The sequence below is a fragment of the Lissotriton vulgaris genome, chromosome 1_2, assembly GCF_964263255.1.
Source record: "Lissotriton vulgaris chromosome 1_2, aLisVul1.2, whole genome shotgun sequence".
NCBI lineage: Eukaryota > Metazoa > Chordata > Amphibia > Caudata > Salamandridae > Lissotriton > Lissotriton vulgaris.
Window position 1 is genome coordinate 204119022 of NC_141686.1, and position 72089 is coordinate 204191110.

Sequence of the window (72089 nt, forward strand, 5' to 3'; positions counted from 1 at the left end):
TGCATATTCCCTGAAAATCCATTAAATATTTTTTATCCCATGATCTGACTCCTGTCTGACTATTCGCAAAAAGTACGTTTTCGGTCTGCTCATTGTGATGCCCAATGTACATTTACACATAATTTCAGAATGTGTGACTAGCAAGCAGTGGCGGACCGCATGGCTTCTGGGTGGTGGCAGTAGTAGCTGGGGTTTTGTGCGGGAAGGGTGTGGGGGTTGCAATTGCGGGAGGGAGACCCTGGAAAAAAAGACTACAAATAAATAAGTTACCTTTCCACCAGGTTTCAGGTTCCGGGTCCCGTTTATCTGTTCCTGCTCTCCTGCTTTTGACTGCAGAAAAAGGAAGCAGGTAGCCGGCTCTCTCCCTTAAGCCAATCACAATGCTTCAATGAAGCGTTGTGATTGGTCTAATCACCGTGACATGGCTTCCTGAATGCTTTATTTTTTTATACTAGGAAGCAGACAGCCTGCATGGAGAAGGGGAAAGTGTGCATGACTGGTTTGAAGAGCCTGAGAGGGCCAACAAAACAGTCATTGTATACTTAGGAGTGGGCAAACCACTCCTCCCCTGCCCTGCTCCATGAGCAGAGCAGACCCACCAACCTGCAAGCCAACTAAGATAACTTAAAATAAAAATAACTAAACATTATTATCATTTTATATTTCCTTTCCCTTCCACTGCTCGAAAGCAGTGAGGTGACGCTCCTCTGCCATAGCAGGGCAGTCCCCACTGCTGGCTAATCCCAAGTTTGTTTCCTAATGCATCTTCCATCCCTCCTGAGATAAAATAAGTGAATGCCAATCGCTTAACAGTCAATTCCTCTGCTATAAATCTGTGCTTTATTAAATCTAGAAATAAAATACTAGTTATCACTGCCCATGAAGCAGTCTCATAAAGAGATGGGTGAGGTACATTCATGTAGGAATCCACCAAGCCTAAAGACTGGACATAGGGTAGTTGTATAGTGGAATAAGTGAATGCCAATTTCTTAACAGTCAATTCCTCGGCAAGAAATCTGTGCTATTCTAAATCTAGAAACAAAATAGTATTTTTCACTTCCCATGAAGCAGACTCATAAAGAGATGGGTGAGATACATCCATGCAGGAATCCACAAAGCCTAAAGACTGGACAAAGGGTAGTTGTATGGAAATAACTTTGCAATGTATTGTTATGTGGCATACAAAGGATACAATTATGCTTTCAACCTCCAAAACACATGGCTGGCTGATGGGCAATGTCCTGTTCACTCTGACAGAAACAGAAATAGTGCATTTTAGGAGTACATGCTATAATAACAACACCAATGTTTTTATTTCCATTCTGAAACTGCCAGCACATATTCCACTAGATCAACTAAAATTATCAATTTTGTTTTATATATTCTGCAACCATTTGGCGCACATGTCTCCAGAATTAATTTGAGAAGTGTAGGAAAGTGCCACTTTGTGCATGATTACCCACACTTTTTGCCTGGCACATAATGCACTTTTTACTTAGTTTGCCCTGGGGCCCTGCAATTCAGCTTCCCCGGGCCTGTGTTCTTTTCCAAAGATGTACCTTTGTACCCCCATTTGACATCTCTGGCCAAAGGTAAGCCCCTTGCGAAAGGTACCATGGTTACCAGAGAAGGCCTCTAAGGGCTGCAGCACCAATTGTGCCTCCCTGAGAGGGCATTTACTGACACTCACACCCATTGCAGGCTGCATGCTTTGGTGCAGAAAAAAGTGAAGAATCAACATGGCATGTATCACTGTGTGCCATGCCTGCAATTCACTGCCTGTGACCTAGCATAATTCACCCAAATAGCAGGGTGCACTAGAACACAGGGGAAGGTACAGTGGCATGAGCCCATGTACCCCTACAATGTATAAGTCAATTTTTAGATATTGTAAGTGAAGCCATAGTGAGTATATGGTCTGGGAGTTGTCCATTATGAACTCCACAGTTCCATTATGGCTACACTGAAACCTGGGAACTTTGGTAGCAAACTTCTAAGCACACTAAACCCACACTGATGCCAGTGTGGAATTTGATGTAAAATGCATGAATGGGCATCTTAGATATTCCCCCTGAAAAACAGCCAGCCCTGGTGTGGTTCCTGAATGACTGCCCCCCATTTGCCACAACCAGACAGGTCTGTGGACCCCTGGATAGAGAACCTCCACTTTTTGGGTCCAGAAACAAAGCCCATCCCGGGGAGAGGTGTTACACCTCTTCCCCCAGCATGGGCTGGGCCCACAAATGGGGAACGTTCAAAGGCCTGCCAGCCTTGTACGCTGTCCCTGTCATTTTCTGCCCCCACCAGTTCTACCTCCACTTTGGATAGAAGAATTAGTGTGAAAGCCAAGCTACAAAGAGAGGTGTTCCCACCTTTTCCAACCACACCCCTCAGGTGGGGGCGTTGAGGTGAAGCACACATCTCAGGCCCCTCCATCTTGAAGATGAGGGGACTCAACCTATCAGGAAAAGGTTCATGCCCCCCTGCCACTGGAGGTGGCATATTAGAAGATGTACAAACCCCAAGGAAGGGACCCATTGGTCCTGTCCGGCACATTCTTTTTTAAACACTGCTAAATGTGTTATTTAGGGGTGGCCCTGAACCTTGCCTCCTCAGATTTGAGGAAGAAAGAAGAAGAAGGATCAAAGAGCCATGCTGACCTAGGAGGAAGAGCAGACCAAATGCTTTGGCTGCAGCCCTCCTGGCCTGTCCCATTTACAACTTGCCTACAGCAAGAACCCTGGCAATTCCGGCAACCAGCAACCACCAGAGCCTGTAGGACCTGTCCTGCACACATCTACCAGACTCTGTCTCCCGTAAACCCCGGATTTGCTCAAGCAAACGCTCTCCCACAGAATCCAGATCCAGGCTGCACCACTCTGCACCGACTCCCGTGGCCAAGGTTCGAGTAGTCCAACACCATGTGGAGGTCTCCCCAGCAATCATGACTTGAGATCTAGTGATCCGCAACCTCCCTCAAGCTTCAAGACGACACCTGCAGCTTCAACCTGAATAGTGCCCCCGACCGTGATGGAGCTGGTAAGAAACCCCTATGGCAGAAGACACCCCTGCACCTAATGCACCACAGCCTTGGCTGGCCTACCGAACAATGTGGAGGCATACCTAAAGGATCAATGTGAACAAAAAGTGGTGACTAGGCCACGAATGACTGTTACATCTAAAAATAGTAGCAGTAATAGGTATGAATTTCACAAAATGTAACAATTTGTAAACCATTTTTTAGAATGGTGCTATCATGCTTGGTACCAAGTCACCATGAGTACTTATCAAACAAGCCCAACAGGGCCTGTTATAACATAGCAAAAACAAGCACACATTAATCAATTTCGTCAAAAGTTCAACTCATCTTGAGTCTGTGTGTTAAGGAGTCAAATCCAATCCGAAGTTGTCTTTGCAAACCTTCTTTACTTGTCAGAGACAGTCACATATGTCAAATCATCAATAAACACTGCAGCCGACATGTGTTTCTTCCCCCAAGGACTTTTTCAAGTCTTCAGGATCATAACACGATTTCTATGATGAAAAAGCATATCACCAACTCTGTGGCTATATGTACAACCTTATTTGAAAACTGTTCCAAGAGTACCCTTTCTCGTGTCAGGGCTCCTGTATCGAAGATGAATATATGATGAGTAGGACCTTGATAAGCCAGCTCTTCTCTGGCCATACGGCACCGAACACACACAGAGTGAGATCCAACTTATGTCTCCAGCAAATCTTGACCTTCAGTAAGTCTCCCTACTCGAACCTGCCGTATCTTTGACGAACCAAAGGTTTCCATTGGCAACCACAGGGACCCCAACAATGTCCTCTTGGCACACTGCGCTTTGGCACCCTTGTGCCACTAGTGGTGCAGCTCCTGAACTGATTATTAGCCCATGCAGTGCTGACCTTAACTCCAGAAACTTTGCACCCACAGCGAGTGGCCTGCTTGCAAATAGACCCTAACCAAAGGTCCCCTTGGTCCCATTGGCAAAATTTGGGTCCATGCACCCGGCCCTCCAGTGCTGCTGGTCGTGCAACTTGTGTGCCCATCTAGACCTTGGGGGACCTTGGTCCTATAGCCCAAACCTTCCACTTGTAAGACCTTTATTTACCTCAGAAACAGCTAACACTTTTTCTTCATAGGAACCAATGTTTTGATGTTTTGTTCCCAAAAATGTTTTGTGTTGACCTGAACTTTGTATAGAGGAAAAAGTAACTAAACTGCAAACCTTAGAAAGTCTTTTACTTACCGGTGTGATATCTAGGTATACTACCCCGAGTAGTTGTTGTAATCTAAAATTATTCCAAAGGCAATTTTACTTACCTGTGCCAAGTCCTGCTTGGTTCTATAAATAAAATGCATGTGCATCTTTTTTATACTTACCTAATTGGTTTGGATCCTATATCTGAGTGTGTGCTATCAGTCTTGATTGAGTGAATGCAATAAATAAATACATGCTTAACACTCCCCCTGGATAATCCTAACTGCTTGCTCACACTACCACAGAGAGCGCCTTTAATACTTACCTAATTTAGCCTCTGCTATACCTCGGAGCACTAACTGGACTCTGCACACTATACCTCACTTTGGTGTAGAATATACAGATCATAACACTAAATTATACCTGGGGGTCAAAGAAGGTAAGTCATTCAACATGGATCACAAAACCAATATCATGCAGATAACACCAGTGAGAGAACACCATGCACACTAGTTTATGCTGGCCAAGTCAGGGCTCAAGAGCATATGGAGAAAATACTTCCCATCAGAAGCCACACTGTACCGCCCTCTTTCTCATCATTTGGGTTCTCCTTACCCAGGAGACAAAACGGCCGGTCTGATGTTACCGTGACCGATAGATGTGGCAAGTGGGTAGTATGTGTTGTTACAAAGAATGGCTACTGAAGAAAAGCAGTGTATTGTGATAGGAGTGAAATAGTGAGGGGTTATACTAAAATTAGGTGAATCGGGTAGAAAAACAAATTTTATTAGTATCTCCCAATCCCTAAGGTTAAAAAACAAGTGTAAGTGCGGGTTTGAAATAATAACCGTACTTAATGGTGGTCAACATGTTTCTGCATCATTAGAAAAAAGTTTCAAATGGTGTTAAAACTACTGCTTTGTATGAAAAGTAATAAAATGATATCACCTGAGGATTCCAGGTAATGTGTTCAACCATATACTGTTACCGCATCATACCAAACGGTCCCTCTAGACCAGCATCTCATTCTGTTCAGTATTCACAGCCTTAGATTTGGTCTGCCTTAGTATAACATTCTTGCAGCTGGGTTATGTTATATACCAAAACACCGAATACATAACCTATGCTTAAGGCTTAGAATATTCAAATACGCACTCCTACAAACAAGTGCTACCAACATCAGTAAGAGTCCATTTCCTATTAGTTAATATAGTTTTCCCTTATAATAACATTTACAGTGTCTTATGGACGAACACAGGTCACTTAGTGCAATACCCTTTTTTTCAAAATATTGTTTTCAATAAATATCATTTTCCATTCTAAAACCAATGAGTACTTCCAACATGTTTTCCTATAACACATCTACAGCGTCTCATGGATGAATACAGTCCACTCAGCGCAATGTTATGTCTCCAAAGTATTGTTTTCTAAAAACATCGACTCTGAAACTACATTTCCCAGCGCTCCCCGAATCACATGACCGCATCTGATCATGTGATTCCATTGACTGAGAGCGAACGCATAAACATCTCTTCGTTGCAACAAGAGGTGCCCCCCCAGACAGCTCGGACGACTGTCAGGAGACACCGACGGTCAGGTGAGCTGGCTATATGATTTCTACGTGCCTGCATCAAGCTAGCGCGCGTTTGACGAATATTCGTCACTCAACGCATGAGACAGACAGTGCAGGCAGTAAGTCTCATAGACATCTTTAAACTCCGTAATGAGTATTTTTCCAAGCCTGGCTTGTGTAAATGTCTAGTGGATTGACGCTTTAAATTGAGCAACATCATACTCTCATAGACACCTTTGAAGTCGGAAATGATCATTTTCCGAGCCCAGCTTGTGTTGTGCAAGTTAGCGCGCGTCTGACGAAATTCGTCAATATAAACGCATGAGACAGGCAGCGCAGGTAGTCCGTCTCATAGACACCTTCAAACTCCGCAATGAGTATTTTTCCAGGCCTGGCTTGTGAAAAAGTTTAGTGGACTGGCGCTTTGAATTGAGCAACATTGTACTCTCATAGACACCTTTGAAGTCGGAAATGATCACTTTCCGAGCCCAGCTCGTGTATGTGTTCAGTGGATTGTTCTTTACACTACTGGACGTTTGCGATGCACATTGAGTTTTAAATTGAGCAACGTAGTTAAACATCCGATTGTTGGGGATCGGCACTTCTGTGAATGCCGAAATGAGTAAGTTCATTCTGTGAATACCAAAAGTAGTAAGTGCAATCTGTGAATACCAAAACAGTCGTAAATTTAGGATTGAGTCTTAAGTTCATACTGTGAATCGGGCCCATAGTTATTATAATGGCAAGTTTTTGGATGTATCTTAACTATTAATTTCATACCTTAACGTTTATTTTACGTGACTCCTATCAATGTTTATACTTACAATGTTTACCTAAGGAGCCATTTCTACGATAGGTAAAAACAAATTTAGAAGTTGTTCCCTCACCAAAGCTAATAAAACATGTTTTATAATGTTTCTGCTTATAGTTCAAAGGCACCCTACCCCTGGCGCACCTGGGGGAGACCCAAGAGGTACCATATGTAAAAATAAGCTAGATTACCACTCTGGAATCACCTTTAATTCCAAAGTCGAATTTGCATATATTTACAATTTGAAAGAAGCCTGCAAGGCAGTTCTGGCTTTTAAAATGACAGCTAAGAACACAGTAGTGCACACTCTAGTGTATAAAGTCTACTGGGCCTCTAAGCTTTCCTGTCCTATTATATAGAAGTGACTTAGAGTTACTTCGCATCCCCCTTGCCTTATTATATACTAGGGGTTTACAGGGGGTATGTCAATGCCAATTATAATTATACCTAACCACGTACATTTAATCATGGCACAGGCATTGGGTCTGGGCACATTAAGAGTCAGTAAACTGGCACCGTGTAGTCAAAATGGGGGCAGAAAGTAGGAGGCCCCGGCAAACAGGTCCTAATTTCTCACTACCTCTGATCTTCTTCAGGCAGATTTTTGATTCATATTTTTGCAAACCATTCCCTACAATGCTCCTTGTGTTTGTCGGTTGTCAGCAGTGGAAGGAGTCATCATAGGGATGGTGGCCTGTGATATGCGCAGAACACCATTTCTGAGATTGCTTTTAATGAAGCAATCTTTCTTTTTTTAATGCAGCCAATTTTCCTTAAACGAAAATAGGATAGGTTTAAAAAGAAAAAATGAAATTTTCCAGTTTATCTTTTTTTCAGCGTATGGGGTGGTCAGGTGGACCAATGCCTGCTCTTATTAAATATTTGTTTCCATTCCCAAAGGGGAAGGGCTACCCTGGGACCCCCTTCTTATTTGTGAATGGGTTCTCACCTACTCCAAGGAGACGATAAAATAAGAACATTTTATAATATATATTCAGTCACAAAACATTCACACATCCCATTCAGATTCGGTATTTGGTAGGGACTCCCTAAACACACCCCTTCCAAATACCGACCCGTTAGCACAAGTTCTGATTCATTAACCTGTTACTAAATCAAAATGTGTGTTTTGTACATATGTAAAAGCATTTTTGTGGTTGGAAACGGGCCGATCAGCCATTTCTTACGAAAAAAAATGCTTCTTACATGTGGCCCTAGGTCTTTTGTCTGTACCCCCTCTGTTCCTATTTATCATTGGGACATCCTGGGATATTTGTATACTCCATAAAACTCAATCTCTAACAAGTAATAATGTCACTATCATTTTAAGTCCAGTCTAATGTTTCAATAATTTGAACGTGGTGTTTTCCCATGGTAGGTATGGCACAGAACAGACAGGCTTAAATTAAAGAGATTGTGTAAGAAATTATCAAAATTATTAAAAAGTTGAACACAACAAAATAAAAATCTCAGTCCAAATGAACAATAAAATAAAATGAACTATACAAAACAATACCAAAATAACAATACTCCAGGAAAGGCATCCGGAGATAAGAATTTTAAAAATGTAGGGTAAAATAGCAGGAAAAGCATAAAGTACTATTGGAAATAAATTGTCATGATACACCAGGATCTAGACCAATTTGAGTCGATCACAATTTTGCAGGGGTCAGAAACAAGTAGTTTGGAACTCTAAGGCCTGGAAGTACGGAATATCCAAACAGTTTTGAAGTCCAAATCTGATAGGAAATTTGTAGTTTCTAAGAAAGCTCTTCTCCTTGTGAAGCAAGCATAACATTCAATTTGATGCTATTAACCTCCAAGCCGGATACTTTTCATGGATGATTCCTTTGAATCTCTGGAGAAAATGTTTTGAAAAAGTTAACAGATGCCCAAACACTCTTGGAATATTCTTCCAAGGCTACTGGGATGTTTGGGCGATCAGTTTTAGACAGACAGGGTGTCAGGCAAAGGGAAACTACAGATTTCAGTCTAGGTTCAGTTGCCACTGGTTAGCTTTGCAGGAATGCCCTTTTCAGCCTTTCTATGTTCCTGGAGCCACACAGAGGCTCAGCGTTATGATCCTTGGAGATTATTCTGTAGTTGCATTGCAAGTGAAAGGGAGTCTGTACTCCTCACAGATGACAGTCATTCTCAGCGTTCATAGATACCTAGTGCAGGAGTTTCATTTCCCCGGGGATACCTTTGCAAGTCCAATTGTGTGAAATGACCCAGACTCAATCCTACCCACATGTCCAGCAGTTTCCATTTTCCTTACAGCAACCACAATGCCATGCGTTAGGGCTTTTTGAAGATTATAAATGTTTTAAGCACATTACAATTTCTGAACCCTGTGGGTTTGTAGGGGAGTGCACCATGGTAATCACTAGTGTTCTTCCCCATCTATCACTAAAACCCATCTTGGAGCAGGTACTGTAACCACAACAAATCCAGAGTTAGAAGTCTGGTAGAACTTAAGGGGAGTCCGTCAGCAACCATATTGATAAACACAACTATTGTGCTGAGAGGCTGTTTGCTCACACTGAGGAATGCAAAAGTTTCACATTATCCTAAGGCACACCTCTCTTGCAGGATTAGACACTTTGTTGTCAACAGAATGCCCACACCCCTCACCCCTCATATATTTTTGAGTTCAGGGTAGTCATCTGTGCCCATTTAGTTTAGCCTATTATGTGCTCCCGGGAGGTATTTCATTTCCCTTTCATACTGCTGAACGCTAAACATCCTGTGCTTCTGGGCAAATCACTTAATCTCCCGGTGCCTAACAAAAATGAATGTCTCCTCATGTAACACAACTGGTGCTATGTAAAGAGCTCTGATACCCGATACCGTCGGGTCAAGTTCGCGCTATATAAAACCCCGTAAAATAATAAAAAATACCTCTTCCCGTTTTGAGCACAGGCTGGCAAATTAGCCTCTAGGAACTCAGGCAGGGAAAAGGTAGGTTTCACATTTTTTCCTAATATTTATTATAAATTCAACTCCATCATTGAATTGGATTTTTAAGTACTATTAAAACACTAATAAAATAAGTGGTGTAATTATTTTTCTAACTTCCTGCAATACATTATTAGCATTTCACTTTGCTCTCTGATTTCCTACTTTAACAGCTAGGCCTGCCACAGTGAAAATACCATTCGGGCTGTGTTGCTGCCGGGACACGGTAACATTAAATACATATTTCACTTTTAAATACCATGCATCCTACCTTGTGAAGTAAAAGAGCAGCACAAAGGTGCCTTACTATTGTTTACAAGGGAAGCTTTTACCTTACAAAAATGGTTATTTGAAGAGGTCATACTGCTGTGTTTACAGTACAGCAGTCAGCCTACAATGGTACAACTGAAGTCATGTTTTCCTTTGCCACACTATTGTCAGTTCGGACACCCAAGGTTAGGCGGGATGCTGTAAGAGAAGCAGTTTTAATGACCAGAAAATCAGTTGATTTAGAACTAAGCAGCATTTTGGTCTCTATTAGGGATAGTATTATATCATGTTATGCTCTGAGCTATCTTGAAATGTGTTGACATTGTTCTGTCTAGCTTTACTGCCTGGAGGATATGATATTGATAATTGGGAGATAGGACATTGGAGTAAAGTGAATTATGGCCTGATTTAGGACAAGGTACTCCATAACAAAGGCAGTGAAGTACCCTCTAAGCCAAACTCATTTGGCCAGATGTAAGACCCTACCAATTAGCGAGTCGCAAATTGCTTCATTTTGGGATTCACAATTTGCGACTCGCAATTTGGAATGTACAACAGTGTCTCAGACACTGTTTGTGATTCCTAATGGGGTTGCAAATTGCCTGCCTCTTTAATATTTATGAGCAGGTGCGATTTACGACCCGATTAGGAATGGCTAGCACTGCCAGGGTTTGTGGCCTGCTGGGGTCAGCAGACCACCGTGTCTTTGGCTTTTTTTAAAACAATTTAAAATGCAGCCTGTTTTCTGAAAGGAAAACAGGATGCATTTAACTTGTTCCATACTCCCATCGGCCGTTGGCCAATGGGAGCACTACCTGCGGGTGCTGCCATTGGCCAACGACCGACGGAGCCCCACCCACTCAATAGAGCGCCCGCACCGCGGCTGAAAAACCGCTGCGGTTAAGGCGTTAAAAAAGAAAAATTAAACGTTACTGTTTCATTTCTTAAGTATAGTCAGTGGTCCGTGGGACAACCGCCTGCTCATAAAAAAAAAATTCCAATGCCAGTCACAAAGGGGAGGGTGTCCCCTGGAGACCCCTTCCTGTTTGCAAGTGAGTTACCACCCATTTGAAATTGGTAGTAAACTGCGAGTGTTTTGCGGCTGCAATTACAGCTGCAAAACAATCTTAAATTGAAGTGTGAGTCGCTATTAGGAAGGGACGCCCTAGATATCCCTCTTCCTAATATTGAGTCGCAAACCCTATTTTGCGAGTCAGTAATAGGTTACAGACTCACAAACTAGGGCGGGCCTATTTTGCGGTCACAAACGGTCTGATTTCTTGTTTGCGAGTGCAAAAAATGGTCATACATCTGGCCCCTAGTCCTCTCACCTCATTTAGTGATGGGCAGCCTCTAAACTTTCTGTTGACCGAGTCCTCATTGGCTCTGTTGATGGGAAGTTTCTGTCTATGGTTTAATGGAGTGAGTACCTTTGGAGGAAAGACATTTTTGTATCTGTCACTGCCACAAAATGGGTGCTAAGGGATGGAACAATGGTAGAAAACTAGGGTTGGGGTGTTATTATTCTGTTTTTCAACTTTTGAAGTTTGTTTAAAACATTTATTTAATTGTTTGGTTACTGACAACTGTCATCCACCAAACCTTGTGTACCTTGAAGAAAACTGGTGATTCCTTTCAGCGTATATTCATGATTGCTTGGCAGGCAGTCAGCTTTAAATATAACAGATGATAGTCTATCAGGGTGGTAGAATTCATATCCTCCACCACCCTAATAGACTGTATTGATTCTGCCAAAACCTAAACCACACTGTTAGTGGAGTGGTAGTCAATAAAGGTGATAGATATGGACCTCATAATATATTAATAATAATAGTAGTAACTAGGTGTGGGCAGAATTTTAATTACACTGGAGTAAACTGTGGAATTTCGGTAATCCTGCATTACTCTTTGAAAAAGAATTACTGACAATAATGGATTTCTGTGGCTCACTCTATTAAGAGTAATTTGAGTGAAACAGTCCTTCCTGCTTCAGCACATTCAGCAAGAGTGAGCAGCTGCTCTCTATTCATGGTGTCCTGCATTAAATGGTACTTTTTCAAGCAAAATGTATCCTCACATCACATCCTGTTTGGATGGAAGAGTGATATTTAAGCATTTTGGATGTTAGGATGAATTTTGGGGCATATGTACAACAAAATGTTGGAGAGCAAAGCTGCGCCAAATTTGGCAGTGCTGCGCTCCAACCTTTACAAAACACAGGGATGCACCGTATTTACTACAATATGGCATGCCCCTGTGTTTTCCTTAGTGCTGGTGCTAAAATTAGCTGCCTAGTATCAATGCAGGCACCCTTGCAACATAACGAATGGTGCCGGCATGGCAGGGAATGATTGTTTACATGCGGGTCACCTTCCTGCACATTAACAATCAATAATGGATTCCTACAGAATGCAGCACACATAGAAAGAGCAAAAACAAGGAGAAGTAAAATTTTTCCTCCTTGTGCACCATTCTTACACTTGCTCTTGCATGTTGGTAATTTTGGGCACAGTCACAGATTTACAGCTCTGTCTAAATCTGGAGAAGCGTGAAAAAGCAATGGCTGTTGCAATGAAACGCCCACAGCAACCCCCTGTGTATGCCCCTTTCACGCAGGTACCTGTGTGAAAGGGTAGCATATTTGCTAAACGGAATTACACCACAAAAAGTGTCTTAAAGCCGCTTTGTAAATAGGGTGCAGGACACACTGCAGAGGAGTGTAAAGAAAAGAGATGCTCCGATGGCTCTAGGGCTTGTACATATGCCCCTTTATGCTAAGAAAATAACGCTGAATGTGGGAGTATTTGAGGGGAAATCCTTCCCCAAGAGAACATTTAGGGGTCTATTAGGATGGCGGACAGAGGCATCGCCTCGGTGCTGGCGGGAAATGCTTTTTTCCGCACCCTATCAGCGGTCCTCACACCCGCCATATTAGTATGGCCAAACATAGCCCATTACCCGACGGCCGCAAAGCAACGCAAACTGCCATCAAAGTGCCCCCGCCACCATAGTGGTGGGAGGCAAAGGAGACTCACCGTTGTATGGAATGATGTCCCGTCCACTGTACAAATCAGGATGCCCCAAACAGCCAGTCGCACCGCAGAGGAGAAACAGCCCAACCAGAGACGGCAGAGCACCAAACCAGTGTCCCGGTACCTTCCACCCGGTCCCGACCACAATGGATACAGCTCTACACGTCTTCCCGGTGCCTTACCTGATACATTACCAGCAACTCATGGACCGTCGCGGATGACGCCTCTGGTACGCAAACACACAATCCCACATACAACCACAACACACGACTCATGGGCTGATATAGGGTTCCTGTCCACACCAGACACCCTGGTGGGGACAGGAACACATCCACAAGTGTACCCACATATGTCACAAAATCACCCCTCCCCATCCAGGTCACCCATCTACCACAATCATGAAGTAATCTCCCAGTCACGTCACCGCAGCGGTGAAGTCGTCGGAAATCATGAACACAATGCAAAAGGCTGGGCCAGCCTCAGGTATGGGCAGTACACTAAGATCACAGGGCCACACCGCTACCCTCCACACACTAGGCCCCCATTCAACATGAAGGGACTTACCATGTGCCCCTCCTGTGCTCCCCCATGCACAATAACCGGCCAGGTGAACCCACACCCTGCACCACACACAAAGCAACTAGGGAGATAGCCACAGCAAGTGTGGCTGCAGAGGAACACACACCACAGAAGCCCTGGGCCAGGGCAACCCACGCACCACAACAACACCACACTCATGGCAAGAAAACTGAGTCCAAGCACAAAATGAACACACACAGATAATGAACAATCACTCCACAGGACACAAAACCTGCCAAGTTACACAGACATACCCTACACTGACACACAGCAGCATACACAGACCACATGCCAGCAGAAATGGAGGACAACATATAGGAAAGCTAAAGTGAGGTGCACACAAATAGAAGCTCAAGGAGCTAACCACCAAGCATGTGTACATCACATGCAAGACAAGGAACATACACCAACACCCTCAGCCCATCAAATCACACATGGCTGGCACAGTCAGTGAAGTCAAACCACAGTCACCTCAGTGCAACAACTCAGGGAGACAGCAAGGCAACCCATGTACAGGCGCAGTGATGAAAGAAGGGCATGAAGTCAAACAGTGAACAGCCACACATCTGTACCCAACTACTTTACAGGAGTATGTCAGCAGTACAACACACAGGGCCCATTGCAACACTCCATGACTGTCAATCACAAGTAGGAATATTGACACATACCCCCATCACACTTGCAGCACACAACACCAGGCAAAACACACAGAAGGGTGTCAATAATGTCCAGTCAATATACTGACAAACAATCACACTTCCTGGGGGGTATCCACAAACATCACACACACTCACACACACACAGGAATAACTGAACCAATGATTGCACAAAAACCACAGCCAAACACATACCTCAACAAGACCAGACATCACCTGTGCAGAAAAACTGTGGAAATGCAATCGGAGCACAGACAGAACAGGAGTGCACAACCTCATCAGTCAGGAACAATGCACAGACAACATACCACAACACAGACAAGAAGTGTACCATTACAAAACAACCATGGAAACAAACTGGGAGAAATGGGCCTACAAAGACAAACAGACAGACATACCACACCACCCATCAAGTCAACATGGTGTCACAGTGTACCACATGCCTTACATGCACAAGAAAGACAAGTGACAGCTCAAATATGAGAGGAGAAACACCAAGGACACACCTAACACAAGCACAGGATCTGGAATATACCTACGTTCATCTGACAGACACTCAAGTAAGGCACACCACACTGGCAACACACATCAGAATGAAACACACCACACCAACAAAACACACACTGACATGCAGATAGAACACCACACACAGAGCATCTGTCAGCTGAAAAAGACAAGACAGCCCAAACACATCATACAGCCACATGAAACACACAACAGATGCACATGCAAATAAATGACATTGCAAACACAGCAGGACATAAGGGGATGCACACCAGGCAAAGACAAGGCAACATGCACTCACAGAACTGCATGCACAAGAAGCAGTGTGTGCACACCAAACTAACCCATTCCACACAGATATGAGTGACACACCCTGAACACCCACTACAACAATCAAAACAGCACACAGACAACATTACACTCAGGAAGTGAAGCAGTCCCTCTGCAAGCACGCATACAGCTAACCCAACGTCCACAGATGCACAAGTCTGGGACCCCAAAGTAGACACAACATGATCAGAGGACTGTGCAGCACAAAGATTTGACCTGCATATAAGCATTCATGACTGCTAAACAGTACCAGAAAATCACATTTAACCAATTGGGAAAATGTGTGAGTGGCACATAGCTCCTGTACACAGATCTGCACCACACATCACAGTGTTACAAATGAAGTGATGGGGAGGCACACACACACAGGCAAACCAAGGGGACAGCTGACATGAACGTGAATTTTTGTGTACGTCACTAGTGGACTTTGCAGGAGTGTACCATACACAAAAAAATGGAGTTCAGACTCACAATCGGTAGGCGTCTGAAGCACAGACAGGGAATGGTATTACACCACACACCACATGCCATACTGGAGGCAATAAAGCCTCATGTGATAGCAATGCATTAGAAAACACATCCACAATGTCAGTGTGGCTGAGCAGGTCTGAACAGTGACCAGAAACAGTATCAAGACACATGGTTGATCAACAAAACACAACACTGACTTGCCAGTCACACACTCTGCATACTCATAATTGCTACTAACTACAAATAGGAGTCATCCAGAACTGCAAGGACACCGACACACCAGCACACTGCACAGTGCACAACATACAACACACAGATGTGCACACAATTACAATCACAGGGCTGAACAATCACACAAACAGGCACTCTACTCCTGGGTGACATATGTGTGTAGTCGACATTGCAGGGGCACACACACATCAACACTCCCGACAAAGTCACCCCTTCACACTGCACCCTTCTTGACCGCCCAAGTGCACACATTGAAAGTAACCCATGTGACTAGGATGACTGCTCATCACAAGATGACTATAAACCTACACTGCTGAGCACACATAAAGTAAGATCACACATACATGATGACCCTGGCCAGCCTGCCTGCAATCCTGTGGATAGAATCCCACTCTGTGCTGGCAGTGCCACCAAACGTGACATGTGTACAATATAGCTAACATGAACAAAGAATGATAATGATAACGGTATTTCATTGAAAACCGCCATAATTGCACCCACAAGCATCAGAGTCAGGAGGAACTGAAGCCCCTGTAACCCCTGTAAAAACTAGAAAGAGTGGGAGAAGCTATTGGCAATGTTGAAGTGGCATACAGATCATGTGTCACAGTAAAACACACCCACAAGGAAAACACTTTAATCAGTAAGGACACATGACAAAACAGACAGCAGGAGCAACTGTCTTCATTCACATGTTGCAAACATAGGCACCAAAATCAGACAAGATCAAGGCCAGTGGTCAGCACAAAGTGCAGAGTAGTTACTGCGGAGGACAAAGACTGGACAGTCAGGTGTGGCCCACCCACGTCTTAATGTATGCCATCCATGAAAGCAACCACTTGTGCCAACTTTTTGTCGTGGTCTATGAAGTAATAGAGGAGAGCTGTCTGGCCACACACAGCTCGTGCAAAAGGTCCACAGACACAGCACTGATGGCTTGCGAACACTGGCAGCACTAGTGGCAGTAGCTGGGAGGGTGGACACTGTAAGCTGTGTGGTGGAGGAGGAAGCAGAGTCCCCGTTCCCTGTGCCCGCCAACATGCATGCATCACTGCTGGCATCAGATGATGTTGAGGTTTGCGTCTCTGGCTGTGATTCCTTAAGCAGACTCCTGCCCCCCTCCGAGGCGCTGGTCATGTCTGTGTCACAGTGCTCGTGTCCACTGCTGTTCTTGATGCCTCACCACTGGTGCCCGTCCCCTGTCTTTCCGTGCCCATAGGAGATGCTGCATGAGAGAGAGAGAGATGTAGGTTCAGTTCATTGGCATTAAAAGAACAATCATATGCAAGCAAAGCATCACTGAAGATGATGAAATCTATGTGTTGCACACACTGTAATAACATTGTGCAACCTCCATTTTTAATCTCGAACATTGCGTGTCAACAAGCAAACCAGGCATAAGTGAGCCATGTAATGACCACCCAGCACAATATCCTGCCGGTGGCTACGTTCAGTCAGACACACAAATATCTCTGAGCACACCTAGGGCCCTGATCGGGGCAAGGATGAACCCCCCAACATGTTGCCACTGTCATATATGGATGGAGCAGAAGGGGACAACACCGATACAGACTACAACATAACAGTCGCAATGGTCATGAGCTCATGCCATACATATTGTTGTACTTTGGGGCACAACTACTGTTGCTCATTGATGTCAGATGTGCAAGCCTCACAATTCTGAGAAAGCACACTCAGATTAGGCACACTGCCGTTCCCTTCCATGGGATTTCCCAGACTACTCCAATGCAGACGAAACCTGAAGCCCACAACTCAGAATGCAATGTCAATGTCCATTACTCAAATTACATGAGGAAGTACAGGTAGGGCAAATGCATGACAGCTGCACCCAGCACAGAGGCCACTTACAAGCTACTGCATCACACTGCCAACATCACATAGCCCAGTGCTCACCCAAGAATACTCACCACTAGCTTGCTGCTGATGCGCCTTCAACGTGCATCCAGCTCAGGCTGTGTCATGACCAAGATACGGGCCATTAGGTTGCTGCACCAACCTGCCAATCTGAAGGATCAGCCCCAGCATCATCTCCATCACCTTCTTGCTCAGCCGGCAGATGTCAACCCAAGTCTTGTGACAGTTGGTGCGCCGTCAGTTTGAGACACCCCAAGCCTGCACCTTGCATGCAATGGCCCTCCACATGGCCTTACACTGGTGTACTTTGAGCTGCATGGGAGACAAGAGGGGGAAAACATCAGTGACACAATGTTATGTACCAATAACTCTCAATACAGTAGCACGATACTAACTCATTCCAAATTCACAGACATGTCTAACAGAGATAAGAATGCATCTCACATGGAACATCAGCATGGGAGAACCACCCGTAAATGCATGCACGTGTGAGGGTGGACACAGTACCTGCCCATCTCATACACATGCAGGATGCCAGCACAGAAAGCCATGTGTAGTCTGCCCACATCTACTGTCCATTTTTAGGTAGAGCAAGACATACATTACATATCAATATATGTTAGGGGGTAGACTCACTGTGTCCAACACTGTAAAGCCCTCAATGTCCTTGCCCTGTGAAATGCTCACTGTGTCATGGATGTCACAATGTGGGACATAATCTCACACACCCACACCCTTCTCACAAGGCCTGTCGTGTGCAATCTACAGGGCTGAAATGGCTGATTGATGGAGAGTAAGAAAAATAAAACACATGCAACTAAGCATGGGCGGAAAATCCGTTCCACTCGCGGATTTTGGGTAAATTCGCAATCCGCGAACGCTTGCGAATTTTCCGAAAACCTGCAAATTCGCACGCAGCGGATTTCTTTTTCTTGGTGATACAATTTTGCGGCGTGCGGCGTTCACTTACCGTCATTCAGCGTTTGCCAAGTTGTTTTTCTCGATATTTTGCGAGTGCTGCGCCATTTTGGATCTTGCTGCGGGATCCCGCGGGAGTTTGGCGATGCATCGCGAGAGTTCGCAATTGCGAACATGTAGGTGCGGCGGGCAGCAACAATCTCGCACTCGCGAAATTACAAAATTTGCAATTCTGCTCAAGAAATCCACTAGCAAGCAGCATAGACCTTCTGAAAGTGATGATTTTTATCAGAATAACTCCTCAGGTTGACATTTGCCTGCACTTTTTTGGATTTGAGGCCTTTTGACTCTCTTTGGATCACTTTTAGATTAGAAATCAACTTTCATAAGGAAGTTTATTTGGGGCATTACAGTTGCTGTTCTGCAGAAAGGACTGAGCACGTGCAAAAGTTCACTCATCATTAGTAACCATTACCTGTAGTACTTCCTGAGGGCCCCCTCCAGAGTTCAGTTGCCTATGTTTGTTTGGGGCATTACAGTTGCTGTTCTGCAGAAAAACGAATTTTGCAAAACTGAAAGCACTCAGCAGGTGCAAAAGTTCAAACTCATCATTAGTAATAGTAACCATTCCCTCTAGTGCTTCCTGACTGGGGCCCCTCCAGAGATCAGTTGCTAGTTGCAACAATTGTATGACCCTGCTCTGACCCTCACAGCAGGCTCATAGAATAGCTACAAGTAGGCCACAGAGGTCCTGGAAAAAAAAATTGCACTGCAACAGAAAGCAAATTACAGATAAGGAAGCTGGTGCCAGACTGGAATTTTAAAACAGTGACACATTAATAAATCAACCCCAAATTAATTCATGTCAGATGAAGCAGGGCAGGTGTGCTTGCTGCTTTTCCCCCCATAATCTACAGTGATGATGAACCAGAGGGTGGCATTGATGTACCAGAGGGTGGCATGGGTGAAACAGAGGGTGGCAGTGGTGAAACAGAGGGTGCTGGGAACCTGTGATGATGAACCAGACATAGAAACAACATAGTCGCGACCGTTGCAGGCCGACAAGATGTTCGCAATTGCGAACTAGTACAAAACCCTCGCAAACCAGAAACCCTTGCGAACACAAAAAAAATCCGCAAATTTGCGAGAATTCGTGGATTTTGCGGATTGCGAGTTCAGAAATACGCAAATTCGCGAACGCCAGATTCACAAAATTTGCCCATGCTTACATGCAACACTCTGTACGTTCAGTGATGTGTCCTTGTCAGATTGGGCGGTGACTGTGCAGGCCAGGTGTGCTCCAAGTGAGAAGGACAACAGGGACCCACGCAGCCATTCGCACAAGCAGACACTGTCCTGACTAATGCATTACCAACTTGCTGCGTCACTGTCTGACTGACAAGACAATACATGTCCCTCAAATCTTGATGTGCAGGCAGGGAAACGTGTGAAATTGGCTACACACCCCTTCCCCCTGGAGAAGCATGCGAGGCAGTGCATGACAAAACACTACATACTGCAGCAGCTCAACTTCATGTGTGCACCCCCTCCACTCTCACTCACACTTATGAATACTTAACATGACATTAGGGGCACCATATAGCAATGGATATTGTATGAGCACCTTGTCCACCAGGACCTCCAGCTCCTCGCTAGTGAAGGGACTGGCCCGGATCTTCTCACTCCTTGCATCACTGTGGCCAGGAGACAGCAGCAGCAGCAGCAGTTGGTGTTGGGGGGTGGCAGGCAGCAGTCCCTGGAGCCAGCAGCAGCAGCAGTTGGTGTGGGGGGAGGCTCTTCCCCACACATATATAGCCCCCTGGGCTAGTTTCAGAGGATCTAAGCTGCTGCAATTGGTGTTCCAGGTCAGCCTTTTTCAAATGCATCCAAAGACTGGCCAGCAGTGGTGAAGCACGCCTACCACGATTTTCAAAATTGCATTAGGCTACCGCGATTGTGGTTCCCATTGTCTGCAAGGGAATGGGCCATGGCCGTGACACACCGCAGGAGCCAGGTGGGCGCTACTGCTGTGGTACATCTTTCAATTGCATCCAATCAATGACCGGCCCCCGCGGTGACGGATCACGCCTCCCGCGATTTTCATAATTGCTTTAGGCTACCGCGATTCCGGTTCCCATTGGCTGTATGGTCCATGGCGTTGACACACCACTGGTGCCAGGCGGTAGGTACCACAATTTTGGTGCTATACATTGACATGAGTGACAGTGATTTGGGTGGCAGGGCATGCCACTGCCATTTAAGCATGTCTATATGCCATTGGGGAAGGACATTTCTCATGCATAGGACTAAACTTATCTTGCAAACAAAACCTCAGTGCACTTTATGACTGTTGCATGGAAAAATTATCAATGCTTTCCCTATATTGATAGGTTATGGATTACCGTTTACAAAGTGAGGTTTTTAGGGTAAGAATTGGGGTGAACCCGTGTTATAGAAATAAAGTGGTAAAATGTGCATGATTGATAAGACAGGAAGATGCACTTGTACTTTGGACACCTCATGTGATTTGCTACATATTTTAATAGATTATCAGAAGCTTCTGGATTTAGGAATTATGTTCGTAAAACCGATATTTAAGAAATATGAGATTAAAACCAGGGCCCAGGCTGCAACCTTGATGACTGACATTACCCATTTAGATATTGCCGTTGCTATTGGGAGATTTATGCAAAGAGTGAAGGCACTTCTTTATACCTTTTTGAAATAGTTTTTGTAAATAGCTTATCCGTAATTTGGGTAACAGAGAGTTTTATCATGGAATGTGTTTTAAGATGTATTTTAGCATGTTTAATGAAGTGTTCTTTTCAATTTATTTTCAACAAGATATGTATTGTTTGTGGACTAATGCTCCAAATAAACGTGAATTAAAACTGAAATGAATATGCCTATCACTACCACACTTGCGTTTTGGAGATTGGTGGTGACACACCGCTGGTGCCATTTGGGTGCCATACATTGACATGAATGACCGTGATTTGGGTGGCGGAGCATGCCAACTGCCATTTGAGCATGTGTGTATACCTAGCATTACCGCACTTGCATTTTGGGGATTGGTGGTGACACACTGCTGGTGTCAGGCGGTAGCTATTGCGATTTGGGTGTCATATATTGACATGAGTGACCGTGATTTGAGTGGCGGAGCATGCCAACCGCCATCGGAGCATGTGCATATGCCTATCACTACTGCACTTTCGTTTTGGGGATTGGTGGTGACACACCGCTGGGGCCGGTGGTAGCTACCGCGATTTGGGTGCTATACATTGACTCGAGTGACCACGAATTGGGGGGTTGGAGCATGCCTAAGACCATTTGAGCATATGTATATGCCTGTCACTACTGCACTTGCATTTTGGGGATTGGTGGTGACCCATCGCTGGTGCCAGGCGGTGCCTACCGGAATTTGGGTGCCATACATTGACATGATTGACCGTTATTTGGGTGGCCGAGGATGCCAACCGACATTTGGGTATGTAAATATGCCTATCACTACTGCAATTGTGATTTGGGCAATGGTAGTGACACAATACTGGGGCCAGGTGGTAGGTACTGCGATTTGGGTGCCATACATTGATATGAGTGACCGTGATTTGGGTGGCGGAGCACTTTGACAGTCCCTATGGGCACATCATGCTGTGTCAATGGGCAGTTATCAACAGTGAACAGTGGCCACATAATTAAAGGCACATAATTGTACACACAATGCCAATGTTACATTTACCTCACTGCTGACTACACATGCCATCTTTGTGTATATGATTTTGGACATTTAGATGTACTCCCTGTAATGTCATTTGTGATATGTATGTGCATGTACACAGAACAGTGTTGCGATGCTCTCTCCAATGTGTACACATGTCAATGTGTGAAAGTGCTGGAGAAATCACACTGATGTATGTCTTAATGAAGAATGTGCAGATTAGACGGTCTACTTTTCATGGCTCATACTCATACTTGTCAATAAACGCACAGTCTTGGGTCATTGTGTTGTTGATGTGTGCCATGTGCAACTTACACCTGAAGGTGTGGCTTGTACAGCAGCTAGGTATGAGAGAGTGGTGTTGCAGTTTCACACATATGCTGTATGAAATACTCTCAGGTCTGCTCATGCTAGATGTGGCCATATCCCTTTGTGTATTCTCATAGTCATATGTTGTTTTGGAGGTACTTGCTGTGTGAAAGGGCACAAGTGTACAAGTAGTGTAGCTGAAGGTATCCCTACATGTAAGTTGGTCTGTAACTCAAATGTGATGACAGTCATTGTTGGTGTTGTGTCAGTCAAAACGTAAGATGTTGTACAGATGCCATGGTGTATTGCATTGACCTGTGTCCACTTTCATCTCAACTAGGAGGAGACCAAATCTGCATCATCCCTTCACAGTGCTTGCAGACATAGAGAATGAGGAGGTCATTTGGAAATTCTGTCTGAATAGAGCCACCCTACAAAAATGTTTTGTAGGGTGGCTCTGATAGCCAGAAATCGGTCCTAGGATGCTTGACTCCGGTCCAGGAAAGACATGGCTTGGCAGTTCGGGCTGGACTGTTCCCATAAGGCACAGGGTCAAGACTGATTTGCATATGGCCATGACTGAACTGGGGTGGCTTGATGAGCAAAATAACAAAGGATTAAACCCAGATCTGTAACTGGGGTGAATGTTTTGCCATTGAGCAAAATTCTGTCCATCATCTTGTGTGTTATGCTGTTCACCCTATGTGGGAAGGGTATGCCCAGACGTGGGTCCCTTGCTCACTAAGCCACTGGAGTCACGCTATCCTGTCTGAAGACAGCTGATAGCCAGAAACCGATCCTAGAATGCTTGATTCCGGTCCAGAAAAAACATGGCTTGGCAGTTCAGGCTGGACTGTTCCCATGAGGCACAGGGTCAAGACTGATTTGCATGTGTCCATGACTGAACTGGGGTTGCTTGATGAGCAAAATAACAAAGGATTAAACCCAGATCTGTAACTGGGGTGAATATTTTGCCATTGAGCAAAATTCCGTCCATCATCTTGTGTGTTATGCTGTTCACCCTATGTGGGAAGGGTATGCCCAGACGTGGGTCCCTTGCTCACTAAGCCAATGTAGTCAAGCTATCCTGGCAGAAGACGGCTGATAGCCAGAAACCGGTCCTAGGATGCTTGATTCGGGTCCAGGAAAGACATGGCTTGGCAGTTCGGGCTGGACGGTTCCCATGAGGCACAGGGTCAAGACTGATTTGCATATGGCCATGACTTAACTGGGTTGGCTTGGTGAGCAAAATAACGATGGATTAAACCCAGATCTGTAACTTGGGTGAATGTTTTGCCATTGTGCAACATTCCGTCCATCATCTTGTGTGTTTTGCTGTTCACTCTATATGGGAAGGGTATGCCCAGACGTGGGTCTCTTGCTCACTAGGCCACTGTAGTCAAGCTATCCTGGCTGAAGATGGCTAATAGCCAGAAATCGGTCCTAGGATGCTTGATTCTGGTCCAGGAAAGACATGGCTCGGCACTTCGGGCTGGACTGTTCCCATAAGGCACAGGGTCAAGACTGATTTGCATATGGCCATGACTTAACTGGGTTGGCTTGGTGAGCAAAATAACAATGGATTAAACCCAGATCTGTAACTTGGGTGAATGTTTTGCCATTGTACAACATTCCGTCCATCATCTTGTGTGTTTTGCTGTTCACCCTATGAGGAAAGGGTATGCCCAGGCGTCTGCCCTTGATCACATCTACTGGAGTCAAGCTATCCTAGCTGAAGACGGCTGATGGCCAGAAACCAGTCTTAGGATGCTTGATTCTGGTTCCAGGAAAGACATGGCTTGGAATTTCGGGCTCGACCGTTCCCATGAGGCACAGGGTCAAGACTGATTTGCATATGGCCATGACTGAACTGGGGTGGCTTAGTGAGCAAAATAAGGATGGATTAAACTCAGATCTGTGACTGGGGGGGAATATTTTGCCATAGTGCAACATTCCATCCATCCTCTTGTGTGTTTTGCTGTTCACCCTATGCGTGAAGGGTATGCCCAGATGTGGGTCCCTTGCTCACAAAGCCACTGGAGTCACGCTATCCTGTCTGAAGACGGCTGATAGCCATAAACCGATCCTAGAATGCTTGATTCCGGTCCAGGAAAAACATGGCTTGGCAGTTCAGGTAGGACTGTTCCCATGAGGCACAGGGTCAAGACTGATTTGCATGTGTCCATGACTGAACTGGGGTTGCTTGATGAGCAAAATAACAAAGGATTAAACCCAGATCTGTAACTGGGGTGAATGTTTTGCCATTGAGCAAAATTCCGTCCATCATCTTGTGTGTTATGCTGTTCACCCTATGCGTGAAGGGTATGCCCAGACGTGGGTCCCTTGCTCACTAAGCCAATGTAGTCAAGCTATCCTGGCAGAAGACGGCTGATAGCCAGAAACCGGTCCTAGGATACTTGATTCAGGTCCAGGAAAGACATGGCTTGGCAGTTCAGGCTGGACGGTTCCCATGAGGCACAGGGTCAAGACTAATTTGCATATGGCCATGACTTAACTGGGTTGGCTTGGTGAGCAAAATAACGATGGATTAAACCCAGATCTGTAACTTGGGTGAATGTTTTGCCATTGTGAAACATTCCGTCCATCATCTTGTGTGTTTTGCTGTTCACTCTATGTGGGAAGAGTAGGCCCAGACGTGGGTCTCTTGCTCACTAGGCCACTGTAGTCAAGCTATCCTGGCTGAAGATGGCTAATAGCCAGAAATCGGTCCTAGGATGCTTAATTCCGGTCCAGGAAAGACATGGCTCGGCAGTTCGGGCTGGACTGTTCCCATAAGGCACAGGGTCAAGACTGATTTGCATATGGCCATGACTTAACTGGGGTGGCATTGTGAGCAAAGTAACGATGGATTAAACCCAGATCTGTGACTGGGGGTGAATGTTTTGCCATTGTGAAACATTCCGTCCATCATCTTGTGTGTTTTGCTGTTCACTCTATGTGGGAAGAGTAGGCCCAGACGTGGGTCTCTTGCTCCCTAAGCCACTGGAGTCAAGCTATCCTGGCTGAAGATGGCTGATAGCCAGAAATCGGTCCTAGGATTCTTGATGCTGGTCCAGGAAAGACATGGCTTGGCAGTTCGGGCTGGACTGCTCCCATAAGGCACAGGGTCAAGACCGATTTGCATATGGCCATGACTTACAGTGGCTTGATGAGCAAAATAACGAATGATTAAACCCAGATCTGTAACTGGGGTGATTGTTTTGCCATCGAGCAAAATTCTGTCCATCGTCTTGTGTGTTTTGCTGTTCACCCTATGTGGGAAGGGTATGCCCAGACGAGGGTCCCTTGCTCACTAAGTCAATGTAGTCAAGCTATCCTGACAGAAGTCGGCTGATAGCCAGAAACCGGTCCTAGGATGCTTGATTCGGGTCCAGGAAAGACATGGCTTGGCAGTTCGGGCTGGACGGTTCCCATGAGGCACAGGGTCAAGACTTATTTGCATATGGCCATGACTGAACTGGGGTGGCTTGGTGAGCAAAATAAGGATGGATTAAACTCAGATCTGTGACTGGGGGTGAATCTTTTGCCATTGTGAAACATTCCATCCATCATCTTGTATGTTTTGCTGGTATCCCTATGTGGGAAGGGTATGCCCAGACGTGGGTCCCTTGCTCACTAAGCCACTGTAGTCAAGCTATCCTTGCTGAAGATGGCTGATATCCAGAAACCGGTCCTAGGATATTTGATTCCGGTCCAGGAAAGACATGGCTTGGCAGTTCGGGCTGGACTATTCCCATAAGGCACAGGTTCAATACTGATTTGCATATGGCCATGACTGAATTGGGGTGGCTTGGTGAGCAAAATAACAAAGAATTAAACCCAGATCTGTAACTGGGGTGAATGTTTTGCCATTGTGCAAAATTCCGTCCATCATTTTGTGAGTTTTACTGTTCACCCTATGTTGGAAGGGTATGCCCAGACGTGGGTCCCTTGCTCACTAAGCCACTGTAGTCAAGCTATCCTGGTTGAAGACGGCTGATAGCCAGAAAACTGTCCTAGGATGCTGGATTCCGGTCCAGGAAAGACATGGCTTGACAGTTCGGGCTCGACTGTTCCCATGAGGCACAAGGTCAAGACTGATTTGCATATAGCCATGACTGAACTGGGGTGGCTTGGTGAGCAAAATAAGGATGGATTAAACTCAGATCTGTGACTGGGGGTGAATATTTTGCCATTGTGTAACATTCCGTCCATCATCTTATGTGTTTTGCTGTTCACCCTATGCGTGAAGGATATGCCCAGACGTGGGTCCCTTGCTCACTAAGCCTCTGGAGTCAAGCTATCCTGTCTGAAGTCAGCTGATAGCCAGAAACCGATCCTAGGATGCTTGATTCCGGTCCAGGAAAAACATGGCTTGGCAGTTCAGGCTGGACTGTTCCCATGAGGCACAGGGTCAAGACTGATTTGCATGTGGCCATGACTGAACTGGGGTGGCTTGGTGAGCAAAATAATAATGGATTAAACCCACAGGTGTGTCTGGGGGTGAAAGTTTTGCCATTGTGCAACATTCCATCCATCATCTTGTATGTTTTGCTGGTAACCCTATGTGGCAAGGGTATGCCCAGCCGTGGGTCCCTTGTTCACTAAGCCACTGCAGTCAAGCTAATTTTGCCGAAGATTGCTGATATCCAGAAACCAGGCCTAGGATGCTAGATTCCGGTCCAGGAAAGACATGGCTCGGCAGTTCAGGCTGGACTGTTCCCATAAGGCACATGGTCAAGACTGATTTACATATGGCCATGACTTAACTGGGGTCGCTTGGTGAGCAAAATAACGAAGGATTAAACCCAGATCTGTAACTGGGGTGAATGTTTTGCCATTGAGCAAAATTCTGTCCATCATCTTGTGTGTTATGCTGTTCACCCTATGTGGGAAGCGTATGCCCAGACGTGGGTCCATTGCTCACTAAGCCACTGTAGTCAAGCTATCCTGGCAGAAGACGGCTGATAGCCAGAAACCGGTCCTAGGATGCTTGATTCGGGTCCAGGAAAGACATGGTTTGGCAGTTCGGGCTGGACGGTTCCCATGAGGCACAGGGTCAAGACTGATTTGCATATGGCTATGACTTAACTGGGTTGGCTTGGTGAGCAAAATAACGATGGATTAAACCCAGATCTGTAATTTGGGTGAATGTTTTGCCATTGTGCAACATTACGTCCATCATCTTGTGTGTTTTGCTGTTCACCCTATGTAGAAAGGGTATGCCCAGACGTCCGTCCCTTGCTCACATCCACTGGAGTCAAGCTATCCTGGCTGAAGAAGGCTGATGGCCAGAAACTAGTCCTAGGATGCTTGATTCCGGTTCCAGGAAAGACATGGCATGGAATTTCGGGCTCGACCGTTCCCATGAGGCACAAGGTCAAGACTGATTTGCATATGGCCATGACTGAACTGGGGTGGCTTGGTGGGCAAAAGAAGGATAGATTAAACTCAGATCTGTGACTGGGGGTGAATCTTTTACCATTGTGCAACATTCAATCCATCATCTTGTGTGTTTTGCTGTTCACCCTATGCGTGAAGTGTATGCCCAGACCTGGGTCCCTTGCTCACTAAGCCACTGGAGTCACGCTATCCTGTCTGAAGACGGCTGATAGCCAGAAACCAATCCTAGAATGCTTGATTCCGGTCCAGGAAAAACATGGCTTGGCAGTTCACGCTGGACTGTTACCATGAGGCACAGGGTCAAGACTGATTTGCATGTGTCCATGACTGAACTGGGGTGGCTTGGTGAGCAAAATAACAATGGATTAAACCCAGATCTGTGACTGCGGGTGAATGTGTTGCCAATGTGCAACATTCCATCCATCATCTTGTATGTTTTGCTGGTAACCCTATGTGGGAAGGGTATGCCCAGACGTGGGTCCCTTGTTCACTGTGCCACTGGCGTCAAGCTATTCTGGCTGAAGACGGCTGATAGCCAAAAACTAGTCCTAGGATGCTTGATTCTGGTCCAGGAAGACATGGCTTGGCAGTTCGGGCTGGACTGTTCCCATGAGGCACAGGGTCAAGACTGAATTGCATATGGCCATGACGGAACTGGGGTGGCATGGTGAGCAAAGTAACGATGGATTAAACCCAGATCTGTGACTGGGGGTGAATGTTTTGCCATTGTGAAACATTCCGTCCATCATCTTGTGTGTTTTGCTGTTCACCCTATGCATGAAGGGTATGCCCAGACGTGGCTCCCTTCCTCACTAAGCCACTGGGTCAAGCTATCCTGTCTGAATATGGCTGATAGCCAGAAACCGATCCTAGGATGCTTGATTCCGGTCCAGGAAAATCATGGCTTGGCAGTTCAGGCTGGACTGTTCCCATGAGGCACAGATTCAAGACTGATTTGCATATGGCCATGACTGAACTGGGTTGGCATGGTGAGCAAAGTAACGATGGATTAAACTCATATCTGTGACTGGCGGTGAATGTTTTGCCATTGTGAAACATTCCATCCATCATCTTGTATGTTTTGCTGGTAACCCTATATGGGAAGGGTATGCCCAGACGTGGATCCCTTGCTCACTAAGCCATTGTAGTCAAGCTATCCTTGCTGAAGATGGCTGATATCCAGAAACCGGTCCTAGGATGTTTGATTCCGGTCCAGGAAAGACATGGCTTGGCAGTTCGGGCTGGACTGTTCCCATAAGGCACAGGGTCAAGACTGATTTGCATATGGCCATGACTGAACTGGGGTGGCTTGGTGAGCAACATAACAAAGGATTAAACCAAGATCTGTAACTGGGGTGAATGTTTTGCCATTGTCCAAAATTCCGTCCATCATTTTGTGAGTTTTGCTGTTCACCCTATGTGGGAAGGGTATGCCCAGACGTGGGTCCCTTGCTCACTAAGCCACTGTAGTCAAGCTATTCTGGCTGAAGACGGCTGATAGCCAGAAACCTGTCCTAGGATGCTTGATTTCGGTCCAGGAAAGACATGGCTTGACAGTGTGGGCTCTATTGTTCCCATGAAGCACAGGGTCAAGACTGATTTTCATATGGCCATGACTGAACTGGGGTGGCTTGGTGAGCAAAATAAGGATGGATTAAACTCAGATCTGTGACTGGGGGTGAATATTTTGCCATTGTGCAACATTCTGTCCATCATCTTATGTGTTTTGCTGTTCACCCTATGCGTGAAGGGTATGCCCAGACGTGGGTCCCTTGCTCACTAATCCACTGGAGTCAAGCTATCCTGTCAGAAGACAGCTGATAGCCAGAAACCGATCCTAGGATGCTTGATTCTGGTCCAGGAAAAACATGGCTTGGCAGTTCAGGCTGGACTGTTCCCATGAGGCACAGGGTCAAGACTGATTTGCATGTGTCCATGACTGAACTGGGGTGGCTTGGTGAGCAAAATAACAATGGATTAAACCCAGATCTGTGACTGCGGGTGAATGTGTTGCCAATGTGCAACATTCCATCCATCATCTTGTATGTTTTGCTGGTAACCCTATGTGGGAAGGGTATGCCCAGACGTGGGTCCCTTGTTCACTGTGCCACTGGCGTCAAGCTATTCTGGCTGAAGACGGCTGATAGCCAAAAACTAGTCCTAGGATGCTTGATTCTGGTCCAGGAAAGACATGGCTTGGCAGTTCGGGCTGGACTGTTCCCATGAGGCACAGGGTCAAGACTGAATTGCATATGGCCATGACGGAACTGGGGTGGCATGGTGAGCAAAGTAACGATGGATTAAACCCAGATCTGTGACTGGGGGTGAATGTTTTGCCATTGTGAAACATTCCGTCCATCATCTTGTGTGTTTTGCTGTTCACCCTATGCATGAAGGGTATGCCCAGACGTGGCTCCCTTCCTCACTAAGCCACTGGGTCAAGCTATCCTGTCTGAATATGGCTGATAGCCAGAAACCGATCCTAGGATGCTTGATTCCGGTCCAGGAAAATCATGGCTTGGCAGTTCAGGCTGGACTGTTCCCATGAGGCACAGATTCAAGACTGATTTGCATATGGCCATGACTGAACTGGGTTGGCATGGTGAGCAAAGTAACGATGGATTAAACTCATATCTGTGACTGGCGGTGAATGTTTTGCCATTGTGAAACATTCCATCCATCATCTTGTATGTTTTGCTGGTAACCCTATATGGGAAGGGTATGCCCAGACGTGGATCCCTTGCTCACTAAGCCATTGTAGTCAAGCTATCCTTGCTGAAGATGGCTGATATCCAGAAACCGGTCCTAGGATGTTTGATTCCGGTCCAGGAAAGACATGGCTTGGCAGTTCGGGCTGGACTGTTCCCATAAGGCACAGGGTCAAGACTGATTTGCATATGGCCATGACTGAACTGGGGAGGCTTGGTGAGCAACATAACAAAGGATTAAACCAAGATCTGTAACTGGGGTGAATGTTTTGCCATTGTCCAAAATTCCGTCCATCATTTTGTGAGTTTTGCTGTTCACCCTATGTGGGAAGGGTATGCCCAGACGTGGGTCCCTTGCTCACTAAGCCACTGTAGTCAAGCTATTCTGGCTGAAGACGGCTGATAGCCAGAAACCTGTCCTAGGATGCTTGATTTCGGTCCAGGAAAGACATGGCTTGACAGTGTGGGCTCTATTGTTCCCATGAAGCACAGGGTCAAGACTGATTTTCATATGGCCATGACTGAACTGGGGTGGCTTGGTGAGCAAAATAAGGATGGATTAAACTCAGATCTGTGACTGGGGGTGAATATTTTGCCATTGTGCAACATTCCGTCCATCATCTTATGTGTTTTGCTGTTCACCCTATGCGTGAAGGGTATGCCCAGACGTGGGTCCCTTGCTCACTAATCCACTGGAGTCAAGCTATCCTGTCAGAAGACAGCTGATAGCCAGAAACCGATCCTAGGATGCTTGATTCCGGTCCAGGAAAAACATGGCTTGGCAGTTCAGGCTGGACTGTTCCCATGAGGCACAGGGTCAAGACTGATTTGCATGTGACCATGACTGAACTGGGGTGGCTTGGTGAACAAAATAACAATGGATTAAACTCAGATCTGTGACTGGGGGTGAATGTTTTGCCATTATGCAACATTCCATCCATCATCTTGTATGTTTTGCTTGTAACCCTAGGTGGCAAGGGTATGCCCAGACGTGAGTCCCTTGTTCACTAAGCCACTGCAGTCAAGCTAATTTTGCTGAAGATGGCTGATATCCAGAAACCGGTTCTAGGATGCTTGATTCCGGTCCAGGAAAGACATGGCTTGGCAGTTCGGGCTGGACTGTTCCCATAAGGCACAGGGTCAAGACTGATTTGCTAATGGCCATGACTGAACTGGGGTAGCTTGGTGAGCAAAATAACAAAGGATTGCACCAAGATCTATAACTGGGGTTAATGTTTTGCCATTGTGCAAAATTCCGTCCATCATCTTGTGTGTTTTGCTGTTCACCCTATGTGGGAAGGGCATGCCCAGACGTAGTTCCCTTGCTCCCTAAGACACTGGAGTCAAGCTATCCTGGCTGAAGATGGCTGATAGCCAGAAACCAGTCCTAGGATGCTTGATTCCGGTCCCGGAAAGACATGGCTTGGCAGTTCGGGCTCGACTGTTCCCATGAGGCACAGGGTCAAGACTGATTTGCATATGGCCATGACTGAACTGGGGTGGCTTGGTGAGCAAAATAAGGATGGATGAAACTCAGATCTGTGACTGGGGGTGAATATTTTGCCATTGTGCAACATTCCGTCCATCATTTTGTGTGTTTTCTGATCACCCTATGTGTGAATGGTTTGCCCAGACATGGTTCCCTTGCTCACTAAGTCACTGGAGTCAAGCTATCCTGACTGAAGACAGCTGATAGCCAGAAACCGATCCTAGGATGCTTGATTCCAGTTCCAGGAAAGACATGGCTTGGCAGTTCGGGCTGGACTGTTCTCATGAGGTACAGGGTCAAGTCTGATTTGCAAGTGGCCATGACTGAACTGGGGTGGCTTGGTGAGCAAAATAACGATTAATTAAACCCAGATCTGTGACTGGGGGTGAATGTTTTGCCATTGTGCAAAATTCTGTCCATCATCTTGTGGGTTTTGCCGTTCACCCTAAGTGGGAATCGTATTCCCAGATGCGTGTCCCTTGCTCATTAAGCCACTGGAGTCAAGCTATCCTGGCTGAAGACGGCTGATAGCCAGAAACCAGTCCTAGGATGCTTGATTCTGATCCAGGAAAGACATGGCTTGGCAGTTTGGGCTGACTGTCCCATGAGGTACAGGGTCAATACTGATTTGCATATGGCCATGACTGAACTGGGGTGTCTCGGTGAGAAAAATAAAGATGGATTAAACCCAGATCTGTGACTGGGGGAGAATGTTTTGCCATTGTGCAACATTCCGTCCATCATCTTGTGTGTTTGGCTGTTCACACTATGTGGGAAGGGTATGCCCAGACTTGGGTCCCTTGCTCACTAAGCCACGGGAGTCAAGCTGTCCTGGCTGAAGATGGCTGATAGCCAGAAACCGGTCCTAGGATGCTTGATTCCAGTCCAGGAACGACATGGCTTGGTAGTTAGGGCTGGACTGTTCCCATGAGTCACAGGGTCAAGACTGATTTGCATATGGCCATGACTGAACTTGGGGGGCTTGGTGAACAAAATAACAACGGATTAAAACCAGATCTGTGACTGGGGGTGAATGTTTTGCCGTTGTGCAACATTCGGCCCAACATCTTGTGTGTTTTGCTGTTCACACTATGACATAGTCACCCAAATTCCACCGTACATGTTGAAAGACTGTGTATATTGTTGGTTGGCCAACTTCAAGTGCTGGGCACAGGACTGGGTGAATGGCTGTAAACAGCCAGAGTTGAAAACCCACCCTTTGAGAGGCAGTTGGATGGCACAGAGGCTGTTGTCTGTCTGCATTAGTTTTTATCACCTAGCCTGAGTTTGTTGCAGAAGGTGTTGGCTTCATTATGAGGGCTGGGTGTCTTTCTTTGATGTTCAAATAAAAAAAAGCTTTGCTCAGCCCCAACTGTGTATGGGTGAAAGCATTGTGCAGAATGTCTAAGAGGTCATGCACATCATTGGTTTGCTGTCCATGGTGGGTTAGTCATACGACTTGTACTGATGCTGTGCGCATCATGGGTCGGCCGCCCATAAAATGTTGGGAGTTGTGTTTGGCAGAGGCCAGGAACTGTGACCATTGCCCCACTGCACTAAGCCGCCAAAAGCTGCGTGCTTCGTGGGTTGGCCACCTCAAAGTGAGTGGGTTAATGGCCTGTCCAGAGACCAGGCAATTCCCTTAATAACCATGTGATGGTTTAATTTATAATAGGTGTCTTCATGGCTCCTCTTCAATACATGTTTCATCTCCAAAATATCTTAATTTTCCACTTTTTTGCTTCTAGCCTTACTTTACTTTTTCTTTCTCCATCTTCACTTAAAAAACTAGTGTGCTTTGATATAAGGTAATTCAGCAAAATGATGTAAATGTATACGAAATTACACTTGGAGCCTAACCCTGCAGTAAGCTCTATTTTTAAGCACAAATACACCCTTTAGCCTCAAAAATGATCCCCAGGATGTATTTTGCTGTAAGAAAACACTCCTAATTGTAATAGCAGAGGAACAAAAGCAACCAGTAGTCACTCACACTACATCCCGTTGCTCTTGGGTAGACATTGTTGCCTTAAATTACTCAAAAGTATACAAATGGGTGTAATCACAACAATTTCAGTTATTTTGCTTCACAAAAGTAATGCAAAATTACCACGATTACTCTAGTGTATTTGAACCTCTGCCCGAGGTCAACTCTTCACCCTTCCTCCACATAATATAAGCTGCCACTCAAAGGCCCTAATACTTTGCATACAAAGCTGCTGTGTCTGTACTTAACACCTTGGATATATTCTTTCCAAACTGTGCTACCAGAACTCTGATTTAATAATATTTTAGAGCTTGCACGCAATACTATTTCAGTACTCTCACTTAACTCTGCAGTGGAACTTCTCTGATCTCACCTTTTTACCCCTTACAATGAAAGATTGTACACATTGAAACATTTTCTCTGCGAAATATTTATCTACACTACATTTTAATATGTTTCTCATAATGGTTCTCTACACACTTTTATTAGTTTTAACACTTTATGTATTTTAGATCTCTTTGAAAAAGAAAATTTTCTAATGTCCCTTTCACCCTTTCGCATTCCTTAAGACAATTTCAAAGCTCAAAGCGAAGTGTTTAGAAAATCTTTAACTTTCAGGCTATTCTTGCATCAATGAACCCGGAAAATCCACAGCTTAACATCAGGTTCACCAAGTTTGTTACAGCAACAGCAAAAAATTTTACAAACATCGAGGCTCTGCGAGCCACCAATGGTTAACCTACAATCTTATGCATTCCCAAAAGAATAGCCGACCTGGCCTCGGCATATGTCCTGACCAGTCCATCTCCTGGAATTTCCTTAAAACATTGTATGTGGGGGGCTCATCACTTAAACGGACTGACACCCTTGGAACCCCACCACAAACCACGAACTATATTATTTAAGTAAACTAAATGCTGCTCTTATAAGTAAATGTCTGTATTTGACCTGATTAGATGGAAAGATAATTAAGGTTTAAAACTATCTTTATTAACAGGCTATTAGGCTTTTAAATTGACTTCATCGATGAATTATATATTTTTTTATTCCTATTGTGTTGGTATTAATGTAAACATTTTAAACTATTCATGACAGATGTTTTATAGTGCTCGCACGTTCTCTATTGTAATGAATTTTTAATCGAACAACAATGTAAACTTTCACTCTCTAAATGCCTTCAAATATATTTTCCATGAATTAAGGATGGGAATGCAATCTAAGATCTCTTATTAATACCTGGTATTCGGTGATGGATATTGGCCTTCTAATCATTAAAATAAATAATTATCACTAGGATGTGGTGGGGGAACTGTTCAAATATTGACATTGTTCACTGAAAATTATTATATATTATGAACTAGCAGCCCGTCCCGACGTTGTCCGGGAGCAATCATGGCTCAGGGCCCCCACCCGCCCTGACATTGTGTAACCTGCCCACGTCACTGCTCATGTCACATTTTCCTGCTGTAATGCCCTGTTTGGCACCTGCCCACGAGACACATTATTAGGACTTGTTGACTGTTCTACGCAGAGGGGTGACCTGGGTGCTCTGCGTGACGCACAGGCTGTGTCCACTACCTTTTTATATTTTTAATCCCCTCTATTTTCATTGTGTTGAACGTTACCCATCCACCTGCCAGTGATTAACATAACAGAACACATTGTCTACGTATGCTTTATCTTTCTTTCTTTATACATTCTTTGCTTTTATTTTTTATAAATGCTCTTTTTATTGACCCTCCTTTGTCTCCTTAATGTGAAAGTTCAGGTAGTTAGCGTCACAGAGTACCTGCTTGCCCCTCAGAAGTCCCTGTACTTTCCCGTCACTTCCCCGACAACTAATTGATTCAATTTCAAAGGAAATGCCTTTTCTGAGCAGCAGACACGCTTTATATTCACTGTGCTCATGGGCCTGATAGCAGTGCTCTGAGCGTTTCACAATTCCATGTTATCAGCACCTTACGCTCTCATCCGAGAAGAACACGGCAGCTGCTCCACTCTGGCGCACACCTGACGATTCAAAATCATTTTTAGCGGTTAGAAGCAATACATGGCTGCCACAGGTGCTATGCAACCAGCCTCTACCTTAACATAAAACAGCATACCAAAACAATGCAGAGATGGCATGCTTGTACCTTCCCAGCACTGGTGGCGATATCCGGACGGCTGCAGCAGGTGGCTGAAAGGATGGCAGTGGTACAGTGGTTGCCATGGGGAAGAAAGCGTAAGAGCTCGCAGTGTTTGCAGCCTTATAAACCCTGGTGCGGGCCCTTTAATAGGATAGCAAGTGCAGCTCCTCCGATAGGCCCTGGTACCTGCTCTCACTAAATTATTAGAGCCGTACAGCACAGTGAATATTCAATATCTGCAGTCCCTCACTGCCTGCCCACCGATCCTCACCGAATGTCCGCCGGTCATGTCCGCTGCTCCCCTGATCTCCGCCACTCCTCGTCACTGCTCCTCCCCGCGCTGATCTCCGCCACTCCTCCCCACGCTGTTCTCCGCCGCTCCAGTACGCCGCTCCTCGCGTGTACGCCACTCCAGGTGTCAGCAAGCACGTCGCGACTTGCGCTACTTTGAAGGGGCTTCTTTTTTTTTAGTTATATTTGTTAATAACGTATTTATTTTTAATTTATATAGCCTATGTCCATCTGCACACCCTGACGATTACAACGATGTTTCGGGTGTGTAGATTGGTGCTGTGGTTCCCGAGTTTACCCGCCTCAAAGTTCTTCCTTTATAATAGTAGTAAAGATAGTTGAATAAAGGGCGTCCTGCAATATTAGTAATTGTTGTACCTCTACGAGTATATTTACAATGGAGTCTTTAATCATCTATAATTTCTTCTTTTCCAGCAGGATCAGTTTTGTTAATAATGAAAGACGGAAATCAGTCTGTGGTGAAGGAATTCATCCTTCTCGGACTAAGAAATGACAAGAAGCTGCAGGCTCCACTCTTTGTGATATTTCTACTTATCTACATTAATATCCTGGTGGGCAATATTTCTATCATGACTCTGATTAAAATGTCTCTGAATCTTCAGACTCCAATGTACTTCCTTATCAGTAATTTGGCATTTGTAGACGCTTGCTTAACATCAGACCTTATGCCAAGACTCCTGGCCAATTTCCTGTTAGAGAGAAATGTCATTTCATTTCCCGAATGTGGGATACAACTTTTTGTGTTTGTCTGCATGGGAGGATTAGAGATTTTGATTCTTGTAGCTATGGCCTATGATCGATACACAGCCATCTGCAATCCACTGCTGTATCCAGTCATAATGACCAGGAAACGTTCTGTTCATCTTGTCATTTTGTCATATTGTATTGCCATCCCTCACGCGATGATGCATACCATTGGTACTTTGAGGTTGTCTGTAGGAGAGTAGGGTCTGCTATCCTATGGTCACCCCAAATTTTTGCTTTTTGCTTCACTGGTTTCTGACTTAATGTGGCTGTGGGCCTGCTAATCAGACCCACAGCCTGCTGTTCTCTCTCTAAATTACTGCCAATGCACTCTAGGTGCATTACGAATTGGAACTGGTTCACCTTATGAGCCCCTGTAATAGTGCACCCTAGGTGCCCAGGGCATAGGTGTATCCAAGGCCTACCAGGGGCTGCAGCACGTATTGTGCCACCCCTGGCTTGGCCCCCATATTTGACACAACTGGCTGATCACTCAGCTGGGGTAAGTCGGTGTAACCACCTCTTACTTAGGTACAGTATGTCTGTGCCTAACCCTAAACTGGACACATATGTTCCTATCAGCCACTCCTATGGAAGGCCTCATCAATCCTGGAGGCAGAGTGCTTGGAAATATGTGAGATGGTGCTCTGGCATGAGCTGAGCCTGTCTGCAGCTGTCGGGAACCACTCCCTAAGCTGTTCCGGGATATTGCCATACCATATACTCTTAAGTGCATTATAATCCTCGCGGTTAAATGCTATCTTTGGTTTGGCTTTATCAAAACATGTCGAGTAAGGTGTCATACGAATTGGAATACTATCCCCTCGCCAATTCTGGCGACGGGGATAGCATTCCACCCTTCTAGAGGGATACGACATGTGTGTAACCCTAACCCCGGTTAAAGTTAAACAGAGCCTCAGCTTCACAAAATGGACGCTGCCACCACAGACACAAGTCTGGCCTCCTGCTGCTGACCGAAACTCGGCAGATGGTGGCCTGGACAAAGGGTTTCCTGCCTTGGGAGGTGCGAGCACCACCCCAGACAGGATTTTGTGTATTGGGTAGGACAGGGCTGAATAGAATCAGACATGCCCGGGGCACACAAGGTGTCCCCGTGCATAGGCCAGCCCAAACCGGTTCTGGGGCCTTCCAGCCCCAGTCCTGGCGCGGAGCTGGACAAAGGAAAGGGGGTGTAACCGCCCCCCTTCCTGGTTCCTCCCAGAGGAGGGACCTAGTAGGTGATCCACCCCCTAGATTGGAATAAGAGGGGGAGCAGTGCCATTGCACAGCAGATCATCCCGAAATCAACTTAAAACTAAGAAGAAGACTGGACTTCGACATTCTGCTGCACAGAAGACTGAAGAAGAATCTCCCTTGTGGCCAAGGAGTGACCACCCTGTGAACACAGGCACCAACCAGCAACTCGACGTCTGCTTTGCCGCCGCCTCCCGCCGGAGCCCGAGCCCAGAGCCCGACAAGAACCAGATTCCCAGACCTCTCAGAGCCCGATCCACAGTCCCTACAAAGAAGGGACCCGTGGAGGCACCGAGTGACGTGGGACCGGACCTCTTGGAAGACACTCGTAAAGCTGACTGCGCAGCTTCTGAGGCATCCTCGACGTTGTGCTTTGGGGACTGAGAACCCCCACCACCGAGCAGCCCTTGCACCGAAGATCAGCCCCCCAGCATCTCCACGATCTGCGTGGGGCCCTTTTGCACTGTGCCACTCGACGCGCCATCCCGGCCACTAGCCACGCGGCCAGCGGCCATCTTGGCGACGAACCCGAAGATTTAAACAGCAGGTCTGGTTGCTCCAGACCTACCCAAGCTCCTGTAAAAAGGAGCACCCGCTCTGACCTTGCTGGTCCGAGTGAACAGCATCTTTCAACTTCTGCGTGGCTTGCACTTGCCAAGGCCTGTTTGCTCCGATCAGGTCGCCGACACCGCCAACAGCGAGAAGCCTACGTGGGACAGCTCGTGACCGACTCCTGGACGTCCTCGACCCCGGGTATCCACGTGGCTGCAGAAAGAAGCTACCCGACAACGCCTGTTTGCACCCGACATCGCCTGGTTCCAATCTGGTTCCACGGTAGTCACTGGCTAGTGACTTTGAACACTGTCCCCTCTGCTTTCAGGTCTTCAACTCTTCAGATCCACCCTTGGATCCACCGGAACTCTTCTCATCGAGCCGCCTGCAGCATCTTCAGCTCCAAGCACCATCGACCAGCGTGACGAAACCCGACACATCTTCGACCCTGTGCACCCGCTTCCTGTGGGTGAGGTAACTCAGCTCCGCCGGTGCTCCTGCACTGGTACACATCCCAAGGGCCTGTGTTTTAAGTTTCAGCTCCGTAGGTCACTCGGAAGGTTCCTAACTTTCTAACTTTGTGCTTTTTACGCACCATAGACTTTGTATTGTAAAGTGCGTGCACTTTGAACACTGCATCCGAGTCCCGTGGGCCTTTCCCGACTTAGTTAACTCCAGTCTCGAATAGCTCCAGCGATTCCCAAGGCCCTAGGCCTCTTCACTTTCCTCCTGGTATCTCTTATACCACTTATTTAGTATATGGTTTAGGTGGCCCCTAGGGCTCATCCATATTGTGCAACTTTTGTGTATTTTAAACTGTCTTGTGATTTAACGCTTGTGCTTCTGTGCTCATAAAGAGTCCAGGGGATTTTATAGTTAATAAATCAATATATATTTTCAATATATATCTGTGTGGTGTCCCTTTCATTTGGTATTCAAGGGGGTTGTGTGTGGTATAACAGCTGGCTTCACATGCCTTTCAGAGTTTAGCCTAAGACTGCTTTGTCCACGTTACCACTAGGATAACTGGTCTACAAGGTTGAATTACAACCATCATCATAAGGGTTGCTTGGCATGGTACAAAGTGATCACTAGAACTAGTGAGCATTATATACCAGGCCAACTTCTCACATTGGTGAGCAGCGGATTGGGATCTGAGCTTGCTGTTGTTTTACCATTACAATCTTTGAGATTATCATCTGAAAGATCACACAGGTACCTGCTAGGTACATATAAAACAAGACTAGTATACTTAAGTTCTACTGAACTTAGTTGTTGTAGAGCAAAGGGAGTAGCACACCCTAGCTACAACTACTAGATAGGTTTAGTAGGTAAACACCAGTGTAGGTAGATTGCAACACATCCACCCACACTAGAGCAATGTCTGGAACAGAGGGGTCCAGTGGACTTACTCCTGTTGAGAGTGACCCTCCAAGGGCACCATCCCAGTTTGCTATTTTTCCCTTTAAGGAATTAAGACAGCTTTGTGTCTTAAGGGGTCTGAAGACAGGGCCTTCCCCTACTGCAGACCACCTAAGAGAGCTTTTGGATCAGTCTGAAGCTCTAAAGACCTCTAAAGCAAACCCCACAGGGAATGCTGAAGGAGGCCATCCTTCAGAGGATGACACTGTAGACCCCCCTGCCCCTATCATCCTAGTAGATGAGGATGCCTCCATCACTGGAGCTCCTCAAGTAGATGTAGAGGAAGAGGAAGAAGAAGAGGGGGAGGAGGTGGAGAGCAGTGAGTCAGATGATGACAGAGATAGTCAGGTGCTGGTCAGTAGACTGAACCAGGCTAACTTAAGTCAACTTGGGAATGAATCAGGTAACAACCCATTCAGACCCTCAGGTGGACTTAACCAGAGCCATAGGAGGAGGAGGCATCACTCAGGTGAATCCAATACCTCCCATGTCTCTAGAGGCTCTCATGGTCACTCCAGAAAGGAGATGACTAGCCCTCAGAGAAGGGAACATGAGGCCAAGATGAGAGAGGCTGAGCTTAGGATCCAGAGGCAAGAATTAGAGGTTGCCCTGGCTAAGGAGAAACTTGCTAGAGCAAGACAGCCTAGAGAGAGTGGGGTAATAGAACCCACTGGTGGCAGCAATATCCACAAGGATAAAGACAGGTCTTTTGATAATAGAAACCTGAGTAAGATTGTGCCCCCCTACAAAGCTGGGGATGACATCCATAAATGGATTACTGCAATGGAGAGAGCCTGCAGAGTACAGCAGATCCCTCAGGAGCAGTGGGCAGCAATCTTGTGGCTCTCCTTTGAAGGTAGAGGCCGAGACAGACTCCTCACAGTTAGTGATGGGGATTCTAGAAACTACCTGGTCCTGAAGAGTGCTCTGATTGATGGGTTAGGCTTAACCACTGAACAGTACAGGTTAATGTTCAGAGATACCCAGAAGACACAGACTCAGGACTGGTCTGAATTTGTTGAGTGTGCCACTAAGGCTCTGGAGGGATGGTTGCTGGGAAGCAAGGTTACAGACTATGAAGGATTGTATAATTTGCTGATGAGAGAACAAATTTTAAATAATTGTCAGAACCAGCAGTTGCATCAACATTTGGTTGACTCAGATTTGACCTCTCCCCAAGAATTGGGAAAGAGGGCAGATAAATGGGTAAGAACCAGAGTTAAGCAAAAGAACCAGAACCAGAACCAGGGTGGTGACCAGAAGAAAACAGACCAGAAGGGTGGGGAGCAGAAAACTAAAGACCAGAAGTCTTCAACAGGGCCCCAAACTGAGACAGAGGGTGGGTCCCAAACTTCCAAGAAGAAGAAGAAAGAAGGTCAGAAGAAACCCTGGTGTAAAACTTGTAAGAACACCTCTCACTGGACAAGTGAGTGTAAAAAGGGTGGAGCCCCCAGCACTGCAGCCCCTAAGGCACCTGCACCCACTAGTACAGTTAGCAGTGTTGGTCCTCAAGCCAAGGGTTTAGTGGGAATCACTTTGGGAACTGAAGGAGATTCTGACCTAGTCAGAACTCTTACACAGGCTGTTCTGGTTTGTGAAGGGGACATAGATTTGACCCCTGACATAAGTCCCAGTAACCTGGGCAAATACAGACAGACACCTTTGATTAACAACAAAGTGGCTCAAGCTTACAGGGACACATGTGCCAGTGTCACTATGGTGACACCTAACTTTGTGGACCCTGGACAATACATGCCAGGCGATGATTACCTGGTGACCAATGCCAGCAATGTCACTACTACACATAGTGTGGCACTTGTTAACTTTTCCTGGGGAGGGGTAACTGGCCTAAAGAAAGTTGTGGTTAGTGCTGATCTCCCAGTAGAATGTTTGTTGGGCAATGACCTGGAGAACTCTCTATGGTCAGAAGTTGAGTACAGGACTCATGCAGAGATGTTAGGGATATCATCACATGTCCTTGCTGTGACCAGGTCACAGGCCAAAAAGTGCCTCTCTGAACCTCAGGTCTTGGATCCTGGAACAATGGACCAAGTACCTCCCAAGAAGAAGAACAGGAGGGTTAAGGCTGCGCCTTCCCAACTGCCTACAAGTGAGGATCAGGCTTCACAGGAAACTGATCTTGAGACCCCTGAAGGAACTGTCCCTGAAGAACTTGAACCTGATCAGGTTGAGTTTCTGGGGACAGGGGGACCTTCTAGGGCAGACTTGGGGCAGGCTCAGTTAACCTGTCCTTCTCTTGAACCCCTCAGACAGCAGGCTGCTGCTGAGGCTGCTGGGGATGCTCAAGGTGCCCATAAAGTATATTGGGACGATGGACTCCTTTATTCAGAGGCTAGAGACCCCAAGCCTGGTGCTACCAGGAGGTTGGTTATACCTCTGCAATTTAGGGGCTTCCTACTCACCTTGGCTCATGATATTCCTTTAGCAGGACACCTAGGCCAGAACAAGACTTGGGACAGGCTTGTCCCTCACTTTCACTGGCCTCACATGTCTGAAGACACCAAGGAGTTTTGTCGCTCCTGTGAAACCTGCCAAGCCAGTGGTAAAGCAGGTGGAACAACAAAGGCCCCCCTGATACCACTACCGGTGGTGGGGGTTCCCTTTGAAAGAGTGGGGATTGATATTGTTGGACCAATGGATCCCCCTACAGCATCTGGGCACAGATTCATACTGGTGGTAGTGGATCATGCCACCAGGTACCCAGAGGCAATTCCCCTTAGGACCACAACAGCTCCTGTTGTGGCCAGGGCCCTACTTGGAGTTTTCTCCAGAGTGGGGTTTCCTAAGGAGGTAATATCAGATAGAGGTACCAACTTCATGTCTGGATATTTGACAGCTATGTGGAAGGAATGTGGTGTAAACTACAAGTTCACCACTCCTTATCACCCACAATGCAATGGGCTTGTTGAGAGATTTAACAAGACCCTAAAGGGCATGATTAAAGGATTACCTGAAAAGCTCAGGCGAAGATGGGACATCCTTCTGCCCTGCCTTTTGTTCGCTTACAGAGAGGTCCCTCAAAAGGGGGTTGGCTTCAGCCCCTTTGAATTGTTGTTTGGGCACCCTGTAAGAGGACCCCTGTGTCTTGTGAAGGAAGGATGGGAGTTACCTCTCAAAAAGCCTAAACAGGACATAGTGGACTATGTACTTGGTCTCCGCTCCAGGATGGCAGAGTACATGGAAAAGGCATCCAAAAACCTTGAGGCTAGCCAAGAATTACAAAAAGCTTGGCATGACCAAAAGGCTGTCCTTGTTGAATTTCAGCCTGGACAGAAGGTATGGGTGTTGGAGCCAGTGGCCCCAGCAGCACTCCAAGACAAATGGTCTGGACCCCATACAATTCTGGAAAAGAAGGGAGAGGTTACCTACTTGGTGGACCTAGGAACTCCCAGGAGCCCCCACAGGGTGCTCCATGTGAACAGATTGAAGGCATATGTCAGCAGGGCAGACATGGGCTTGCTCATGGCTACAGATGAGGGACAGGAGGAAGAGAGTGACCCTCTCCCAGACCTGCTCACTCAGAACCCTGAGGATGGCTCAGTTGATGGTGTGGCCTTAGGTGGCAGCCTCACTGAACATCAGCAACATGACTGCAGACAAGTTCTACAGGCATACAGGCATATGTTCTCCTTGACACCCAGTCAGACTAACTGGTGTACCCATGTGGTGGACACTGGTGACAGTCTTCCTGTAAAGAGCAAGATTTACAGGCAACCTGACCACGTCAGGGACTGTATAAAGACTGAGGTGCAAAAGATGCTGGAATTAGGTGTCATTGAGCCTTCAGAGAGCCCCTGGGCTAGCCCAGTGGTTCTGGTCCCCAAACCTCACACCAAAGATGGCAAGAGAGAGATGAGGTTCTGTGTGGATTACAGAGGACTCAATGCTGTCACCAGGACAGATGCACACCCTATTCCAAGGGCAGATGAGCTCATTGACAAGTTGGCTTCTGCCAAATATTTGAGCACATTTGACTTAACAGCTGGCTACTGGCAAATCAGGTTAGCTGAGGAGTCTAAAGCCAAGACAGCATTTTCTACCCCTAGTGGGCATTATCAGTTTGTGGTGATGCCCTTTGGTTTGAAAAATGCACCTGCCACCTTCCAAAGGTTGGTGAACCAAGTCCTCACTGGGTTGGATGACTTTTGTGCAGCTTATCTGGACGATATTGCTGTCTTTAGCTCCACCTGGGAGGATCACCTGATCCACCTGAAGGAAGTGCTTGAGGCTCTGCAGAAGGCAGGCCTCACTATCAAGGCAACAAAGTGCCAGATAGGGCAGAGCAAGGTTGTATACCTGGGCCACCTTGTAGGTGGAGGCCAAGTTCAACCACTGGAGAGTAAGATCCAGACCATCAAGGACTGGTCCCCTCCAACTACCCAGACTCAGGTCAGAGCTTTCTTGGGCCTGACTGGGTACTACAGGAAGTTTGTTAAGAACTATGGGTCCATTGTGACTCCTCTTAATGATCTGACATCCAAGAAGATGCCCAAAAAGGTTCAGTGGACAGAAATCTGTCAAAAGGCATTTGATGACCTGAAGAAGGCCATGTGCTCTGCACCTATCCTGAAGAGTCCTGACTACTCAAGAGAGTTCATTGTCCAAACAGATGCTTCTGAGTTGAGAGTGGGAGCAGTGCTTTCACAGCTTAATGTAGATGGCCAGGACCAGCCCATTGCTTTCATTAGCAGAAGGCTGACCCCCAGAGAGAAACGTTGGTCAGCTATAGAGAGGGAGGCCTTTGCTGTGGTGTGGGCCCTGAAGAAGTTGAGACCATACTTATTTGGCACTCACTTCAAGATTCAGACCGACCATAAGCCCCTCCTATGGCTTAATCAGATGAAGGGTGAAAACCCCAAACTACTCAGGTGGTCCATTTCCCTACAGGGGATGGACTTTACAGTGGAGCACCGCCCAGGGACTGACCATGGCAACGCAGATGGTCTCTCCAGGTACTTCCACTTAGAACATGAAGACACAACTGGTCAAGGTTAGTCTAATGTCCCTGCGTTTGGGGGGGGGTTATGTAGGAGAGTAGGGTCTGCTATCCTATGGTCACCCCAAATTTTTGCTTTTTGCTTCACTGGTTTCTGACTTAATGTGGCTGTGGGCCTGCTAATCAGACCCACAGCCTGCTGTTCTCTCTCTAAATTACTGCCAATGCACTCTAGGTGCATTACGAATTGGAACTGGTTCACCTTATGAGCCCCTGTAATAGTGCACCCTAGGTGCCCAGGGCATAGGTGTATCCAAGGCCTACCAGGGGCTGCAGCACGTATTGTGCCACCCCTGGCTTGGCCCCCATATTTGACACAACTGGCTGATCACTCAGCTGGGGTAAGTCGGTGTAACCACCTCTTACTTAGGTACAGTATGTCTGTGCCTAACCCTAAACTGGACACATATGTTCCTATCAGCCACTCCTATGGAAGGCCTCATCAATCCTGGAGGCAGAGTGCTTGGAAATATGTGAGATGGTGCTCTGGCATGAGCTGAGCCTGTCTGCAGCTGTCGGGAACCACTCCCTAAGCTGTTCCGGGATATTGCCATACCATATACTCTTAAGTGCATTATAATCCTCGCGGTTAAATGCTATCTTTGGTTTGGCTTTATCAAAACATGTCGAGTAAGGTGTCATACGAATTGGAATACTATCCCCTCGCCAATTCTGGCGACGGGGATAGCATTCCACCCTTCTAGAGGGATACGACATGTGTGTAACCCTAACCCCGGTTAAAGTTAAACAGAGCCTCAGCTTCACAAAATGGACGCTGCCACCACAGACACAAGTCTGGCCTCCTGCTGCTGACCGAAACTCGGCAGATGGTGGCCTGGACAAAGGGTTTCCTGCCTTGGGAGGTGCGAGCACCACCCCAGACAGGATTTTGTGTATTGGGTAGGACAGGGCTGAATAGAATCAGACATGCCCGGGGCACACAAGGTGTCCCCGTGCATAGGCCAGCCCAAACCGGTTCTGGGGCCTTCCAGCCCCAGTCCTGGCGCGGAGCTGGACAAAGGAAAGGGGGTGTAACCGCCCCCCTTCCTGGTTCCTCCCAGAGGAGGGACCTAGTAGGTGATCCACCCCCTAGATTGGAATAAGAGGGGGAGCAGTGCCATTGCACAGCAGATCATCCCGAAATCAACTTAAAACTAAGAAGAAGACTGGACTTCGACATTCTGCTGCACAGAAGACTGAAGAAGAATCTCCCTTGTGGCCAAGGAGTGACCACCCTGTGAACACAGGCACCAACCAGCAACTCGACGTCTGCTTTGCCGCCGCCTCCCGCCGGAGCCCGAGCCCAGAGCCCGACAAGAACCAGATTCCCAGACCTCTCAGAGCCCGATCCACAGTCCCTACAAAGAAGGGACCCGTGGAGGCACCGAGTGACGTGGGACCGGACCTCTTGGAAGACACTCGTAAAGCTGACTGCGCAGCTTCTGAGGCATCCTCGACGTTGTGCTTTGGGGACTGAGAACCCCCACCACCGAGCAGCCCTTGCACCGAAGATCAGCCCCCCAGCATCTCCACGATCTGCGTGGGGCCCTTTTGCACTGTGCCACTCGACGCGCCATCCCGGCCACTAGCCACGCGGCCAGCGGCCATCTTGGCAACGAACCCGAAGATTTAAACAGCAGGTCTGGTTGCTCCAGACCTACCCAAGCTCCTGTAAAAAGGAGCACCCGCTCTGACCTTGCTGGTCCGAGTGAACAGCATCTTTCAACTTCTGCGTGGCTTGCACTTGCCAAGGCCTGTTTGCTCCGATCAGGTCGCCGACACCGCCAACAGCGAGAAGCCTACGTGGGACAGCTCGTGACCGACTCCTGGACGTCCTCGACCCCGGGTATCCACGTGGCTGCAGAAAGAAGCTACCCGACAACGCCTGTTTGCACCCGACATCGCCTGGTTCCAATCTGGTTCCACGGTAGTCACTGGCTAGTGACTTTGAACACTGTCCCCTCTGCTTTCAGGTCTTCAACTCTTCAGATCCACCCTTGGATCCACCGGAACTCTTCTCATCGAGCCGCCTGCAGCATCTTCAGCTCCAAGCACCATCGACCAGCGTGACGAAACCCGACACATCTTCGACCCTGTGCACCCGCTTCCTGTGGGTGAGGTAACTCAGCTCCGCCGGTGCTCCTGCACTGGTACACATCCCAAGGGCCTGTGTTTTAAGTTTCAGCTCCGTAGGTCACTCGGAAGGTTCCTAACTTTCTAACTTTGTGCTTTTTACGCACCATAGACTTTGTATTGTAAAGTGCGTGCACTTTGAACACTGCATCCGAGTCCCGTGGGCCTTTCCCGACTTAGTTAACTCCAGTCTCGAATAGCTCCAGCGATTCCCAAGGCCCTAGGCCTCTTCACTTTCCTCCTGGTATCTCTTATACCACTTATTTAGTATATGGTTTAGGTGGCCCCTAGGGCTCATCCATATTGTGCAACTTTTGTGTATTTTAAACTGTCTTGTGATTTAACGCTTGTGCTTCTGTGCTCATAAAGAGTCCAGGGGATTTTATAGTTAATAAATCAATATATATTTTCAATATATATCTGTGTGGTGTCCCTTTCATTTGGTATTCAAGGGGGTTGTGTGTGGTATAACAGCTGGCTTCACATGCCTTTCAGAGTTTAGCCTAAGACTGCTTTGTCCACGTTACCACTAGGATAACTGGTCTACAAGGTTGAATTACAACCATCATCATAAGGGTTGCTTGGCATGGTACAAAGTGATCACTAGAACTAGTGAGCATTATATACCAGGCCAACTTCTCACATTGTCCTTCTGTGGATCGAATAGAATCAACCATTTCTTCTGTGATGTTCTTCCACTGTTAAGGCTCTCATGCTCCAATACTGCTGTCAATGAGAAGCTGGTGCTTTTTTCAGCTGCCATCTTTTTGGTGGTACCCGTTGTCCTTATCCTCATCTCATACAGTTTCATCATTTCAACCATTTTGAGGATCCACTCCTCTGAAGGTCGGCAACGAGCCTTTTCCACCTGCTCATCACACTTTGCCTGTGTCACACTTTTCTATGCAACTGGTTTATTCATGTACCTGAAGCCCACTCACAGTTCCTTATTAGTGCAGGACAGTGTGGCAGCTTTGTTCTATACAGTATTGATTCCATTGCTCAACCCACTAATCTACAGTTTACGGAACCAGGATGTTAAAATAGCCCTAAAGAAGGCAGGAAAAAGAGCTTGTGTGTGGAAAATGGGTCGTGGCTTACAATGACATTTGTGGCCTCCCAGGTGCTGACATTTTGTTTATACAGGAATGCTGCACTGCACTAATTTTGAGATGATTGGGAAGGAGCTTTTACTTGACTTATAAAATATATATTACGAAATCTATACTTCATCTTGCCCTTTTGTTTTTTCTGGATTATTGAGGTCCCTACTTGGAACTAGGTCTAGGCAAAATTTTCTTAATTTCCTATGAAGAAACCATGCAAAATGCCCAAAACATTATGCAAAATTAAACGAAATGATATTTTCGGATTTGGAGTTATTATTAGAGCAAAATGTATCTTTGTATACATTATGGATGTAAGAACGAATTTTGAATTAAAAATAAAAAGCATAAAATCGCTTATGATGTAAAGAACAGCAGATCACGTTCTTTTAGTTTACTTTGTTTCCATGATACCACAAAAGGATTTTTAACCGAATTGAATATTAATTACATGACCCGGCATAATGTTGTAATGTCTGCTTTTTGTTTAACAAGCATAATATGAAATCCTGGAGACAATGCAACAATTTGCTGATGTAAACAAAATTTTATGTGGTCCTACTTGAATCTAGAGATGCCCTCTATCACTGTGATGTGGGAGATCAAGAGAGCTCTCTATATTCCTCATTGTATGAACTGATCGTGAATGCTTTTTTGTCAGATCTAACCGACCTACATATATATGCAGTTTTAAAGAAATATCAAAATTTATAAGCCAAGTAAATGGTCGCCCGAGCACTTATTCTCTCTTGCCTCGACTATGCCAACGCTTTGTATATTAGCATCCCTGGCTATCTATTAAAAAAACTCCAAACCATTCAGAATGCGGTGGCCAGACTTCTGTTTAAAATCTCTAGGAGATCTAGTGTCCGGCAGCATCTGTGTGACCTGCATTGGCTTCCAGTGGCCCAGCAGGTGTAATTCAAAGCACTCACCATGTCTCACAGAGCCCTTTATGGCTTTCGACCATCCTACATTAGAATGCAATCTGCGCTCTATGCTCCAGACGATCTTTGCGCTCAGCTTCACATCGTCGGATGGGGATCCCTCGGTTCCACAGGTCACGGCTGTGGGGCCAGTCACTTTCCGTTTAAAGCAGCCACTGCATGGATTTCCCTTCCCATGGAGCTTCAGCATATCCAGGACTTCCGAATTTTTAAAAAACAACTCAAAACTTTCCTTTTTAATCAGCTACCCAAAACATCTTTGTTGTGCGCGATATACATTTTAGATAACATAACATATAACATTAGTGCACCCCCCCAAAAAAAATCTGTATATTAGCTACAGTTCTCAGGGATACTCTAGTTTATCAACAAATGGATTGTAATGTTTTAACCAGAATATACCAGACTATATTCCTCAACTAATTCAAGGGTTCTACAAATAATCCTGAAGTGACCAACTTTCCCTTCACAACACAAAACACCTATTAATTATTTTTTGAAAAGTCAAAGCAAAAAGAAAACATTACATTTGTTCTTTTGAGTATCTAAATGATGGCATCTCATGCTAAGCAGTGTTTAATCAAGAATGAATGTAAAATATGGACTTTATTTCAAGTGTATTATGTTAAAAATATTCATATCCTATTTTCTTTACAGTTTGTATCCAAATAATACCTGACATATGTATTTTTTTATTTAAAAAAATCAAAGATTTTCATTCATAATTTTCTTAACCTTTAATAGGTTTACAAGCTTCACAGGACTGACCCAGGGTTTTATATTTAACCTCAGTCTTGCAAAATGTTCTCATCAAGTCATATGATTCATGAACATTCCTTTAACCTTTGACACATCTTTAAGACATGACAAAAACGTCTTGGACAGAATGGCAGTAGTAGTCTGGTTCTCAATCATCAGACGACAGGCTGAGCACAGTCATGACTCTGAGCTCTCTATAACCTAAATATGCCAGACTATATTCCTCAACTAATTCAAGGATTCTACAAATAATCCTGAAGTGACCAACTTTCCCTTCACAACACAAAACACCTATTGAATATTTTTTGAAAACTCAAAGCAAAAAGAAAACATAACATTTGTTCCTTTGAGTATCTAAGTGATGGCATCTCATGCTAAGCAGTGTTTAATCAAGAATGAATGTAAAACATGGACTTTATTTCAAGTGTATTATGTTAAAAATATTCATATCCTATTTTCTTTCAAGTTTGTACCCAAATAGTACCTGAAATATGTATTTTTATAAAAAAATATCAAAGATTTTCATTCATATTTTCTTAACCTTTAATAGGTTTACAAGCTTCACAGGACTGACCCAGGGTTTTATATTTAACCTCAGTCCTGAAAAATGTTCTCATCAAATCATATGATTCATGACCATTCCTTTAACCTTTGACACATCTTTAAGACATGACAAAAACGTTTTGGACAGAATGGCAGTAGTAGTCTGGTTCTCATTCATCAGACCACAGGCTGAGCACAGTCATGACTGGCTGTCCAAAGGGGGCTTGGAGCAGGTCACCAGCAGATAGCGGCCCAGTCTTATGGCAAAAACCCCCCTCCGGCACCCACAGCACTAGGTCAAAGTCATTGTACAGCGGGGATTGACTACCTAAGGGATGTTGGGTGAAGTTCCCCCAATACAGTAGGGGGGCATGCACTACTTAGGATATGAAAGAAAATGATGAAACTCAAAGTTAGGCATGGTAATGATATCTCACCAGATGAAAAAACCCACTGAAAATTAAAGTAACTTAAAATGTCATCAGTGATGTCATCAAGTATATCCCATATGGTAATCCCCTTTATCTAGTCTCCGCTTGATGGATCAGAAAAAATCTTACCATGAAGGAGAAAAGGGGATGAACTTTTTTTGGAAAGTATCCTGCAGATTCATCAGATGGCATCACAGTCATTAAAAAAAAAAGAAATGCCTTTCCTATAGACACTCTGACCTTGCTATAAGAGTTACAGTTGTGTGGTTGGTTGCTCACAAGATGTAATAGGGCTTGTGTGTCTGAAGGGAGTGGGTTTATTTGTACAGTTGTGCACAGGGTGAAGGCTTTGGGTAGTAGGGCTTTTGCCACCTAATGCAGCCTAGTCGTCTGGAGGGAGTGGGCCCTCGATGAAGATTTTTGCATTGGGCACAGGCTGGTTTAATGTGGGCTTCGCCATCTAATGGGCTAGGTTGTTTTGAAGGAGTGGGGGTTCAAGGAAAATATGTAAACAAGTCGAAACCTGTGTACAGAGGGAGCTGGGCCATCTTATATGGGGCACAGATGTCTTGAGTGAGTATGCTCTAAGTTAATAGTTGAGCACAGGGTGAAGACTGTGCATGGTTGGGGCTTGGCTTTATAATGGGGTTAAGGTCTTTAGAGCGTGAGCTGTCGCCGTATGCAGTTGGAAATAGGTTGTATGAAGTAGGGGTTTGATCATATAGGGGGCTTAGGTGCGTAGTGGGATTGGAATACATTTGATTACTTTATATATGCTCATATGTTTATATGATATAAACTTGAAAATATTCTTTGTTCCTCAGTGATGTCACTAATGGCATCTTCAATGATGTTGCTTGAGATCTTAGCAGTGATGGTAACACAGATATGTTGCAGTCACAATTATAAGTCACTGGTCTTCATATGCTAAACAAATGAATATAAACTAAGTTATAGGGGGAAGGGTAGTGGTATTCTCACCACATGTCCCTTGCAGGGGTTGCAGTGCAACCTCCTAGGGTCAGATTAAAAGTAAATAGTGTACAGTGTGCTGTTGTACTCCTGTGGGACCCAGTGATGGCCTCTGAGGTACTGCAGGACTCTTGCAGGTTTCAGCATGCTCCCCATGTGGCCCTAACACACTGATTAGATGAGTCACCAGTTACAGTTAGCAGAGGAAACTATAACTTGCCCTCACATATTACATCACTTGTGACATGTTCTATGACATCATTTATGTCTAACGACTGCTGACTGGCGTAGCACTGATATCGAGGGGCTCGCTGCCGGTAATTTTTAAAAGCCACTGCTGAGGTTTAAACTCGAAAGCATTTTAAGTATTTGCACTCACTTGTGCATCCTTTCGCAGTGCTGCCCGCCTATGCCCCCCAGACCGTCACGGCAAGTGCCGATTGAATGGAGAGGGCGGAGGGCGCGGTCAGCACTCTCTCACTTCCGGTAGGGAGGCAATTCCCGAGGTGAGCGTGCTAGTTGTTGTAGACCACAGGCCATAAATCCCATGATCAAACGGGCTCGCAGCGGGCGCGCCGGTGGCGTGTCAAAGGCAAGCCCGTCTGCGCCCGTCCACGCCTGGCCAGGGCCCAGGGCCAGAACCCCTGCCCTAAGCAGGGATAAAGCCAATAGAAGAGTTTACAATGGCACAGATCTATTAAAACTGCGGCCTAGGATGTCCTGCACCATTCTTAATCCAATGGAAAAAGTTAAACACTGCCCAAACTGCTCGCTATCTTTTAGCTACGTGCCTTGCAATACAACCGCGGATCAACACCAGCAGGTCAGAGTGCATAAACACACACAGATAAAAGCTGCTCTGGTGAACACAAGATCCCTAGTAAAACACAATACAGAGGTGGCCAACCTCATCGACACTCACGGCCTCGATCTGCTGTTTATAACAGAGACCTGAGCTAACAAAGCCGCAGACATAGACTTGCCACTAGCGGTCCCTGGGGGATATTCTATTCTATGGGCCAATCGAATCGGGAAACGAGGGGGAGGCTTTGGCATTATTAGCAAAGAGGGACTACTTGTTCGGGCTCTGGAGGCTCGCTGCTCCCCGGAGTGTGAATCCCTTCCATTTAAAATTAGTATCACATGCAATTACACATTTGACAGCCTTTTGCTATACAGTATGCCTAAGGCCAGAAACCCCCTATCTCAATCCCTGGGCCCCGTTCTTGCAGGGGCTGACTACACCATCTTGGGAGACTTCAATATTCATCTCGAAAAAGCCACAGATAATAACACATCACTCATTTCAGAGACTATGGCTAGTTGTGGTCTGTCCCAACTGGTACATCAAGCAACACATTCTGCAGGCCACACTTTAGATCGGATTTTCGCCTCTAACCCCAATATTAAAATAAGCAACATTATCCTGGTCCCTGGTCGGACCATAAAGTCGTCAATTTTACCTTAACTATTGACCAGACCAATACTGCTAGGGCCTCCCAGCGCAAGCAATTCACCTTCCCAGAATGGGATAAAATTGATATTGCCAAACTTCACGCAATAGTCTCAGGGCTAGCCCAGGATAGCAATCTTGCTACAAACTAAGTAAATAACTGGATCAAAGGGGCAGTGCTGTCTGTCGCACCACTTAAAACTGAACTTGTTAAGAGGAGAAATATCTCCGTGCCCTGGTTCACTTAGAAGCTTAGATTGCAAAAACGGACTTGTAGGCGGGCAGAAAGGAGATGGAGGGTTAAGTCTGAGACAGGGAGAAAGATAGCTATTGCAAGACTTTAGCCACCTATAAGAAACTTATAACTGAAGAAAAATCAACTTTATTTGTAAAGAAAATCAACGAGGCCAATAATTCCAGTAAAAAGCTTTTTGCCACGGTAAAAAACTCACTAAGACTCCGGCAAAGCAGAGAGATGGCAGTACAGGGATTTGTAATAAACTGGGCCACTTTTTCACAGATAAGGAAAAGCTTATTTATGACTCGATCCATATTTCCAATGATGACACACGGACATTAGGAGATCCTGAGCCTGATACAGGAAAACACTCAGAGCCAGGGAAAGCGGAGTTTCAGTTTTCCGCCCCCTCAGCTGACCAGGTTCTCCAACTTATTCTACCCACCAAGTCAGGCGGCCCCATGGACCCATGCCCTCCCAAAGTTCTTCACATGTTCCCCGATTTGCTAAGCAAGCAACTTTGGCTGCTCCTCACTAGGATCATTGAGACTACCTGTTTTCCTAAGGCCTGGAAAGCCGCCTCCGTTCTCCCACTCCTCAAAAAACCAAACCTTGACCCTTCGATTCAAGTTAACTACAGACCGATCTTGAGAATCCCCTTTCCAGTAAAAATCCTTGAAAAACACCTGAGCTCCCAACTGTCTAAATTTATCAAGGACTCCCAGGCTCTCGACATATCTCAATTTGGGTTCCGGGAGGAACATGGAACATGGAACTGAAACCGCTCCGATTATGGCGGCGGAGGAGCTCAGGAGTATCCTGGACGCAGGTGGGAAGGCTTCCTTGATTTTGTTAGATCTGTCGGCAGCCTTCAATACTCCTGTCCTGTCTTAAAGAAATAGGGCTGCACGCTTCCGCGACTGCACTTCTGGCTTCCTTTTTAGGAGAAAGATCCTTCACGGTGCAGCTTTTCTTCAAAATCATTCAAATTTCCCTCGGGGATCCCACAGGGTTCCTCTCTAAGCCTCACCTTTTTCAATGTTTACACTGCCCCTTTAGCAAATATTATCAGATGACATGGTTTCCTACGCTGATGACACACAAATAGTGGTGGCCATTTCCAACAACACTGCAGAGATGGCCGATAAGTTACGGCTTTGCATGAATCAGGTTAGTCGCTGGATGCAAGCGAATTGCCTGAAACTAAACGGAGATAAGTCTGAGGTCATGCTGCTGGGTGCCGATGCCAGCATCTGGTCACCAACTTGGTGGCCTGATGGTTTAGGCAGTTGCCCATCACCCGTGGACAGCGTTAGGAACCTTGGCTTCATGTTCGACTCTAAACTTACGTTTAAGGCCCAAATAATAAACTCACCTCCTCAGTCTGGTTCACGGTGAAGCTGATTCGAAAACTACTGCCATACATTCTATCTGACACCTATAGAACACTGGTAACCATGCTGGCCCTTTCCAAAATGGATTACAGTAATGCCTTATATGCAGGGCTCCAAAAACAGCTCCTGCTAAAACTACAGTGTCTACAGAACGCTGCTGCCAGGCTGATACTAAACATCCCCAGGTTCGAGCCTGTGGCCTCTAGACTCAGGAGTTCTCATTGGCTACCGGTCGAGGAAAGAATTCAACTTAAGTTAGCTTGCCTGGCATACAAAGCCTTGCATGGCTCAGGTCCGCACTTTTTGAAAACCAACATAGTACAGTATGAACCACCTAGGACGCTAAGGTCCAGCAGTGCTAACTTCCTCAGGACTCCCAGATCTAAACAACTTAAATGGGGGGGAGAGGTTTCCTACTGCACTCAGCAATAACCTGGAACAAACTTCCTGCAGAAATTAAAAACAGCCCATCTCTTTTAGAAAGAGTTTTTCTGTGTTTATCTTGGCTCAGGTGGTGCACAACGCCGTCACGCTCAGACAGTCTCAGCTTTTTTGAGGACTGAACTAAACCCTGGCGGAATCCCTACCTGGCAGCCGCTTTCCCGCTGTGCCCCGACACCCGCTGCTGCACTGCTATGATCCTTGGTGCAGCCGCTGTGTGGTGCATGGGCTCAGTGGGACTACAATTCCCAGAATTCGAAGCGGCCGGAAGCCGCGAAAGGACGAAAACGCGCCAGGAGGTGCATAAAATCAGACACATCCTCTGCTGAGTAAGGAGCTTTTTTGAGGACCGAACTAAACACTGGCAGAATCCCTACCTGGCAGCCGCTTTCCAGTTGTGCCCCCGACACCCGCTGCTGCACCGCTACGATTCTTGGAGGCGCATAAAATCAGACTCATCCCCGCCTCGCGGGACGCCGGGCGAAGCACGGGCAAAGGGTGGGCCGTCTGTGGCCGTCAGGGTCTGCAGGAGGCTGGGCGGGGCCCCCCTCTAACTATTTGCTTTGGACTCTATCCTTAAGCTGGAAGTACGTGATAGTAAGCCGTGTTCTGTCTGTCCCTATTTGCTGTTACGTTAATTCCATAGCCACTAGGCTTATTTTGTACCTGTATATGTCCGGACCACATTAGAATACCATCCATACTGTTATCAGTCTGAGGACCCAGGATGTCTACAGGTGTACTGAACTTCTTACCCTCTACTGTAGGGGTTTCTATACTTGGGCCTTTAGATAAGTATTTTGCTAGGGCCACTAGAGAAATAGACAAAGAGATTATGTTGGCTGAGAAACGTGCGGAGCTCCGTTTCTCCATCAAACTCTTTAAAAATAAGCCACTAATCTCCCCCCAGAAGGTTGCACCCACTACACAATTACATAATAACAGGCTAGTAGATGCAGACGCAGAGCTGTTTAGCACTGAAAATATCCCATTCGTTTTCCAAGATAGGACACCACCATTACCTGTCATTGAAATAACCAATGATCTTACTCTTAACGGGCCGCCTGCTACTTCTAACTCTTTAATAGATTTAAACTCCCCTATAGTCCTAGACGCAGTCTCTCAGTTTAGTATAAATGCTTCATCTCCAGTTTCTAATGCGCCAATAGGGGCTGTAGTATCTATGGAGACACAACTGCTGACTGCAGTTAGTGTAACTAAAGGTAAGTCACAAACTAAGAAGCACCTGGGAGCACATCGTTCTCCACCAAAAAAAAAAAGGAGAAAGGGAGGGGCCAGAAAAGGGGAAAAAATCCCATGCATTCCCACTCCTCCTGTGGACCAAATAAATAAGTCACCTAACCAGCTACAGAATGATGCATTAATAGGGCCCCCAACAAAAATAACTTTGTGTCCAGAAGCATTGCCGATTAAAGAGACAATGGAGGCAATTGAATGTCTTTTAAAATCTCTCCTACTCCCACTTATAGAGAGAGTTAAAAGGTTGGGGGAAAGAATGGATTGTATTTTGGCAGCCTCCAATCTAAGTGAAAACCCTAAACTAACTAACCCAAGGGAAATCTGCTCAACAATTAAACACCCAATACAGAAACCATCTAGGCCAGAAAAGGACAACTTTGTATCTAAACATACGCTTGTCCACACTAATTCTACTAAACTGGTGGCCATGCAAGACACACACAAAGAGAAGGTTAAATCAGGTCCCCCGAAAGTCCTTCCTTCCAGAAACGACCCCCAACGAAGGCAACCAAAACTAATAGAGTAAAATCTAACTTCAGAAATATCGTAGATTTACCCCCAGAATCATCCAATTACGTTATCATTTTAACCGGAGTCCCGGTCGTGCCAGTAGGAAACATAGAACCTAACACAAGCCTTAAAAATAAAGTTATCTACTGGCTGCGAAACAACAGATCTCTCCCATTACATCTAAATGGAGACATAGACATAAGACGGTGCAATTGGGTGGGTCCTCGTCCTAAAGACATTGAGAGGGATGTGGTGATAGTAAATTTTAGAGATCATAGGGTGGTTACGTACATCAGTGATTGGTTTCCAGGGAGAAGCGAGGGTGGCGTATCATCTCGTAATCTGAGCTACTTTTACCCTGAAGCTCGGATGATGCCCCCTAATCACCCACCAATCTGCTGCAGCTTTGATCCTCCAAATTCTGTCCATCGTATCACATACTTTACTGCCCCCAGACAGTACACCAACAATCTTCCCCCTTTTTTCCACCTCAATGCCCAAATAGATATTTCCCTCCGTTTGGTAATAATCGCCAATCTATAAATCCTAATGAGTATTGGAATATCCCACTACACAACTTATTCGAACCCCTCTCTGGCCTAGACGCAAAGCAATGACTCATTTTATCTAATTCTTACGTAGGAATCACTCTAGAGTCTACGATTAATTGTAACACATCAAATGAATTTTTTACTGTTACTCCTATATCTACGAGTAGATCCCCTGAGCCACTACAAGATATGAGGGGAAAGCACTGTGTAGCAAAATTAAATTTGAATGTGACTTGCAACGCAATTTTGAGTCCAACAAAACTGTAAGACCTGGGAACTTGTTTACCTCCCAAAGAGGAAAATAATGATTGTTTTGCGGGGGGCAAGTTGTCATTCAATAGTAGTGCTATGCTGTCTACCTCTGTTAACCTTAACATCGGAAATTCTCCAAGTCTGCCTGTAAAACAGCTGGAAGCTAATGTGGGGGGAAATGCTGTGACCCATGATAGTCACGATATGGTATCATCCCCTGAAAAATGTGCTTCCAATTATTGGGGGAAAAAGGGGTTGTGCCCAAATACTCTACACCTATACCTGCTTATTCCCCAAATTGTATACTCAATTGGAATGTGGCCGGTCTTGCAACAAAAATCGTTTTGCAATCATGGCTAGACTTAGTGAACAGTTATTCCATTTTATGTTTCCAGGAAACTTGGGCATTAAGTCCAGTGCGCCTCTAATGGTATCAGACTTTCCATGTGCCGGCATTGGCGAGCAATCAGGGAAGAAACAAGGATGGTGTTAGAACCTAAGCTCTTACTTCCAATAGGTGGTCTATGCACATATATTAACATTGCTAGTGGATTAACTGTGTTGAAACACATTCATACAGAATCATATAAGATAGTTGTGATTGTATGGGGTAGTTCTCTTAACCTCATCTTAGTAAACTTCTACAACAATCTGGCTTTAGAAGCTCTGAAACCATTTTTAAACAAATTAAGTCATACAATTGTCACATTAAAAGAATCCATAGACAGGGAGTGTATGCTCGCCTGGCTGGGTGATTAGTTTTCTTTTTTATTTTAATTTGGATTATGTAAACGATTTATGCTCACCGTCCGTGCCTTTCCATCCAACTTTCCATGGAAGAGGTTCAAACACCGTGATTGATTTCACCCTGTTTTCTAAATCACATGCTTACTTACTCTCATCCTGGAAAATCTTGGATGACATCTATGGCTATCATTATGCTATAGTATTTAATATAAATAAGCATATAGAGAGGCAGCCAACTAGGGAAAAAAGCATTATCCACCTGTAACGACCGGATTTTCGGACCAGATAGGATCAGCTCACCAAGACACCACCAACCCAGCCGAAACGCAATCACCTCCCTCCTCAGGACCCATCTATCCAGGCACCTGGGTACCTACCTGAGGATGGGGAATTAGCAATATACAAGCTCATATCTTCAGAAACACCACTAAATCTATAGGGATTACTAGGAATACTCACTGATTACTAAGGACGTCCATGCCCTACACCACACTCATACCTCATAGTCTCGCGACCACATGGGCCCAGACTAATCTACCCTGGGGTAGTTCTGATTACTTACCATTACACACTGGCTACACCCAGTGCTCGCTCAAGATAGGCACTGTATCCCCCCAGTGCTCTCACTATTTCATACAAACACAAGCCACAATCCAGTGCTCTCATTAACGCCTCTTTCTCTAGAGACAATCTCATTACACATCGGTATCCCTCCCGATGCTCTCATTAACGCCACTTTCTCTAGAGGCGATCTCATTACACACCAGTGTCCTCCCTGGTGCTCTCATTAACGCCGCCTTACAACGACGATCACTTTCCTATGAATACCTTTAGCTCTTATTGGGAAATCTCTCATTATCCACTAGAGGTACAATACTACAATATTATGAATAAAGGCCAAATTACATGGTGTACAACTTATTCTCTAGCTCAAGGGCTCCTCTCTCCCTAATTATTCAGTTATCACTTACCTGATCGGGGGTCGCTTCCGTTCGTGCAATGACACCTGACTAGAAGAAAAGGTTACCTTTACTGTTTAAGAATAAGGCATACACAGGTTCACTAAGAATTGGGGTATCTTTATTAACAATAACAATATAATACTGCACTATAACACATAGCCTGAAGAGTAAAAGGAGAATAGACACATACATAGATCTGCGGGGTCTCTGTAAAGCTTTATTACTATAATACATCCACATGTAATTGACTGTAAATAGCTAAAGAGGGAATGGATTATACTGCACACCGGTGAAAGAAAAAGGATTAGCAATACAGTAAGGACAAGGTTAATGTTTAAATGTAAAGCAAACTATATTACAGGAAAGGTATCATCTTAGTATTATGAAGTCTTGCTCTAGCTGTCATCTGGGTTCCTCTCTCGTCTGTGCCTTAGCTCGTCTCAGATCCTCCCCTGCACTCTTGGACACGCATCTGTGCTGATCACTCTGCACTGGATTCCTCTCCCCCACAAACTCTCTCCACCTTCCAGCTTCAGCCTAATAGTTTCTGCAGCTCTGATAACCGTTCGCTCCACTAGCTTCTTCACTCTGTCTGATTATCTCAGCTCCAATGTCCAATTCACTCCAGCTGCTCCCACAGACTAATCCACGATATGACTTCAGTCTCTTCCAAAAGGCATCTCTTCAGACTCCAGCTGATCACAACTCCTTCTGATAAGTAACTGCTTCTGACTGCTTCCTTCAGTTCCAAACATCATCTCACTTCTCTCTGTTCAAAACACCATCTGCTCACAACTGCTTCTGACTTCTCTCTCTGGTTCCAACTCACTGACTGTCTGTCTGTCTTCTCTCTGTTCCAAGCATCGACTATCTCTTCTTCTCTCCTCTGCTCCAACTGTTTCACTCCCAAACTGCCAAACTGACTCCTCTCTGTTCAAAGCATCGACTGTCTTCTTCTTCTCCTCTGCTCCAACTCAACTCAACTGACTCTGCCTCTGCACTTCACTAATATGGAATGCTCTCTCCTCATGTAAAGTTCCAGCCAGCAGCCTCCTCCCACCGATTCCATGTACCAGGCTCCTTGCTCTAGACGCTTCCACAGTGACCAGCTGCTTGTTTCGTCTAGAGACCTGAGCCCAGAGACACTTCCTGATTAGATTCAGCTCTGGCCGGTTCTCTCCAATTCGCAAAGGGCGAACAACACCTCATAACTAAAACATCACCTTTGCCCTGCAAGCATCTCAGTCTGCAGGGACAGAAAGCAAAATGGAGTCTCTCTAGTTCTGGGCCTTGTAGGCCTGAGAAGGATGAAATAACACTTAGCTCTGTCAGAGTACCTACACAAACCACACCAATATGTAATATAAAGTCAGGACTACAGAATCCACCCTCCACTATAGGTAGGATGATGAAAGGACACATAATTATGTCAAAGCCAATAGGCAATAGATGGATTAGAGTCAAGAATAAGGGATCTATCATCATATAAAGCAGCTATCCTCTAGTTCTGGAAAAAGGCCTGAAAAGGACCAACACATGGCAAGAATAGAGATTCAGGATGGTAGCAAGCTTAAAGTCACCATCACTCAGAAATAGAGCCAAAAATACGGTCACTAAACCACCAACAACCTATTTCCGTTGGATGTACCAACGGCTACACTCTCAAATGGGATAAGGTGGTTCCTGAGGTGTTACTTGACACTTTACTTTCTAAAAGAAAGTTAGAGATTAACATTTGTCTATCTCCTTCAGAAGATCCTTTAAAATTTTTGACTCTTTTTCAAAGATACAATAGACACTAAAACTCTTATTGTCCCATCAGTTTAAACCAGGACCTAATAAACCCAGAGGTTGGTTTGATAAAAATTGTACTTCTGCATTAAAATCCCTAAAAAAGGCTTTGCATGCCATCCCTAGATCCCCAAAGGCGATTAGACAGGCCAGACACCAATATCGCGGTGCGATTAAGAGTAGAGAGAAAACCCTGAAACAAGAGGCCTGGGAAGCCTTCATTTTTTCTTCTAAAAGTAAAGATTCAACTGCCTTTTGGAAGGCTGTAAACGCACCTTTTGCACGAGGAAAACAACCGGAGATGTTGGATATAGCAATAAATGGGGATACTTGGGTTGCCCATTTTCAAAAACTGTATGGTAACTCTGATCCCTATTATACTTCTTCTAAGGGCTACATTACACTTCCCGATAACACCGGATCTTCCTTGAGAAATCTCCCGTTGGACATTGTTTTTACCTGCGAGGAGGTGAGTCTGGCAATAAGAGAAAGTCCGTCTGGTAAGGCACCGGGCTCGGATGCAATTCCAATTGATGTCTTTAAAGCCAAAATCGATCTCTGGGCCCCCTTATTAACTATAGTGATGAATTCTGCTAATACCCATGGATTAATACCAACGTGGTCAAAAGCGATAGTAGTCCCCATATTCAAAAAGGGGGACAGGCATGATCCATCCTGCTATCGCCCAATTTCTCTTATTGATGCCTTAATGAAGGTAGCTGGACGTATTATTTTAAAACGTGTCCAACAATGGATCGAGGAGGCCAACATCCTTTCGATCTTTCAATATGGTTTTCGACAATGCATGGGGACGGTTGAGCAGAGTCTAAATTTATATTTTTTAATTTCCAAATACATCGAAGCCAAAAAAGGGAACCTTTTTATTACTTTCATTGACTTGAGTTCTGCTTTTGATTGTGTTGATCACAATCAGTTCAAGTCAAGTCAAGTCAAGACTTATATAGCGCACTACATACCAAGAGGGTCTCAAGGCGCTTGAGGAAGGGAGGGAATTTTACTTATCGAATATCCAAGTTTTTAGTTGTTTTCTGAAGGATAGGTGGTTTTGTGTAAGGCGGAGGTGGATGGGGAGGGAATTCCAGGTTTTGGCCGCTGAGTAGGAGAAGGATCTTCCCCCCATGGTGGCTTTGTGGATGCGCGGAACAGCGGCAAGGGCTTGATTGGACGATCGCAGCTGGCGGGTGGGGGTGTAAAAGGATAGGCGCGTGTTGAGGCATTCGGGTCCAAGTTCGTAGAGGGCTTTGTGTGCGTGGGTGAGGAGACGGAACGTTATCCTCTTGTTGACGGGGAGCCAGTGAAGGTCTTTCAGGTGACTGGAAATGTGATCTTTGCGGGGAATGTCTAATATGAGTCTGGCTGTGGCGTTTTGGATGCGTTGGAGTTTTTTCTACAGGGTATTTCCGTAGTCCAGCCGGCTTGTGACCAGTGCGTGGGTGACCGTTTTTCTCTATTCGGTGGGGATCCAACGGAATGTTTTTTTGAGCATGCGTAGGATGTTGAAGCATGATGATGATACGGCATTGACTTGTCTGGTCATCGAGAGTGAGAAGTCCAGGATGAAGCCCAGGTTACGTGCGTGGTCCCTCGGTATTGGTGCGTTTCCTAGGGCCGGTGGCCACCAAGAGTCGTCCCAGGCGGAGGGGGATGTACCCAAGATGAGGACTTCCGTTTTGTCCGAGTTCAGTTTTAGACGGCTGTTCTTCATCCATTCGGCTACTTCTTTCATCCCTTCGTGTAGGTTGGTTTTGGCGGTGTTTGGGTCTTTGGTGAGGGAGAGGATCAGCTGTGTGTCATCTGCGTAGGAGATGATGTTGAGGTGATGTGGTAGCGCGATGGTTGCGAGGGGGTTCATGTATACGTTGAAGAGGGTAGGGGTGAGTGAAGATCCTTGTGGTACGCCGCAGATGACTTTGGTGGCCTCTGATCTAAAAGGGGGAAGGCGGACTCTCTGCCTTCTTCTGGCGAGGAACGAGATGATCCAGTCCAATGCTTTTCCTTGAATTCCGATGTTGCTGAGTCATTGTATAAGGGTGCTATGACAGACTGTGTCAAAGGCTGCGGAGAGGTCAAGTAGTATGAGGGCGACTGTGTCTCCGATGTCCAGTAGTGTTCGAATGTCGTCTGTTGATGCGATGAGGGCGGTCTCGGTACTGTGTTTGGCTCGGAAGCCGGACTGTGAGGAGTCGAGGGATTTGTTGGTTTCGAGGAAGGCGGCGAGCTGGCTGTTAACGGCTTTCTCAATGACTTTGGCAGGGAATGGGAGGAGCGAGATGGGGCGGTAGTTTTTGAGTTTGGTGGGGTCTGCTGTGAGTTTTTTCAGAAGGGCGCTGAGTTCAGCGTGTTTCCAGCTTTCCGGGAAGGTGGCGGAGTTGGGGGAGCAGTTGATGACGTTTCGGAGATGGGGTGCGACAATGGAGTCTGCTTTGTTGAAGATCTGGTGGGGGCATGGGTCTGTTGGGGATCCTGAGTGGATGGAGTTCATCAGGCGAATGGTGTCATAAGTGGTGATTGGGTCCCAGTCGTAGAGGTTGTTCGAGGGGGGTTTTGGTTCGGAGGTGGGTGGGGTCGATTGGTCTCTGGGTTGGTTGTCAAAGCTGTTGTGAATGTCGGCGATTTTGTCGTGGAAGAATGAAGCCGGGGAGTCGCAGAGGACTTGGGAGGGAGTGATGTCGTTGGTGCTTGCGGTGGGGTTGGTAAATTCTTTGACGATGTTGAATAGTTCCTTGCTGTTGTGGGCGTTGTTGTCTAGTCGGTCTTTGAATGCTGATTTCTTGGTTGTCCGGATTAGTTGGTGGTGTTTGCGGGTGGCGTTTTTGTAAGGCGGCTCGGGTGATAGTGTTTGGGTCTTTTTTCCAGGCTTTCTCAAGGGTACGACAAAGCTTCTTGGATTTCTTAAGGTCTTCGTTGAACCAGGGGGCGTTTTTGCTGCCTTGCTTGATTTGATGGTGTTTCAAGGGTGCTAATTCGTCGGCGCTGTGGGTGATCCATTGTGTGAGGTTGATGGCTGCTTGCTTTGGGTCCGATGAATTGGGAGGAGGGTTTTGGAGTAGCAATGTGAAGATCTGGTCGGTGGTGATTTTGTTTCAGTTTCTTCGCAGAATTGGTTGAGGGTGGTTGTGGATCGTGGTCTTTTTGTAGTTGAAGTGAACGCAGCTGTGGTCCGTCCAATGGAGAGCTGTGTTGTGATTGAAGGAGATGTGCTTGCTGAAGGGGAAGATAGGGTCAAGCGTGTGCCCTGCATAGTGGGTGGGGGTCTTTACAAGTTGTTTGAGTCCGAGATTGGCAAAATTGTCCAGAAGGGTGGTGGTGTTGCAGTCGTTGTTCTTTTCCAGGTGGAAGTTAAGGTCTCCTAGTAGAATGTAGTTCTCGGAGGTGAGGGCATGTGGGCTGATGAAGTCAGTGATGTCTTTGCTGAATTGTGTGCATGGTCCTGGTGGCCTGTAGAGGAGGGTGCCTCTGAGTGTGGTTTTGGGGTCGGTGTGGATCTGGAAGTGAAGGTGTTCGGCGATAGTGAGGTTATCGTCTGAACTGGTCGTGATGCGGATGGAGTTCTTGTGGACGATGGCGATGCCTCCTCCTGTTTGGTTGGTGCGGTCCTTTCGGATGATCTTGTAGCCGTCCGGGATGGCTATGGCGATGTCTGGAGCTGATGAGGCATTCATCCAGGTTTCTGTTAGGAAGGCGACGTCCGGAGAAATGGTGTCGAGTAGATTCCAAAGGTCGATCGCGTGTTTGTGAACCGAGCGGGTGTTGAGAAGGATGCATTTTAGGTGGTTAGTGTCGGGTCTCTGTTTGGGGTTTGTGGATTTGGTATGGGTCCTGATGGAGTCGAACTTGCAGGAGTGGCAGGTGAATGGTCCATGGGTGTGTCCTGGGGCGGCTTGGTGGCACTTTGGTGGACGGCCGGGGTTAAGGGCTGAGAGGGTTGCGGCGTCGTATGTGATGCGGGAGGTGATGGGTTCGCGGTGGCCAGGGGGTCTGGCGCTGGGCGCGGTCCAGGAGCGGACGGGCGTAGTCGGGCTTACCTTTGGCGCACCTTCAGCGCGACCGCTGCGCGTGGACGCTGCGCGTATGTCCATCTGTCTTAAATGGAGAGTGGAGGGGGGCGGAGCGTGGGAGGGTCAGCTGGGAGGTGGTAGCGGGGAGGAGAGGCGGGCCAGGGGAAAGCACAACAACAAAATGGTGGTCAAAAGAGAAAGCGAAACGGGCACAGGCAACAACAATACAATAAACACTGAGTATGCACCAAAAGTACCAGCACGCTAATTGAATGTCTCAGAAATGTCGCGCTACTAGGCAGAGATGAAAGTGCGACTCTACGTTGCAAGGCGCTATATCCTGGTGAAAACTTTATTTTGCAAATTTCATCATGTTCCTAGAAAGATCCTTCTTAAACCAAATTCTTAGGGAGTGGGGTCTCCGATCATGTAGAGATGCGTTTTTTAGACTACAAAGGATGGAAACCCTGGAAGTGATCTACATCTTAGCTACATTTCTGAAACTTTTGGTTAAATTTAGGAATTCGATGTAATATATAAACTGTTTATATGCATTTTAGACATTTTAACATGTACAAGATTTTAAGGATAAATACGTTTTTAACCCCGATTGTATATATATGTTTAAATGAGTTTTCTAAATTCCCCCTGTTTCTTTCAAAATGACAATGTACTGGCTTCCGTTGACTTCTATTTGTTTTGTGTCATGTCCTTTTCTTTTTTAACAAATGTATGCTTTTATGATATCATAGTTTATATCTAAATAAAGATTTTTTAGAATTTTGAATTTGAATTTGACAGTCTCAGTCTTCTCCAGTGCCAAGACACCCCCGGGCATTTGTGCGCTCTACAAATCGGATAATCAATCAATCAATCAATCATTTATGACATTGTGAACGATGCCTCAAATGAAATCACTGATTACATCAGCTAATGCATATGTTAATTTGTGTAATAGTTTACATAGTGGTGGCTAGGTACTATATTTCATTTCTTTCTAATTTTTGTACAGACTGTGTTTTAGCTAATTGGTATAATTATTTAGAAAATGCATGTGTACCCAGTGCACGCTAGGTGTGTAGACCTATTAAACAAGCTATACATCTGTTTATTGAAGAGTAACTATGTATGCAGGTGACAGGTGATGGCTTTTATTCATTATCTTTCATACAACTTTTTTGTTACAGCAGAAAACATTTTCAGCGGGGGAAAGATTCTATGTACCACATCACAAAAGTGATGCAAATCGGTGCAAAATCTTTTTTTCCAAATGTTTTTCCTAATTCACTGCATAAAGCTGCTTTGCATGACTTTGCGCCATGGGGGTGTGCCAAGGTGATGCATGGGAGTTCCCATGCAACCACCGAAGGTTTCTCACACTAAACCCAATTTACAAAATACAGTAGATTGGGTTTAGTGTGAGAAAACGACGCCCTTTTAAACCAGGCACAAGGAAGGAGAAATGCTTAGGTTTCTCCTTCCTTTTCCAGCTCTGTACGCGTGATGCACTGTACAGCTTGTATACAAAGTTGGAAAAGCTTTGCCTCATGTCTAGGCATTGTGTGTTGTACAGGAAGGGTACCCTTTCTGTTCAAAACCTATGCTAGACTCACACACACACTAGCGCGTTGTGTGTGTGTGTGTGGCACACAGCAGCTATAATCAGCGCCGGCGCAAGGGAAAGGGGAGCAGAGAGCCATATCTCTGAAAATATGGCTCTCTCCTGCTCCTTCCCTGTCACGCAACACAGACCAGCCTCGCCGGGGGCTGCACTGGGGTTTATGAAGGTTTTGTAAATCTCCCCCTAAGTAATGTAAACAACCTTACATTATTTGTCAGAATCCTCTCAGCATGACAATTTTTACTTTGCATGGAAGACTGTGTTCACCAAGTATGAACCTATGTACATGTTATTTTTTGCTTCAGAATATGAACTATCTGTAAAGTTTTTAACACAGTATGAAGGCTGCAGATTTGGGTCCAATCCATCATTTCTTTGCAAAATAAGGATGGATTGTCTGTACTGGGGATAAACATGTGAAATTGTTTCAGCATTCCTTTTATCAATTTTTCTTTTTAGATTTTTTGCCCTAAGAGGGAAGGGCATGATCATATGTAGGTCACCTGCTCACCATGCCACTGAAATCAAGCTAGACTGGCTGACGAGGGGTAAAACCCTGAAACCTGTCCCAGGATGCTGGTTTGCGGTCCAGGAAGGGCCTGGCCAGCCAGTCAAGGCTGGGCTGCTCCCATGGTGAGTGGGGTCAAGACTGAATTGCCTAAACTGGAATGGCATTGTGTGCAACAAGAACGATGGATTTAGGGCCAAATCTCTGTACTGAGGGGGTATGTTTGACATTGTTTCAGAATTCCGTCAATCAATTGTTCTTTTTGCCATATGATTTTTAGCAACTTCAGACCTTGGTTATTTTATATGGCTGGCGGTTTCAGACACCGACACCATATTGGAACTTTTCCGCCGTGGTTGTAAGCCAACCGTGGCGAAAAAGCAGCGGACTGAACCCAGGACCCACCGGCCATCCTAATGTGGCGGTGGGTCTTTGGTGGGTTCGCAGCGGATTTCCCGCATCCTCCAGGCCGGCGGTGGCTTCCGCTGGCCCAGAGGATGCGGGAAATCCGCTATCCTAATAAGCCCCTAAGTGTGGGAAAACTATGCCTTCAGTGGCTACAAAAATCCACACTACCAGATATAAGACAACAGTTAACTTTACTTAAAGATGACGTTGACTTGAGAGACTTCTTACTAGGGCCTCATAAACCATGTCATAAACGTTTCATATACGCCGGTATTTATGCTGCTTATAATGAAGCATGGAAAATCACGCAAATGGAAACTGCAGAACGACTACGAGAAATTGATCGAATTAATTTAGAGAAAGCTCGCTCTGTAGTTGACAATGGGTTAACGACTCTGTCATCCAGAATTTTTTCTTTGGACAGCATTGTATCCCCTGCCATAGACATAATGGAACAGGACTTGCTCATGTTATAACATGGACAGTCTCAATTGTGTTCTATAATACTGCAAGGCTGGACATTACAAAATAATGAAAATATTCGTTCAGGCTATGTGCCTTGGGGTCTAATGACCACCACGTCATTGTTTACTGGATTTAACCTTACAGATAAGCAAATCTTGGTGACACAGAGGGGAGCAGACTATACAGTGCTGAGCATAGAAAGACTTTAAAGATTACCATTGACCGTTTCTGAGAAACCCGCCATAGAATGGATAATGCATGGCACCATTAGCTTGCCTGTGACGATTTTCCAGTTTCAGTATTGCTTGAAACACATACCAGCGGGCATGTATGAAAGGTTGGGTAAAGAGTAAATAAAGTTGACCTGGAATTTACCATACACACACACATGTTGGAGTGGGGGAAAAGAAGTATTTCTTAGTGGTACGAATTGCAAAAGCACACTAAGCTGTAAACTTTTATGTCAGGGTATTAATTTACACGGAACCTGCGTTGGTTCTTCAACCAATTTATCCTGCCACCTGCGAGGTTCTCCGGCAGCAGTGATAGATCCAATTTTTAAGCAGCTTTCCAATAGGAGCTACATAATGTTGACTGATCACAGCGGTTGTGGAATGATGCCAGGAATAGCCTATCTCGTAACAGTGTCAGCCAGGGTCGCTTGTTGTATGCAAGTATTGTTTCCTAAAACTAAGACAGACGGGGAGTCGCCGTTATGGCCTTCACTGAACATCTCTTCTATACGATTTGATACTTTAAGCAAAATGAAAGCCATTCTCCTACAAAAAACTGTGCCACTGACCTCGTTCAAAGAGACGTATGATCTGCAAGTTGCAAGTTCCTCTTTGGAGATACATGCCCTATTATCAACAAACTGCCCCATACATTTTGTAGAAATGTTAGGTCATATCTTAAACATATCTGATACCAGTGGTATTGTACATGTATTTAAGACAGTTTTTTTTGGCTGTTAGCACCCTTTGAAGCATTCCTAGGCATTTTTCCAACCTTCGTGCTCTCTGTGTTTGGCAGCCTGCCTCTTATTTTTGGACTCGTAGCAGGAATACTATTCTTGTTCCTTCTGCTCCGATATAGCAAGTCCAGTCACCAGCGATACCCAGATTACCATGGAGAACATTCTTCTGGCAATGCAATTTCGTGAGCGCATGATACAGATCTTGGGCCTAGCTCGTTTAATTATATTAATACCACGTGGTTCCTATCATTCAGACCAATCTGGAAATATTGCATCTTACTTGTTCTACGATGCCTGCTATGTGGAGAAGAATGCATGCTGGATATCTGTCTAACACTTCCATCTGCACTGCCAATGAATGTTGATACTTTGCTTGGTTCAGTAATGGATCATGCATTGGGTTGTCCCCAGCGGCTACCAATCCTGATGAAGGCATTCATTGAGGTCTCACATACGCGATCTGCTGATGGAGAGATGCGTGGATCGACAGGCACACACGTACCATCACCATCTAAAGAGAACATTGCTAAAGCGGCTGACGCTGACGGCGATGCTTCACATTTTTGTGTCTTCTTAATGAAGTAGTTCAACTTTCACCTACTGTGGTAGACGATTTCTTTGCCAGCTTAGAAGATTTGATGTTTTCTCCTAACAACGAGAATGACTTTTGAAATTAGCACACAGCGTTCTACGAGCTCTGAATTCGACCTTCACTTTAAAAAACAACACTTCTAACTTTGAAACTCTATTTTTCTACGATTTGATTTGACTTTTTTCCAAAATTGCATTTTTTTGGGGCACAAACTAATCTGCTTAAAGTAGAACTATTCTTAGAGAACAAGAATTCTTTGAATTCTTCCTAGAGACAACATTTGACCTTGTCCACAAACCAAAACAATTTATATATTCTGCTATGGGATGGTCTCGACCTTTTCTTCTGCATTTAAGAGCCATTTCATAAATGTAATTTCATGACTCATTCGGATAGCATTTCCAATGTTATACTACATGCTTTGAATGAAACCATTGCCTTTACATATACGTACAGCACAAATGCTCATTTTCGTGTGCAACCATTTCAAATACTTTTTGTGTATTTAGGGTGGGATTGTAAACACATGCTTTAGATATGATTCAAATGCTTAGAATTTAGTAATGTCGAACATAATAAAGTAGAGTGGGTGTTGTATAGCATTTTAGGACCCTAGTCTAATTTTCCCGATTCATGTCCTTATAGAGGTACAAATCACCTTGCCCTTATATAGGCATAGAAATCATAACCATATTTAGAGATAACCCATGCAGTCCAAATACAGGCATGTATACTTTCACTAGGTCCGAAAAGCCACAATGATTTCTTGGAAAACTCAGCTTCAGCAGTCAGGGATTTCCCCTTGCTTGAATATTGATTTGTCCAAGAGCTCATGGAGTTTTCAAAGAACTACCATTCCCTTGGAGTTCTTTTTTGACGTTATGAAGTCCAACTTTACGTCAAACCAGGCACCTTCAAGGTAAATATATGACTTCACTTGCTGTGGCAAACACACAGTGGTTTGGAGCAGTTCGACTATCTACTTGCCCGATGCAGCTCGCTACAGCAAGTGCCCAAGGAAGCCGACCCTCCAGCTGACGCACTGAGAGAAACTCTGTCTTTTCTCTCTCTGAGAAATCCAGCTCCAGCGTTTCCAAGATCCCCTTGCGGGTTGTTGGGAAATCGAGTCCCAAGAAAGGGATACCAGACCTTCTCATTCTAAAACCAAGATACGGAGCTGATTAGACCCTAAGTGAAATCTTGGATAGATTCTTGGTAAGAATACTAAACCCTGTGCTACACCACACATACTTCTTCCCTTGTACTAGACTTAGGTTAGGCACATTGGGGTAGACATATTTTAGAAGCATCAGTTGAGTACTTTTAGTCTTTATTATTTATGTATGTATTTTATGGCTTAGAAACCATACCGTGCTTTTACAGTAACAGTTTATAATACTCGTCTCGCAGTACGTATTATACTTTGAAGCCTGTATTACGATTGTAGCAGCTCATTTCTTCTGTTCAAAAAAAACTTTTATTGAAAACAGCCATCACTCTATTTTCTCTGCACCTCTGATGAAACGAAGCATGCACGATTGACTGAGGAA

The 72089-nt window shown here is 45.6% G+C and overlaps 1 protein-coding gene across 1 annotated transcript; it reads left to right on the plus strand.

Moving 5' to 3' along the window:
* The first annotated feature begins 36905 nt into the window (after nt 1-36905).
* Nucleotides 36906-48699, plus strand: LOC147734951 (olfactory receptor 8U1-like). The gene is made up of 2 exons (XM_086952535.1): nt 36906-37389; nt 48224-48699. The coding sequence occupies exons 1-2, from the start codon at nt 36906-36908 to the stop codon at nt 48697-48699; spliced, it is 960 nt and encodes a 319-aa protein (XP_086808661.1).
* Nucleotides 48700-72089: the final 23390 nt, after the last annotated feature.

Coding starts and splice junctions, on each gene's coding strand:
- LOC147734951 (XM_086952535.1), top strand. CDS start 36,906: ATGAAAGACGGAAATCAGTCTGTGGTGAAGGAATTCATCCTTCTCGGA. Junction 37,390..48,223: donor CGCGATGATGCATACCATTG/GTACTTTGAGGT, acceptor ATTATATACCAG/GCCAACTTCTCACATTGTCC.